This window comes from Pyxicephalus adspersus, chromosome 10, assembly GCF_032062135.1.
Source record: "Pyxicephalus adspersus chromosome 10, UCB_Pads_2.0, whole genome shotgun sequence".
In the NCBI taxonomy this organism is placed as follows: Eukaryota; Metazoa; Chordata; class Amphibia; order Anura; family Pyxicephalidae; genus Pyxicephalus; species Pyxicephalus adspersus.
The window spans coordinates 11,241,537-11,313,625 of NC_092867.1; the positions used below are offsets into that span (position 1 = coordinate 11,241,537).

The 72,089-nt window shown below is 36.4% G+C and overlaps 2 protein-coding genes across 3 annotated transcripts; both read right to left on the bottom strand.

Moving 5' to 3' along the window:
* Positions 1-2,166: 2,166 nt before the first annotated feature.
* Positions 2,167-40,615, bottom strand: PYROXD2 (pyridine nucleotide-disulphide oxidoreductase domain 2). The gene is made up of 16 exons (XM_072424831.1): positions 40,174-40,615; positions 36,528-36,547; positions 35,259-35,352; positions 33,659-33,732; positions 30,583-30,735; positions 28,652-28,805; positions 28,352-28,413; positions 27,087-27,184; positions 26,198-26,339; positions 24,720-24,854; positions 23,057-23,129; positions 19,069-19,225; positions 17,983-18,071; positions 14,645-14,751; positions 11,405-11,525; positions 2,167-2,321 (listed from the first exon to the last, which is right to left on the bottom strand). Exons 1-16 carry the CDS (start codon positions 40,286-40,288, stop codon positions 2,248-2,250), a joined length of 1,668 nt encoding a protein of 555 aa, XP_072280932.1. The 5' UTR covers positions 40,289-40,615; the 3' UTR covers positions 2,167-2,247.
* A 3,210-nt stretch (positions 40,616-43,825) lies between these two features.
* HPS1 (HPS1 biogenesis of lysosomal organelles complex 3 subunit 1) lies at positions 43,826-69,788 on the bottom strand. Of its 2 annotated transcripts, none has more exons than XM_072424992.1 (19): positions 69,733-69,788; positions 66,503-66,607; positions 65,326-65,439; positions 64,843-64,977; positions 64,499-64,641; positions 62,607-62,715; positions 61,273-61,433; positions 60,039-60,138; positions 59,536-59,605; positions 59,373-59,431; positions 59,114-59,281; positions 58,574-58,753; positions 58,051-58,118; positions 55,925-56,056; positions 55,028-55,093; positions 51,871-52,015; positions 49,736-49,849; positions 48,803-48,885; positions 43,826-45,197 (listed from the first exon to the last, which is right to left on the bottom strand). In XM_072424992.1, exons 3-19 carry the CDS (start codon positions 65,437-65,439, stop codon positions 45,035-45,037), a joined length of 2,010 nt encoding a protein of 669 aa, XP_072281093.1. In that variant the 5' UTR covers positions 66,503-66,607; positions 69,733-69,788; the 3' UTR covers positions 43,826-45,034. The 2 variants fall into 2 exon arrangements, with proteins under 2 accessions (XP_072281093.1, XP_072281091.1); XM_072424990.1 differs by having other exon boundaries at positions 60,009-60,138.
* Positions 69,789-72,089: the final 2,301 nt, after the last annotated feature.

Here is a 72,089-nt window from a genome sequence, read left to right on the forward strand (position 1 = left end):
CACTTCCTTTCTTTGCCAATCCCTCTATCAAAAGTTGGATATAGTAACAGTGTGCCTAAATGGAAAAAACCACAGCTTAGTTTTATTTGCAAGTAAATGCAAAATTTGTTGCCCTTCTAACCATGGCCAGAATAGAATAGAAATGCATAAATAAACATAAGGTTTAATAACCACAAAACTTTACTATATATATATATATATATATATATAAACATTTAAATTCAAGTGGTAATACAGCCGACATTCAAAAATCCTGCCTTCAATAATTGTTTTCCAGCATGGATTTTGGAGCGTATTTTCAAATTTACACTGTTTTCTGGAGGCGCTGTTTATGTTTTGATGGCGCTGTATTCCAGAATAAGCCATTATAGGTCTTGCTTTTCCTCCATAAAATGAAGCTGTTCCTGTTGTTGAGGATACTGTCAGTCATGAAGATGATCATCCTGATACCCTATCTGCTATTAGCTATTAGAATAGCTTCTATTCATGGGTACAGTAATAATTAAAATTCACTACAATAGAGACACTATTTTGTTTAGTTGAACTAAAATTTTGTAAAACTGTTTTATTTAGTTGGTGAACATTAAAACTAAATTTGATTTTCCTTTAGTGTTGTTTCATTTTAAAATATACAGCATATATAACCTTCAAAAATCCGGAATTTTCGAAAATCTGGCACACCTTCTGGTCCGGAGGTTGCCGGATTTGTGAACCTGTACTGTGTGTATGTATATATATATATATATATATATATATGAATGACATATATACAGTACAGGTTCAAAAATATATATATTGCCACTTGAATTTTAATGTTTTATGTTTATTTCAGTGTGTCAAAGCCCACATTTATTATTTAAAAAATGGAAAACAATAGCAGTCCGTATGGTTTATACACCTGCAAGTTTTTCTTCTTCTAAAGGTGTCCAAAAATAGATGTGTTGAAATCTGTGAAAAAACATAACTAAACCAAATACGGAAGTAATATATACTCTGACTTTACACTTCTTTATTAACAAACCTCAGGCATAAATGAGTTTATTTACTAAAGGTGTAACAACTGTTTACGTAGCAAAGTGATGTAAGGTAATAGCTTAGATTAGTAAGCCAGGTAAATACTGTGTGTTCACTTTTAGTTCTTAATCAGGTGCCAAGGCAAAAAAAAACAAAACAGTTTTGCTTGAGCATGATTAAATAAATGAAATGTTATTTTCAATTCATGGTTTAGGTAGGAAATGATATACAGTGAGAGGATAGTGTGAGCCTCACCTAAAGAGAGAATGTATCAAACATGGATAAATTAGGCAATGCCTTCCTCCCCTTTCTTTGCAACCCTCAGTGCTTTAAATTTCGAAAACTTGTGCTCGGGCAGCTATTTATTGTAGAACGAAATGGGATGTCCCATGTGGAAAAGAATTCTTACCTGCCTGGTTGCTTGTTGGAGCTGTCAAAATCTATGGGCAAAGTGCAGCATGTCTCTTTAAAATAAAAAAGTGGCCCAGTTATTCTCCTACATTTTCTGACAAAATTTGGCAGCTGTATACCTCAGGTACTTAGGATGTATTAAATATGTATCTAGTTCTTGGCGCATTTTAATTTTTTTTTTTCACTTTATTTTCACCTGGTGACTCTGCTACCAACACACTTTATGCCTTAGGGTGACATTGCTCACTCGCTCATTTTTTTAGAACAACACAACCATGACCAGCTGCTGATTCACAAGCTATTTGATGTAAACCGGCAATGGTGAACGTCCCCACTGTCATGCAAACAGGCATAGCATAGGATACAAGAGGGTGACAATATTGTTCAGAATTCACAAGCAATGCGAAAGCATTAATGACCCAGAATAATTTTACTGGCAGCAACAACTGGTAGTTGTGAGACTTTAGGACAAGTCTAAGGGAAAACTGTAAATAGAGATGCAATTGTAATTAGGGGCTGTAGCACATATTTTGTAAAGGGAGGGCAACAGTTACATTTTGTGGCCCCTTGAAGATGATGTTTTAATCACTCCTAATTTGAGTTTGATATATGTGCAATTCACTTGTATTAGGTAGTGATCACCTTACATTTATGGTTCATCCCTTTAATAGAGCAAATAAGCCTTGGAAAAAAAATGATGGTGGGTGCATTAAACATTATATAATAAAAACACACAACAGACAAATAAAAATAGTTTCTTTATATTGAAATTTAGGAAATAAAATGCTTTAAATTTCAGGTAAAGGTGACTTATAAACTTAATTAACTTGTTCGCTTTAGGTCTTTCATAGCGACTAAAGCTGCGTTGCGTCCTGATGCTCCCATGACACCTCCTCCTAAAATGCAAAGAAAAATATTAGATGAGTGCAATAGAGCAAAAAAAAAAAAAAAAAAAAGCTACATCCCAAGATAGCATAATATATCAACACAAGACAGTTCAGAAACCACACAAAGGACATAAATCATAATGCAAGTGAAAGTGCAGTATAATTTCCTACAAATTTTAATAATCAACTTCATATAAAATACTAATATTACTAAAACATGTATACCTTGTATGTATGTATACATGTATAAATATATATATATTTATATATATGGGGTACAAGTTATAAGTATGGTGGTGCCAGTCCAGGAGTGAATGTGTTCAGAGCCGCCTGTTAAAATGTTGGGAATTTGCAGTCACTGGTCCCTCTGCTTATAGTGTCGGGTCAGGTCCATCATTTTTTACCTCTGCAGCCTTGTTGGCACACATCTTGGACGGGATGCTGTCATTAGTCATTCACAATGACTATAAATGCATGGGAGTTCCCAACAGTGGTCACTTTGATATATAGGTATAGGTTTGACTATACCCCCCTTGCTACCAATACACTGATTTTGTTTTTGTCTGATATCATCTTACGTTCTTACCACCATCATCTTACCTTCTAAGCTATTCCTAGCTTACCTAAGCTTACATCATTATACTTTGCACCCACTCTTGTATATCCTCTGCAACATTATAGAGTGTGGTGAGATTCACATATTCCAATATTCTTTTATATGTCACAGACTAATTTCAATATTGTGTCCCCATGACTCTCTATCAGTTTGCTGTGTTCCTTGGTTGCCTTTGCCCGCCTTTGCCCTTTGAACCTAAGAACCATACACCCTGATATTATTGTTGTATGTATGTATGTATGTCAGTGTCTATCAGTGTTTGCTCTCTTATCAAAGTAGTTACTATCTTTGCATGTCTTAATGATATATGTTACAATAACCATAGGTTATATAAGCCTCCATCACTTCTGACAACATAGCGGTATATAGCTGCAAAACATAATAACTAAGGCTAGGTACACACGTGTAATTGGCTCAGGGCCGATATTGAACGAGAATCTTGCACGTGTACAGAGTTCGTCGTTCATCGTCTGAACGACCATCCTGGCGGATCCACGGACGATGGACCACGAACAATCGTAATGGAAGTGAAAGGTGAGAGCACAGCAGCATACGTTCAATGCTGGAAATTCTGGATTTTATTTTTCCCTTTCCGTTACTGTCCTTGTTTATCCATGAGCGTGTGTGAACCCAGCTATGCAGTCATATAAAAACTGGTTATGTACTCCAAACAGCTGATTAAAAAAAATTGGTTGCATAATCTGACTACTCATATGCTTTTCTTTTAATTTTAATGGCCAGAATGCTAAAAGCAATTCAAAGTGATCTAAACCCATTAATTAAATGCCCATGCAAGCTTTAGAAAGTTGTAATTACAAATGTTATTTTAAAACTCCTGTTTATTTAGGCTTCTGAAGGTCATATTGGAAATACTTCTTGTTAAAAGAACGCGCGGCCCAATTTCAAAAACGTTTGTGTTGTCACCCTATCACATGCCTGATGGAAATCACAAAAGCAATGGTGTCATCGCACAATGCAAAGGAGTGGTCCATCATTGTCTCTAAAGCTGTTCCACAGCCAATTCTGGAGTGAGTACATGAAGACAGTAAGAGACTAAAAAAGGCTGCAAGAGATAAGAAGCTGCTGGTATTTTATGAAGACAATAAATGTGGCATTTGCCTATGAATCACAGTGGTTTAAGAAACAAAATGGGGATTAGATGAGCTTCAAAATATGAATTTAACAGAAGCATATATTGCAGAGACATTGTCTAAACTTGTAGTTTCTGAATTAAAAATAAAATAAAGCTAATTTACACAGCAGCAGCTGTTAACTGGTTAGGTTTACTTCTCTTTACATTACAAAGCATATGAAGTCTGGATTCTTTAGCACAGCGGTGGCCAACCTTTTCCGCGGACCACTAAAATCACCGGCTCCCGACTGTGCATGTGCGGGGAGCCGGGTGTCACTCAAAGGGAGAGAAACCTCCCCCAGACTGACGTCCTTATGACATAACCTGCATCAGATCCTGCAATGGAAGAGTCGGCAGGTTGTGTGCAGGGACACAGCCCGCACACCTCCCCGAGCCTGAGAACTGCTCAGGGTAGATGGTCTGCGGCTCTGGCCGGTGCATCCCCCCAGCGAGGTCCTTCTCCTGACCCTGCTCGGGGATGCACTGACCAGAGCCACAGACCCCCAAAATTTTCTTGCAGACCACCAGTTGGCGACCGCTGCTTTAGCATTTGTTTGTATGTACAATATTTAATGAGTCAGTGGCAACTAAGATTTGTTAAATGTTGCAGCTTGGCAATATGCATTAGATTTGTGTGCAGGAGAAATCTCAGGGATCATCATTTGCAGTTTTTAAAACAAAAATCATCAATTATCATTTAGTCTGGTTACAGTGGCATATATTCCTCTTTCATAGCTTTGTGTTCAGGCCCCTAATTTTCAAAAGGCAATAACTAAGTCACCACAGCAGTCCAAACTAGTTTGTTTAACTACTAAGGACAAGTCTCATGTCAATAGAAAATGCTGATGTTCACCCTGTGAAATAAAGTTTACTATAACTTGCTGGTACTGTTGGCACTTGAGAAGTTACACATTGAGGGGACAGACAATAGAAATAGGTCTATTCATTCCTGGCTTAACTAGAAAAAAAATATATTGTCTCAAGCTGGAGTTCCACTTTAAAATGACTGACAATGATTTATCATAAGAGCCTCATATTTTGTCTTGCTAAAACACTGTGTATTATGGGAAGCGGTTTCACTGTTTTTTCACGGTCTACAGACCACAGCAAGCTAGGATGTCTGAAAGATTTACATAACCATTTATTTAGGTAATATGGTAACATTTTCCCTCTCAAAGTGAGCCTGTACTAAAATGTTAATATATATGATCGTGTTGAGATGGATAATAATAAAAACAGTTTATCTACAGTCTAACATTCTTACTTTTTCTGTAACAAATGCTGGACACAAAAACAAACAACTAGAAGACTGGACTAGATTTGGTGATATAATCTTGATTGAAGAAGTAGACCAGTCAATGGTAAAGACGTAGCTAATATGTAAACATTTTGGTGATATGATCTAGGTTGAAGCAGAAGATCAGCTAATGCTGAACACATGATCTGATGCCTAGACATTTGGTGATACGATCTTGGTTGAAAAGGAAGATCGGACATTCTTGAACAAATGACCTGATGACTAGACATTGGAGGATATGATCTTGGTTGAAGAGGAAAATGAGCCACTTCTGAACACATGATCTGATGCTTAGGCATTTGGTGATATGATTTAGGTTGAAGAGGAGAATAAGTTATTGCATATTGATCACATCACATATATTAGAAATATATGTGATGTGATCATGGTCAAAGAGGAGGATCAGCCATTTCTAAACTAGTGGCCTGATGTCTACATGTGTATTAGGTGGGATCATGGTTAAAAAGGATAAATTAGCTATTGCTGAACACATAGCTAGACATTTAATGATGTGATCTAGGATAAAAAGGAAGATCAGCTATTTCTGAAGAAATGGCCTCATGCCTGGATATTCGGTGATATGCTTTAGCTTGAAGAGGAAGCTCAGTTATTCCTGATCACATGACCTGATGCCTAGACATTTGGTAAAATGTTCTTGGTCTTAGAGGATCATCAACCATTGCATAACCTAAGACCTGATATCTATACAATCATGTGAAGGAATCTTGGTTGAGGATGAAGCTCAGCTATTGCTAAACACATGATCTGATGCCTTAACATTTGGTTAGATGATCATTGTTGAAGTGGATGATCACCAATTGCTAAACATGTGACCTGATGTGTCTAGACATTTATGTGACGGGATCTTTGTTGAAGGTTACCTATTGCTGGAAATTTAGATGATACCTAGATATTTGGTGATAGGATCTTGGTTGAAGAATAAAAACAAGCCATTGCTGAACACGTGACCTCATACGTAGACATTTTTGTGATATGATCTAATTTGAAGAGGAAGATCAACTAATTCTGAACTCATGATATGATGTGATATTGGATGAAGAGAAGGATCACCAGTTACGGAACACATGACCCGATGTCTAGGCATTTATATGATGAGATCTTGGTTGAAGAGAAAGATTTGCTATTGCTGAACACATAGCTAACACATAGCATTGGAGATGTATAAGTATCTGAGGGGGTTCAGCCCTAGTAGGCAAGGTGCATCGCTACTTAACTTTTATGATTTCTTTTGTAAATTAGAGTTCTTCTTCAGTATAGTTTTTCATTACAATCATTTATTTATTGGGAGGGATGGATTTTATAAACAAGGAAAGGGGCTACAATCTAAGTGTAACATCAGAAGGAAATTACATTTGGGTAACTTCTAAGCAGATGTTTTCTATGACATTTGCTTTGAGTGATATGCTTGTATACTAAAAATGCACAGGATGTTTTCATTGCTGTTTTTTTTAAATAAAACTTTTAACATCATCATACAGATAATAAAACTGACAGGACCATAACATTAAGAGCCAAAAAATGTTACATTTGTCGCATGGCATGTTTATTGCTAATATTAAAAATTATGCTGCTATACAATTACAAACACTTATAGGTTGTCTTCAGCTTAGATCATTGCTGCATGTTGAAAGAAGCTTCAAACAGCAGTATATTAAGGAAGGGGGATCTCCAGAACCTAAACCACTTAAGACAGCTTAAAAAACCTATTTAAACAGATTCTAATGTTTTTCAAAAAATGACTTAGTTTGCATTCATTTGCACATTAATATCAATGCCACATGCAACAGATGTTCCTACTTTTTAATTTGTATTTATTGAAAGCCTAGTTCCAGTCAAAACAATTTATTCTTCCATGCCAGATCACTTAATTAGGTCACAGGACCTCTGTACACAGTCTAGGTTTGCACACATTCACAATTGTTTGTCAGTGACAGTAACTACCTAGTGTGTACATGGCTTTAGGCTAGGATCTGAGAAAAAAATATGTATTTTGCTCTCTTTTCTTATTTTATATATAGGTAAAGTACTGATATTTTTAAAACATACTAGGCAATGTCTAAAGTTTACCAATGCTAAATTATAAAAACATAATTCTTCCAGGTAGCACTGGGTTCCTGATGGAATTCTTTGCTTAAATGGCAATTTTTTACCTGTAACATATTCGACAGTCTTTTCAATTACTTGCTGAAAGGATTATCATATTTGAATATTAGACATCATATATATCGGTGATTTTATTTTTTTTTCTATAGAGGGTGAAACGTAAAGCTGCGTACACTTGCAATTTTTGTCGTTGGAAAGTATCTTACACGATCCTTTCCAACGACAAGGGACTACCCGATGCATGAACGGTGCTGTACATACAGCACCGTTCATGCTCTATGGAGAGGGGAGGGGGAGAGCGACGGAGCGGCACCCTGCTGCGCGCTCTCCCCCTTCCCTTTCATTAGGATCGGTCGTCGTCCATCGTCCGTGGATCCGGCAGGTCGGTCGTTCGGACGATGGACGACACCGACTGTACACACGGCAGATTTTCGCCCGATATTTGGCCGATGCCGATTATCGTAGCTTAACTTATCACAGGGAGGAAATCTGAAACAGAAATTTAGTTGAGACATCTCAGTTCCAATAAGTGGGAATGTAAAAAAAAAAAGCTTTCTCCTCAACCAAGATGAATGTAAAGAATGTAAAAGAAAAAGAAAAAAAGAATGTAAAGGAACAGAGACATTATTTGGGTTGATTGAAAGTTTTTTTTTTAACATCTTATATGTAATACTCAGATTAAAATATTCATTAAAACAAAATCCAGGCCATTTATGCTTTAAAACAAAAGGGAGACCAAAAAAAATCGTCATAATAATTTATTAGCTGCCCATATATTCGTAACAATTCATACCAGAAATACACTTTCCTGCCGTAAACTGTTTTTTTTTTTATCTCATAATAAAATTTGTGCAATGCATAATGCAACAGCATGAAGAAATATGCCACTATTTCCCAACTGTGTCCTGCTGGAGTATCACTAAAAAGGGAAATGAACTGTCATTGCTGAGGTACCATTTATTAGTTACAGCTTTCAGTATCTAAATGATACGTGTAGCTAATAATGTATGTACTTTGCACTGTTCCACATCTACAAGTAAATGTCATTGTAATGTTACAAAACTTTGGCTCTCCTAGCCCTTTTTATCTAATCATCCTCAGACCTAGTAAAACAGATGGAGGCTGGAAGGGATACGCTTTTATCAGTAAAGTGATCCAGCAAACCTGGAATGGATTTCTTCAAAGTCATTTGTAATTTGCTAGCAAATGTTTTGAATCCTAGACCAGATCAATTCCAGGTTTGCTGGATCACCAAGCTTCACTGATGAAAGTGTATCCTCTCCAGCGTTGGAGAGCTTTTATAAATCAGACCCATTGTATTTGTACATTTATTTAATAATAAGGTCCAAAAACCATACTAAACTATACTGTAGATAATTTAAACATGCAGTATCTGCATGTAAACTGCACATCCATGGCAGTAATAAATAAAATGTAATTGCCATACACAAGGCCTAACTGAAATCATCATCTTTAAAACAGTTTTACTTTTGTTCACTTCATATAATAAACAATAAAAGGAGAAAATTGACAGAAATATGTTACCAGATAGGGTCTAAAATCAGCCAAAACCAACATTCAGTATATCAGCTTAAATCATTCATGCAATCAGCATTCTTGCTTGTTGCCATGTAAACACATATTTTTCTTTCTTCGATAAAAATAACACAGGAAATGTTAACTGTTTCACAAGACTAAGCTTTTACAAAGTCATCAGGATAGTAATGCATTAGAAGCAGAATTAGAAAAAAAAGTGTAGGTCAGAAGAAATAACTTCAATATAAGCATACGTATACAAATCTGAATGGTGGTTTCCCACAGTTAAATATCGTTTGCCCATCACCTGTTTATAGAAAAGTTAATGGCATTTCTTGTCTGGGAGGTGCTATTCCTTAGAAATACTTAGCATGGCTCACAGAGTCCTAAACAGACCAATCGAGCCAGGCACGAAGTGGCCCAAGTTCAATAGGTTTAACAGATGGTAAATGCCAAACCTAAATCCAATTGACTTTTTTTTTTTTTTTTTATATGTAAAGCGCAGGGCAATGGATATGTGTACATGGAAAGGATATGTATTCTTTAAATTACAATGTCAGCTAGTGGGGGAGTCTTTACTGCTGTGTGCCCAATAGGTAGACTTTCCTTCACTTCGTAAAATTGGAAAAAGCTAACAAAACGGTTTTTAGCTCCAGCAGAAAGATTTGCATTTACAGAAGACCAGAACGCATGGATACAGAAAAATAGTAAAAACATAAGGTGCAAAAGGTGCAAACATCCTTCTCCATTAGGAGGGGCAATGCCTTCATCCTAAGGAATGCACTATACCATGTCAATCTTTATAGAATATGAATGTTATTTGAAGATTTCAGGGGATCTAGCATGTTTAAGGCACTGTGTTCCTATCATCACAATTGGGATGAACTGTGAAACAAATAAAAACTTGAAGTGAAAGGAGAAAAGCTAACATTGAAAAATCAACGAATAAATTTACATTTCTAAGTAGGATTTATGGGAGGCTTAAGCTACCTACCTACATACATTAGATGATCCCTGCCTGAGATAATGTTCATGCTCATCTCGAGGGAAAAAATCTGACGTGTCCCGTGGTCCCTCAATGTTGTTCACCAGTCCGCCATATCGAATTGACGAAAGACCAATGAGAAATGACCACTGTAACATCTTATAGAGGGGAAAACAGCTGGGTGCCGCTCGCTCATCCTCCCACCCACCCCCTCCCCATTTAACAGAACCGTGCTATGCACAGCGCTTCTTCATCCATCTATCACTGGAAAGGATCATGAAAGATGGTTACCAGCGACAATCATCTGACATCTGTATGAGGCTTTACAACTGAACAGCAAACAGTAGTCAGCTTAGCCAGAAGGGCATCCATACAACAGGAGGGAGTAAAGTGCTTGCATTTATTTTGTTTGACATGTATATCCATGTAGGATTGCTGTGATGTCTCAACATTGTCAAGTTAGCAGCCTACTCTTTCTACTATAGACAGACGGAAAGTAGCTCATTTGCCAAGCAAGTAAAGTAAAAATAAATTGCATTCTGAAAGTACATATGATTGTGCAGCTATAACAACCTGAAAGCATAACTGTCTTTAATCCTATCCATTACAAGCCTGCCACTTGTATACTGCAGCTAAATCATAATTCTAAATATGTGCTACTGCTTATATATAAACCCAATAAATGCTGATTACAAAAGGCGAAACAACTGTAAAATTAGGTTGATTAATGAGTTTTACTTAACAAATTTCATGTCTGTTCCACTGTGCCACCTAGCAAACTGCACAACAGTAATAGCTCTGAAAAGTGTGGCCCCTGCTGTAATCTATGGAATACCAGAAAGGTAGAAATGTATAATATTAAAATTACCTCAGGCCTACCACGGCTGATATCTTTCAAAAATGTAAGGTGTCTGGTGCCAACTAGTGTGCAGCAAGTAAAGTTTAAACTCTTAAACTGCATTATTGTCTCAGGTTAGTCACACAGACATTTCAGAAACATATAGGAACATTGTCACAGATTGACAACTAGTATTTTAAAGCAGGGTAATCAGTGTTGCTTCATACAATTTTTTAAGTACACAATGTAAGTGTAATCCCATTATGTGACCAGAATTGTCACACTGGTTCAGGACAACCAAAGACCTGCATTTCATCCAAGCCAAAAGAAAACACAGCAAGCAGTTGATATTCTTCTTCATTTAAACAGAACTAGTATCCAAAATTTAATGCTTTAATACAATTCCATTTACTGGAAATTTGCAGTTGAAGGTTGTAAATTTTGAGTTTACAAATAACACAGGCCAAACTGGTTTGGCCAGCATGGGTTTCATACAAATCTAATGCTACTCTGTTTTGTTCACCACTTTTATTGTTTCAGCTCAGATCATAAATAATATCTTACCTGGATGTGATCCACTGCCGCACAAGTAAAGCCCTTGTATAGGTGATCTGTAATTTGAAAACCCAGGTCCAGGCCGTGCAAAGTATAACTGATCCAGGGACATACTTCCATGAAAAATATTCTGTGAATAAAGAAATGTGAGACCAAATATCATTGCCAAGCTAGAAACAACATTGTTTTTTATGATTATTATGAAATTAGTTTCAGGTTAGGGTTTTGCAAATGTGCAGGTACTCTTAGTTACCAATCTGCATTTACCTTTAGTAAACGTGTACAGATAATAAGCGAGTGTTCTATTTGCCATCAGACACTGCTGCTGGTTGGGCTCACAGCTTTTATTTGCAAAAACGATTGAACAGATAAATGCAACCTACTGCAAGCAGTTTCTATTTACATTGTTTAATCATTTAAAAGAGTTGGTAAGTTGCCTTCATCTGTTCTTTTAAAATCTGATTAAAAGTGGTTTGAAATGCCTGAAAAGAATAGGAGCTGTTACAACAAAGCCTGACATTGGCTATGTTTAGAGAATCTCCTAAAGCAAATGACTTGTTTGCAACAAGGTGAATAATCCCTTTACCAATAATTTGCATGTCTGTCGAATTTTAATATACTTTTTTGGGGGGAAATTATTATCAAGAGACTTTAGTTTTCATAGTTTTTCTCCTAATTGGAGGTGGCACCCAGTAGAAGCTAGCTGTACTTTAAAAGTATTTTTTTGTGAATTGGCATTCCTGTCAGGTACAGTGTGCATGCAATAAACACAGCTGAACTATGCAGTCAAACCTTTGGTGAATTCAAAGGAAATTTTAAACGCAAAAGTTAGCAAATAAAACAAGGTAACAAAATGCCATTGGATTGTATTGTTAGATAGTAAGCTCCTCTGGGCAGAGTCCTCTCCTCCTCCTGTGTTATTGCCTGCATCCGTCTGTGATTTGCAACCCCTTTTTTAATGTACAGGGTTTCGTAATTTGTTAATGCTATATAAATACTGTTTTTTATTATTATTAATATGAATAATAATATTAATAGTAAATTTACACTATTGTGCCTAAATAAACTATGTTTTGTTTTTTTGTGAGTACCTTTTCTTGCTCAATGGCAACCCTTAATGGTAAACTGGTAAACACTCCCTTACACCTTTCTTTTTTTTGTAAAATAATGTTTTTTGTTTATACAATGATTAGCCAAAACATTAGAACCATCTGCTCCCTTGTGCAGCCAAAACAGTTCTGAAGCATTGAGGCATCAACTTCACAAGATCCCTAGTCTAGTGGTCTATGGTACTTGGCAGCAGATTCTTTAGGTCACTGATGCCTCAGCCAGCCTGTCAGGTCTGAGGCTGATATATTTATAGTAGGTGCTTTTGGCAGTAGACAGAGGGTCAGCATGGTCACTTTAATTTGGTCTGCAGCTTCATATGCAGCAAGCTGCAATGCTCTGCGCATTCTGGTACTTTCTCATGGCCGGCATAACATTGACAACTTGTGCTACAGCAGCACCTATGTGAGAGCAGACAAGACAGGCTAGCCTTCCTCTTCAATACACATCAATAGGCATTGAGCACCCATGACCTCATTCCTGGTTTACTGGTTTCCCTTCCTTACACCACCTTTGCTATGTACTTACCACTTCATACTGGGAACACTACAGACCTGCAGATTTGGAGATGCTCTTTCCCTGTAATCTAGCCATTACATTTGGCCTTGGTTATTGAGATCCTTCAGTTAAAGATGTATGTATGTGTATATATATATATATATATATATATATATATATATATAAATAAAATAAATGTAAAATAGCCCCATTAAGTTTTTGTTTCTACAAAAGGCTAACTTTGCAAAAAAAAAATAATAATAATAATTAGGAACATTCTGCCGGACAGGATGTCCTTTGGAAGATCTGTACTAATAAACCCTATTAGGTCACAAAATATGTCAGAAGGAGAGGGTTCGCTGGTATTTTCTTAGAAAATTTGAAAAAAATAATATAGAATTGCAGAAGTGAAACCCAAGGAAATGGCCTAACATATCATTAAAGTGTTTCTAAAATTTAACATTTTTCTTATTTATTCCATTTGGTCTAATAAATATGCCATGGAAAGCACTTTGTTAGATTTCTTTGATTAGTGCATTATTACACATTGATTCCGGTAGAAATCTAATACGTTCTTTATTTTCTGTATCCTTTGCTTATACTTTACACTTATAAATTAGCATTGTGTGTATGTATGAGCTGGTAAGCTTCAATACTGGTAATGTACTACTATTGACCCACAAGCATAAAGTTGTAGATTTGGGGAACCTTTTTTTCAAATGAGTGGCTCTAGTAGTGATATGAATGTAGGAATAATGCCCTATAGCGTGCATCTACTAAAAACATGTAAGCAGTGCTAGTTCCCATATTTCTATCCTGACAGGTTATTGCCCAAAGTATTTGCATTTTAACAAGGAATTAATTTAATTGCAGGACTGATTTTAATCAAGAATAAAAAACTGAAGAGTGGACCTACCATAATCCTTTTAAGGTCTGTATACGTTTTAAAGGTTTTCATGATTAACATTCAAAATGTCTGCAAATGAGTATATATATATATATATATATATATACATACACACACACACACATACATACGCACACATATATCACAGTTTTAAAACCTTGTTTTTTTTAAATAACTTAATACATTTGCAAGTAGTAGGAGATTTTCCTATACTATTGTAAGACTGATCAGCTATGGCATGGCCAGGGTCATACAGGTACACATAAAGTAATGCATGTATAGGAGCCAGGTATAGGGTCTGCATAATAAAATGCAGCAGATACCATAAACAATTGTCATTTGTTAACATTATAATAGAGTATTTAATGCACCTGCTTAATAAACTCTGTTTCATAGATTCTTTCTTTAACAGTGCAGATTTGAAAAAAAAAAGTCATAAAGTGTTTTTATGCCACATTATAGGATATGATGGTAGAGCAATCAACAACACAATTTAGTGTAATAATTCCTTCAATTGATTTTAATGCGTAACATTAAAAATTACTAAACAACTTAACATTAAATAGTTATGCTGATGACTGCAGTTTAATGACTGTAACAGGCATTTTGCTAATGACTGCTAATTCCATTACAGCTCTCAATATTACAAAATTATTTTAGCGTTCATTTGAGTATTCCATTTTTATAAAATATTGGCAACCCAAGTGCTGCTTAAAAAACAAACAAAAGCTACATACTCCTCCAGGGAGGCCGAATATCCTTTCCAGATCCGGTGGTGTGAGGACGTCTCTGCCTATCACAGACGACTTGAAACCAGGAGCATATTTTTCTATCCAGTCAAACACTTAAAAAAAGGAAGGAAAATAATATTAACCCACATTTTTAGTTTAGCAAGTTTCTTCAGCAGAAAATAGTTATAAGGCTGTACAAAATTGCATGCTGTTCTAAGCTAGTGCACAGTGGTCCAAAACACCCATCTTGTACAATAAAGTGTTATTCATCCAGTATAAAATTACAAATATAGATCAAATGTATTGCTGTAGAGTAAGGGAGTACTGGGAATCTTCCGCACTATCTTCTTTTTCACCACACTGCACAGCATTTGTTCTTCTAATAAGGATTCTACTTAGAGGAAAATTGGCCACATTCAAAGTTGTTCGCATTTGGATTAACCATCACTTTCCCAGCTCACCCTTTCTGTTTAATGTTTTGTATTTGTATATCTTAGTATTTGTGCTCAATAAAATGACACATTTTTTAAATATTGTAAAAAGCGGCGCTTCCCACTTTCCTGTACTTTAGATATTTTTCTCCAGCTGTAATCTGTACTTTTACTAGCAATTTACAGAAGTGATAGCAAAGCTAGAAAACAAAAAGAGTTATGCTGATGACTACCCTTTTATGTAGGCACCCCTTTTCTGCAAAGTAAAAATATTATTCTTTCTTTTTCAACTGCAACACCACAGCAACACACTGTGATTAAGACTGAATGGGAGCGCAGAGCCTCGCGGGATACCTACGTCATGCATCCTGGGAGGCTCCTTGCTGCTTCTTCTGCACATGCCCGAGATTAGGCATATGCCGAAGGGACATTTTCCTACACTGAGGGGAAAGAGATGCTGATCTCATGCATGCGCAGTGAGATCATCGTTCTTTTTTCCCCCTTTACAGCAGGCTACATCACCCAAACATGCACCTGCACTGTGCAAGATCGGGTGACAGAGCCAGAAGATGGAAGAAAAAGGTTGAAGATAGTGGCGCTGGGACAAAAGAGAATTCCAGGACAGCGCGGGACCGGATTGAGGACTTCTTCAGCGTGATCGAAAGATCTGCGGAATTAAAGGTGTGATTTTTTTATTTTTCAGTTTAGAACCTCTTTAAGTAGTTGAGTTTTTATTGTTGTAGTTTCAGTGAAATGGCTGATAGGTGATGTGTTACATGATGAATAATGCTACTTTTGCTATGTACTTACCACTCCATACTGGGAACACTACAGACCTGCAGAGTTGGAGCCAAATTTTTTTTTTTTTTAGTTTAAAAAACATTTGAGAAGGCTTAACTATACTGCTGCTAGAGCTTTGTTTTTTTTTTTGCACACATTTAAAGGCCTGACAATTACTTGCTAACCTCAGATCTGAAAGCAGAGACTCTGTAGAACATAATGGTGATAGTTGCAATCAAATCCAATTTTTCAGAAAAACATATTAAGCCTCAAAACTGTGCTGTAAAATGGTTATAAACTGCAATGCATAGTTGTCAATAGGCAACATTTTAAAAGCTTTTATTTCTTACCAGTTTAGAGTAAAAAAAGGAGCTCTGGCCAGAGAGCCACTTTTACCAAGGCTGGCCTGGCAATACCGAATATGTGGGGTGCCAGTCTTGCTTTTATACACATGCTCACCTGATGTGCATTATTGCATTCTTGTGTCCCATGGGGAAAAAGGGAAAGGGGTGCCTAAAAAAGTTTTAGTTTTTTTTTTTAATTATCTTTTCTTTTTTAATTTATATATCAGAGAATGTTTTCTCAATTGTGTAAATTACTAAAGAATATAATGGATAGAGGGGCACTGATTTAAACCAGATAGGCAGATCAGATAGTTAAAACCTGATTCTGCATTGGGACCCTGTTTAGAAAGGAATCTGCTCTAGCATTTTGGCGAGAAGGCTGACACCCGTCCTCCACCGCCTTATTCATTCTGACCAAAGTGGTTTCCTCCCATTTAGGGAGGCAAGAGATAACACTACTCGCACGCTAAATTTGATTCACCATGTGACTGTACACAAAATTCCTTCAATGATCTTCTCAGAAAGGAATCTGCAACTAGTGGTTCCAGAAAAAACGGAAACATTCAGAATATTGTACACATAGGGGTTTGGACCACACATAGTCGTAAAGCAATGTAATTGTAGAGGAAAAAACGGGAAACATAAAGCCTTGGTCACTGTCACAGAGGATTCTCTGTTGCGTACAGCAGACAGTACAGCAGTACCCAATCATTGTGCTTATACGATTTTTGATCAAATTAACTGGTGGACATATAATGTTATTTGATTAATGTGCCTACTATTGTATGTCTTACCAAAATTCTTTTTCATAAATACTGAACTGGAGACATGTTTCAGCTCTTCCTTTTTTTCTCACTTACATGTAAAGGGCTTTATACAGAGCAAAGATGAGGGATAGGAACCCAAAACAAGTTAATGCATTCCAGTTATTGGCTACTACACACTGAAACTTTCTATAACATATTCAAATATAGATGGAAAACTTTTCTGAAAAGCTTTACAGTGTAAATACGCATATTTTCTTCTCTAAGTGCCAATAAATACTATAAACATTCTAAACAGAACACTGGTTGTAAAGGTCATCTTAGAAATGAATGCATATTATGAATTATTAATATCCAGAAAGTGTTAAGAATTTTAATAAAAGGATGAAAGAATAATTTTTATACACAGGAATATAGGAACTACAATGCTGTTATGTTTTGATATAATCAGTTAACCATTCTCAGCACTACACCAGAGCATGAATAAGTATTTACATGTTGTAGCACGTATAGATAATAAAATCAGCAAATCTTGTTATTAGTTGACCAGCATGTTAAAAAGAGCAGTTAGCATAATACAAACCTGGACAAGGAAACTCTAAAATCAAATATCTTACAACAGAGCAGCTAAGAATGTATTATCAACCTGGGCTTGCAATTGAAAGTTTTGCCCACAAAAAGCAGAAGAGTTATTTTTAAAGTTGTAAAAGGAAACAACAACCTGAATGGTTGGTATAGATATTATTTATAGTTCATTCAGCAGACTAAAAGCAGAGGTATGCAAAGTACAGTAACCCATAAGAATCAGATTTCATGTTAGTCAGGTCAGTAAAACACAACACTGGTTGCTGTGGATGTTTGCAGTCTGTGTATCACCACTGCTCTTCTTTACTGAAGAAGGCAGATTGAGTTTGTTATGAAGAATCATCTGATATATATATAATGGTTGTGATGTTTCATCTATAAGGAAGTCTATTTGTTTCCTATACTTTGCCTAATGAAGTAAGTAACATCATATTGCATACAAATCCATGTTGCATTTTGCATCATTTGTGCTTGTTGGGTAACCACGCTCACCAAGTGTTGGTGAGACAGCCTCCTTATTAATCTCAATCTATAGGCCAGAAAGAGAAAAGCATAAACTCCAACTTTAACCATAAGAATCTATTAATATCAGAAGGCTGGTGCCCTCTACCACAGTTAACCTAATTGGACACCAAATCCAATCTGTCAATGGTGGCGGTATTGGTGTATGTCACCACAATGTATCCAATCTGTCAATGGTGGCAGTAATTAAAACATTGATCTACTTGACTAATGACATTTTGGTAACTAAATGTGCTTTGATGTGCTTTCTAGGCAAGGGATGATTTTTTTTTTGCTTTACCACATATCCAACAAACCCCCTTTCTCTTGCTCAGTTGACCTTCCAGTAGATGTAAATGTACAATCGTATACAATCATTTATATTAGTATTCTATATACGTATACGCTGTACACTTTATATTGGCCTCAAGCCATGTAACTGTATGCTCCCCAGGATGTGGGTTTGTCATCACTGCAATGCCCTTTTCACTGATGTAAGTGGGATCTACAAGGCCACAATGGGAGTGGAGTTGTAAGTGTGAAAACACTGCTGTTCTTTTAAATAGCATTGGTATAAGCATTGTCACCAATATATACACCAGTATAAACAGGGGACATTGAACGCATTGCTAATGAACAATGATAAAATACTATGCAACACAAGGGACACAAGCAGTCATATTTTTGAAGTTTTTGGGTTGGCATATACAAAAACCACACGACATAGTGTAGTTATGATTAACCCCAAACCTCAACTATATTACAAATACAACAAATATCTGAGTCATTGTCAGATTCATATAGTCTGTAAATGTCAGGGAGCTGCAGAGAAGGTGGTTAAGCAACACACACACAGACTTTTGACACAGCTGATGAAAACTCATAAATATTTTATATTACTTAGTACTGAACTTTAGGCAGACTTACAAAAATAAGCAACTCAATAGCTGTAAGAAACAAAAGGTTTTATGAGGATACTTCCTATTCTCTGTTTCATACATGAAAACAGTGTGCTTTATCTTTACCTTGTTGATGGTATTCCTCTACAGGCATCTTCATATGCCTCATTTAGAAGTTGCATATGCTCGCTGTTTAAGTGAATTGAGCATTGGTGATGGGGCAGTGGTTTGCCATCAGCCCTGTTCGGTATAGATAGGAAGTTTGGTAACCGATCTACAGCCACTGTAGGGGGAAGAACATGTCAACTTCATTATTCTTTTATAACAAAGATCCTTTTTAAGAGAAAAAGTCATACTTAAAGCAGACCTAAACTCTTAGACAACCCTTTTATTTAAAGTAAAAATATATATTTTTTTTTTACCTGCAATGTGGTGATCATGAATGGGAGCGCAGAGCCTCCCGGGATGCCTATAATACGCATCCCAGGAGGCTCTTGGCTCCCTCCTCAATCTCAGGCATGTGCAGAAAATTTCAGCACTCTTTCTTCCCTTTCACAGCAAGCTACGTCATCCAATCTTGTGCCTGTGCAGTGCAAGATTGGGTGACCTAGCCAGAAAAAGGGAGAAGGTTGAAGATGGCGGCGCCCAGGACTTTCTCTGTATTGGGACGAGGGAGAATTTCCATTAAGTACACCTACACAAAGCTTTGGAAGCTTCCTAGAACATGAGCAGTGACTAATTTTACAAGTTTACTTCAGTTTTATGTTTTTTAGGCTTACTGCCATTTTGAACCTTACATACTTTATTGGGCAAATCATTTTTTAACTTGACATACATTACTAAATCAATAATCTCACCGCAGAGTTGACCACACATAATAATACCTGACTAGTATAAATGGTTGCAGAAAATAACATGGCTCGCACCATGAAAAATATTCCTGCCAGTTGTGGTGGTAAATATTGCACAGTCACAGTCCTGCACATCCTTGGCATAGTGCAGATAATAGTATCCAGCAATCCATGTGTTTCAGTTTTTGGGTTTCAGCTGCCAAGCCGTTAAAACCAGTGACTGTAAATGTGCCCTTGAAACAACAGATCTTTTCACAGCAGCGGGTGCCATGGGAGATCTGTGTACCAGGCTCTGCAGGGCCAATCTGGAGTTATTCGGATCACTGGAATTTACTACGTATCATAGCAGTCACAATTTGGGGGCTATGACCACCAGCAAAATCTGCCCCCCCTGGGGTCTCCTATGTTTTTGCAGTGGATAATATAGCCAGAGGTAATAGACTTAACCAGAAGCTGTGTCCTGCAAAGAATGTAAATGTAAAAGAAAACATGATTTTTGCATGCACTTGAGCAGATTGATGAAGTCAGCAGGGCTGCAACCTACTTACTAAACCAAGTATAAACTCTCTTGCAGAGTTACAAATAATTTTGCTAAGTCAATAGTCTAAACTCCTTTAGTAAATTAAACCCAATGTATTATTACACCTAAAAACATTACTGGGGAAAAATGCAAAATCACCTTTAAAAAATACATACTCAATATAAATATCACTCTAAAATTGTAAATATGACAGGCACTCCAAGCTGCTGATAAAATAAAAAGAAAGTGGTTCATCTGGAATTCTTTTTTAGTTTTTATAGAAAAGAGACTAAGCTTCAACAGAACTGCTTACCCTGTGACTTTCACAGCTCGTTCGGTATTTAGATCTAAACAATGTAATAATTGCTTTTTAATAGTGTGAGGAAATACATAGAGAGAGAGAGAGAAAAATCAGCATATTTGAAGATGGCTTCATCACTCAACATATTTGTCTTTTTCCACAAACCAAAATAAATGTGAGGATGATTGTTCTATTCAAACTTGCTGAACACTATATAAATTGGGAATGTGTTATATAGGAACTAGTTCTTGCAGTGGGTAATTTTTGCTTTGCATTCCATGCCTTCCTTTACAGCAAATAACCTGTGTATGCTTATTATAGAATAACACAATGGTACAATGTATATATCAATTTGTGTGCAAATTTTCCTTGTCCCATGGAAGCTTACTTCCCTGCTGAGCTTATTTTTGGTTTTTTTTAAGAGACTCTTGGTCTGATTTATTAAAGCTCTTCAAAGCTGGAGAGGATACACTTTCATCAGTGAACCTGGGTTATCTAGCAAACCTGGAATGGATTTCTTAAAGTAATTTGATATTTGTTAGGAAATGTTTTCAGTCCTGCACCAGATCCTTTCTAGGTTTTTTGGATCACTCAGGTTCAGTGATAAAAGTGTATCTTCTCCAGTCTTGGAGGGCTTTAATAAATCAGACCCCTTTGTTTCCTAAATGTCTCTTATTCTTTATTTTCTTTTAGGTTACATAACTAATGGCTGGTTTTGTCCTTAAAATGCAGTTCCATCCATTGGTCACAAAATGCAGCCAGGGTATTACTGGTAAATGTCATCTTGTCTGTTGCTGCTGAGCTACAGTACAATGCTGGCGAATATACATTCATGGCGCCTCCCTTTTTTTTTATATTTTGTTAATCAGTAATGAAAGTAAACAAAGAAAATGCATAGGTTAAAGGAAAAGAAAGAGGTAGGATAGCAAAGATGCAGATATATGTGTATAAGATTTAAAAACTTAGATTGTAAGCCCTTCGGGGCAGGGTCCTCTCCTCCTCCTGTCTGTATCTGTCTGTTATTTGCAACCCTTATTTATTGTACAGTGCTGCGTAATATGTTGGCGCTATATAAATACTGTTTATTAAGAATAATAATAAATAATATAATAAAAATATTAATAATAAAAAATATGAATTAAGGAACTGAAATTATGGCCAAGCAGAGATCAGACAACCATTCAAGCTATAGAAACCAGGAAAGAAGAACAAAGTCAGTACATGCCAAGCAAAGGGGGCACAGTGATTTTAGAAAAACAGGAGGGTGTTCCTTTCAGTGATCAATAGGAGACAGTATTGTGCTGGTAGGTTGCATCTATTTTATAAGTCAGAAGAACAAACAAGCACTGCAAAGAAGAAAATCTATACCCAGCTTTTAAATGTTGTAAATACACAGAGCTGGGCAAGATGCCACTCGACAGTCACTAGGCCTAGCAAAAGGCCCGCGGGCACCAATTGGTACATTGTCAAATGCCTATTACCATCTTTAGATCTTAACTACCAAGACAGATTTATTTTAACATTCTGTTTAATTAATACTTGGTTGGTATATTAAAGAATTATCATAGTTAGTCATGATGAGGAAAACAACCCAGCTACACCAATGCAAGCTCTGCTACTGATTAAGGTTGTTTAATTTTTTAGCAGTTTTATGTACTTCAAGTTCTGCAGGGAGGCAGACAGAAATTCACTATATACAGTCATGATTATTATGATATATTTTAACTAGCTGTATTTATTTATAGCACTAGTATTTATTCAGAAATAGTCTGTCAGAGTACTGGCTGTCACCAGGCTGTCAATGTCAGACCTTTAAGCTGGACATATGGTTAGCAGTATGATCATCTGTAGGAAAACATAAAACCATAACTTAATGACTGGTGCACAGATTTGTCAAAGCCTGTGGAATCTTTATAAACCAAAAAATAAAAGCCAGGAATACAATGGGAAAAAATATGTATCAATTATTATCCACTTATCCTATTAGGGAGATGCCTGCCTCTGTGGACACGCAAAATGAATGGAAATCACACCAAAAGGGACACAGACACCAATAAAAACATAAAAAGAATGTGCATGTTAAAAATAAAACCATATGCAACTACCAGCCATTGTTAGGTGATTCTCTTTCTGAAAAGTGTAAATGAATGAAAAAAATGTGACTCAAAAACCAATGGGTTTACTTGTTTACAAATACATTATTTAAAGAAAAAAATTATCTTTCTAGGAAACCTACAAACATGGATCTACTTCTTAATATATAAATATTTAGATACATAATCTCACAGTAGTCAAAACATTATTAATAATAATCATGAAATTGCTTACCAAACCTTACAGCTTTATTATCCTGACATAATGTCTCAGATTAGATCATTACATAAAGTGTAAATATATTTTCTTTCATTAGCCAATTGCTGTAATTGAGCCTAGCAAACTTACCATTTATTTTGGTAACTGGGGATTTAGTGTCAAACTGAGAAATCATTGTTATAAAATCCTCTGGCAATTGCTCCTAAAAATAAAAAGCACATAATCTTCCATCCAAGCAATAACAAAATAATAATAAAAAGCACCTGTACTATTTCAGGATCAATTAGGTTATTGTTGGGTGTTAGTAATGGCAAAACATAGTCTAATCAGTGTCATGAATAAAGACAGTGCTAGTCCTATTTGGCTTCATTCTTGCAGAGTACTGTTGGAAGCAAGGCTGCCAGTATTGTCATTTGTCTTTGAGCCAATGTATAAGGACAATGTTTCTATAACAGATAATGTTCTCATTATTCTTACTAGGAGACTCTAACATCATTATCAAAAGGCCCGGAGCAAAAGAAACAAACATAAGCTGCATATCAGATCCCTTGGAGAAAAACCTGCTATGTGCACAATTTAAAAACCGCACTATTGCTGTAAATAATATTCCACTTAATGTCACAGCGCAGCACACCTGTGTGATTAGACTCTGAAAGAAGCCACCATTTATTAAGTCATGCCCTGCATTCTAATTTCAGAGTCATATACACATCTTAGATTCAATGCCTTAATACTAGTTTATGGCATGTTGGAGAATGACTGTTTCGGTTAGGGCCCCTTTACCTTCCCAAGATGCGTTGTGTGTTTACGCACATTAGATACGTTGCAAATACATCTAAATAAGCACATGACTCCTTTTTTTGAAAGCGGTATGTGTCTTGTGGTGTACTGTGATGTATTGTGCATTTTAAACCACTGTGCATAATGAACGGCAGTGCTGAGGACCACATTTTATCAGGTATATGGATAAGCTTTGCCAAAATGCAAAAGTGAGAACAAATTTATATGCAAGTTTAGACTTTTTCTCTAAAACTGAAGCTTGTTCCCAAGTACACATCACTTCAGAGTTTCACTAACGTCAAATGATATAGTTCATCCTCTTGAAGTGTACTTTCAGACAAAATACATTTATTCACCCAGCATAACCCTCTTGACTAAGCTTATCTCCAGGCAGATATAAAAAGCACAGATGAATGCAGCTCTGTAATCAATAATACATCATTAAATTGTTTAATATTTTTTTATACTTTATATTTTTTTTTGCAAGCAGTAAAAGTACCCAAATTTGATTTGGTATCAGCCAGTCTAAAATAGAGTATGCATGGCCAAGCTTGGGGGGGGGGGGTGGAGGAATCACAGCGAGAGAGCAGAGAGGAGACTTGCAAATAAAAGTAACCTTGAGACAATTGTTGCTGGAAAGAGTTTTCTGATTACCAGAGTTTTTTTCCTCTTGTAGCTAGATAAAAAACATTAAAAAGGAAATGTAAAGGGGCATTTTTTATTATAAACATGATGGAGTGATATATTGTATTGACAGTTGCAATCTGAATACTAATTTACTAGTAGGATGCAATTATCTCTTAAATTAGGCCAAGACAGATTGGGTAAGGATACTTTGTCTGAAAGTACGGTACACTTATCCTTTAAAAGACTAATAGGAAGGGACTTTATTGAGCTACTCTTTTAGAGATTTGGAGCTGGAAAATTTAGGAATTAACTATAAATAATGGAGCAAAAACTACTTCATACCAAATAGCAACAAAATTTTACTTGTTTGTGTAAATTTACTTACTTGTGGTGCAAGTTTTAAAAAAGTGTGATGAGGTGAGGCATTGGATAGAACCAATTTGCTGTGCACTTCTGTTCCATCTTGCAGAACCACACCATAAGCTTTTCCATTGTTATCAACCAGTATCTTTTCCACTACCTTATGTTGAAAAAAGAAAAAGCTTATAGAGTTATAGAAAACCCTTCTCATAGTCATCTCATTTTACAAACTATCAGAGTTGAAGCTGGCCTTTAAAAACAAATATATTTAGTTATATTCATGCAAGAAGTGGAATTTTGTGTCTTGAAGTTAATTACTTTTGTGTTTTTGCAGATAATTGAGTTGTGTTGAAACTAGTTATATCCTCCTTATCAGTAAACCAACATTTGCTTCCCCCTAATCCAGAGACTCCTTACCTTGAGACATTCCCTGCTCAGCAAAGTTGTTATTTGTATTTCTTGTTTTTGAATAACTACGAAGTGTCTTCTAACCTGCTGTCTGACTATACAAACTGCGATGTGATAATAAAGCTTTGAGAGTGATTTAACTACACATTGAGTTGCGTCGCTACGCTCTTCCAGCGCTGTAAAATAGAGGCCACGAGAGAGGGATAGCTGCTCTGGGATCGGCAAGAAATCGCCCTAACAATTCAATTATATGTATTTAGAGAAATCCAGCTATTTACTGTGGAAGGTGGCATCAAGGCAGTTGTTTTCTAAATACTGCATTACATCACTAATACAATAGTGAAAGTTTGTATGATTGTCTAAATGTACTACAAATGGCAACTCTGTGTTACTGGAATGACATAAAGCTATGTTTCTTAACCAGGATTCCGTGGATCCCTCATTTTCCTACAAAGGTTTCTAGAGGTTCCTCGAGCAATGAGGAGAAGTTTGTGCCTCTCAGGTCAGTTTAAGTGACAACAATGATCTTTTTACCTATCTGTAATGGTGATGTTCTTCCCAATGGTCAGCACTGTAGGAGGCATTCTTCCAAATAACCACCACATTAATATACTGTGAACTGTGGATATAGTAATTTTAGTAGGGGGTTCCCTGAAGACCCGAAGGTTATTTTAAGGGGTTCCTTCTTGTTAAAAAGGTTGAGAAACATGGATATAAAGGCTATAATAATAGGGAGTGTACCATCACATTCTTGAAGTGTAACATCAATAAAAAAAGATACCTGAGCACAGAAAAAATAACAGTTTTTCCTACAATATTTACTTTTACGCTAGCACTGTTCCTGGAAGTAATTCTCTTCTACTAGACCAGACTGTCATTGACCCACTCCCTGGGGGAGACCATCACACAAATAGGGTTAACATTACTTTTTTATTGAGCAGTACTTAGATATTTTATTGTTGGAGGAGGGGTATTTGTTAACATTTACCTTCAGTATTTTATCATAAAAATGGGAATAAAGATATTTCATAAACATCCCTACTGCTTTATACAACTCTGCTTGTGTTTTATAAGTGCTGTTTGAAGATTACATACCTTTTCTGTGTGTATCTCAGCTCCTGCTTCCATCGCTGCTTTGGCTATTGCATTGGACACCATGCCCATTCCTCCTTCAACATAACCCCATGCCCCTTTCTTTCCCTCTAGTTCTCCCATGACGTGATGTAGCAAAACATACCTGTCAAGGAAAAAACACAGCCTGTACAATTTTTCTAGATCATTTACAGATTTTATTTCATTAAATCATTCAGATTTTATTTTGTTTAAACATTCTTTATTACATTCTCTAAGTTTTTAAATGTACAATAAACAAATAAACAACAACAGGGAATGCACTATAAAGTCCAATATCAGTCTATGCTTTACAGTAATTACAACAGTATATGTAGTTTGAAAAGTTTAGAGAATATTTTTCCTGAAAAGAGAGGGTTATTAACAGTGTCATCTTTTCAGATTGTATTTTTTAATTTGTAAATTAGTATCACAATATATATAGTACCTATCTGCTTTACACTGACGTTTGTGGAATCTATCCCCCAAAGTGCAAGCAGAAAGTCAATAATTGGAAGCAATTTTGCAATATTTGACAGAAAAAATGGATGTGACAATAACAATGTGCTCCTTCCTATTCAGCTACTAGTAGAATGTTTATTAAAACTAGAAAAAACAAAAGGAAAGCAAAAGAGCAGATAAAAGTTGCAGCTTGTTAGGTTTGCCATTTCATTTTATGGTAAAACTGAAACAAAAAAAATCAGACTGCTATGACCAATATTATTTATTTAAATGAATCAGCTTCTTCTTCTGTAATATTTTAAAGACAGATAATGAACTTCTGAAATCTACAGGAATGTGTGTAAACTGTACTTGTATAGCATATATTCAGGAGATTAGCAATAGTAAAATAAAGCAAATACTGATGACATACCCACTTCCAGGCGTTGATGGACAAGTCATTGCACCAATAACTGCATCTGTAGCCAGAGTACATTTCAAAGGTTCAGACTCAAACCAATGATCCAGAATCTGAAATATAAATCACAATATAAGGCATGCTTTTTTTATTTGGTCGTAGGCCTTAGTGCGTAGTACATTTAAATGGGAACTGCTTTTCTTGTGAAAGATCATTACTGTAAATCGAAAATAGTTCTTCTTTCTCATAAAAACAAAAAACATTTAACTATTGAATTCCATATCACATATGAATTCTGTAGCATAGCTCTAATCTATTCAGCATTTGCAACATTTGCGGTCAAGGCTTGCCTTAGGTTAAAGCCAACAAAAACAAAAAAATAAAAATATATTATATTTTAGTTTACTAGTCCTTAGGTGTGGTTGTGACATTAGATTTCACCTTGGCTGATATCCAAAGAATAAAATCTCCATACAATCGACAAATGATTGTAGGCATGAAGTGACAAGAAGTGTGTTAATTGCAGAATTACCATTTATAAAAAAAATAAAAAATAAAACTAATGCAGTCATTACATGACCCTGAAGGCTGGTAAGCTGAAAAGATATCACATTTCTGTACCTAGGTTTGAAACCTGCACTTGTTGCAGTTATAATATCAAATCATCCCTTGGACAGTTGAAAGACCTGAGTAAAGCTGTAGGACTACGAAAGTAGAATTTTTAAAACCCAATGTCAGTCATTTTTTTTTTGGTATGTGCATAGTTTTTGAACACATTTATATATATTGTCCGTTTTAGGTCCATAGTCATGTCACCAACTACCTTCAGAGGAGCTCACAATTGAATTTACCAGTATATATAACATATAACAGTCAATGGTCAATTTTTGGGGCTCATTTAACCAACTAGTAGGTTTTTGTTTTGGTATGGGAGGAAACATGAGTGCTCAAGTGAAACCCACACAAGAAACAGGGAAAACATACAAACTCATTGTAGATGGTGTCATAGTTAAGGCTTGAGCCTTGGACCCAAGTGCTGCAAAGCAAGAAAGGTTACTAAACTACCATGCTGCCCATAGTAGAAAAAAACCTAAGTTCTGCTTTATTGTTTACTCAATGTTTAGTGTAATTATGGTATTCAGAAACGTTTATGTAACATCATACAAAAACATCTTGCCTATTTAATGTGACTGTAGTATGTAGCGGCCTTTTATGCTGCAAACAATGACCTTTTCAAATACCCCAAGTTGCAAAACTTTAAAATGGAAAAAGTTGGTTACCTTGGATATAGGACCAGTAAGAACTTCATAATATTTAGGAAACTGACTTCCCAGTGTAATTCCTGGCATGAAAAGAACAAGAATTGTCAAGGTTACTAATAAATCTGTATTCATTTATTATATTAACTCAGAAAGCTTTCTTAGAAATTGATATACAACTACTATTAGTGTAAAAAATCAATAGGTAGTATAACAATCACACCAGGAATTATTCCCTACATCTTTTGCCAACAGTCATCTGAAATAAACTAGGAAATAAAAATGCATGACGTTCCTACAGAAATATGTAGTAGCACACACCTGCTTTGATTAAAGGTTGTAGAGTTTTAAGTGACTTCACTCTCTGCAATAGCGACCCCTGAGTTATGGCTGCAGTATCTATTGGAGGAGCATCAAGAAGGGGATCTATTGCTGACACCAAACGATTCATAAAGTGCTCATATTTTGGGTATGCCTATGGAGGAAGAGAAAAAAGGAAGCAAGCCACCAATAATGACTCATATCAAAATTTGATGTCTTTTTTCTACACAAATTGTGGTAGTTTAGTAAACAACTGTGTAATGCAAATTTCTGTACAACCAACAAAACTGTGGAGGTACAATTTTGGGTTCAAACTCTTAAAAAGGGGAACTTCCATCAAATGCTGGTTCTTACCAAACCAACAACATATAGACAAGGTTAATGTCAAATTATTGTAAAACCACGAACAGCAAGTGACATAAAAAACAGCTAGTATGAACATTATTAAAGTTTATGTTGAGCTAACAATGTTTTGGTATATTTTCCTTTGTAACTTGAAGACTTGGCAGGAAAGCATAATACCAAGATTGTAATCCCAGTGAAATACTCTTTGTAAAAGCAGTGTTTTGTTAGTCCTAGACCACAGCCTTTTCAAAATAAATGCCAAGGAAGAAACCTTCTGAGAAGTCATCTTTGGTGATCAACCTCTATAGCTTCCTTCTAGTTTTCATTGATCTCATCCCTAAAATGTTTGTTTTGAAACAGTAAATGTGTGACAAAAGAGAATTATCTATTACTATCTGCAAGCAATATAAATAAATATATATAGGGGAAGATTAATGTCAGATGGACTTGCTCCTTCTAACACACAAAAAAAAATCCAGGATTTTTCCTCATAGAGAATCAAATTCAATCTCATTCGCAACATGACAAAAATACGCAAAATTTAGCCTCCTGGCTCTGGTCCCACAAGTTTCACACAGCCTTTGCAGCTGACACACCTGGCCTCGCAACTTTCCTGTCTCAAAGGCAGGTGGTCTTTTAAATATCAGAGTCCAGATGCACCAGAGATATCCTCATTTTCCAGGCTGGAGAAAGAGAGGAGTGCCTAACCCACCCATTCCTTCTGGGACACTCCAGGCCTGGATCAGAAATAAAAAGCTGGCATTCGGCAGCAACACAATTACTAACAGCCTTATCCAGGCCCTTTAATTCTGCAAACACTATGGCAGAGATATTTTTGTCTTAGAATTCGGTTTGAAAACTAGTTGTAAAAATATTCCTCAAAACTGCAGAAGCTGCAAAACAGAATATTGAAACTTTTTTGTTTTTCTAATAGAGCAAAAGAAAGGCTGAAAGTTTAAATACCTTTTTTGAAATTATTGTATTGTCACTCTGCTTATAGCTAAGCTAAAGAGTGAATGGAATCCATGCTTGTGCTGCTATATCAAAAAGTCTATTTCCACATCTTAGACATACTGGCTGTACATGATTTAGGATAAATTAAAAGCAGGCAGGACAAGGCAAGGCAAGACATAAGAAACCCTAAACTGAATTTTTTTTTATTTGTGCATTCCTAAATCATGCTAAGATTCTCTGTGTTCTCCCCAGCCTTTTTTAGTGAGGCGCACCACCCGGCTGTTTTTTGGTGGTTACACAAGAGTACACAGTACACAATACGCCATCCACCTACAGCTTCCTCCCACCCAGCTTAAAGAATATTGTGAGAACAGAGTCTGTAGATACTGTAAATATTAGGAGAGTTAGGGCAAGTGGAACAATCACTACAATTTATAGCAATGTAAGGACTAAAGACTAAGAGACTAAAGAGTGAGGCATTGATGGGTCCTGCTTGCTGTGGCCTCAAATAGCTGTGATGGCTTTAGAGTTGCCACTTTGCAGGAATATAAATCTGTAATTTAATTTTTTCTGTAAGAAAAAGCTATTATTTTACAATCCATAATACAACATATGTATATTTGTCCACTTACCTCTGCATCTTTCTTAGAAAATTGTGCTATCTGCTGCTGGTTCTTTACCATATCTGCTCCTAGAAGCAGAGATCGTGGTGGATGTCCATTTCGACTTTCTAACAATGGAGTAAATGAATGGGGGTCCCGAAAATAAATTTTTAATCCATGTTTCTGGAGAGAAAGAGGGAGACTAATGAAAGGTAAAAGCTAAAACAGAAAAAGGAAATAAATCCCAAAAGAGTATGATAGTTTGCTTATTATTTATGTACTGGTGGCCAAGAAACACTCTTGTGCATTTAGTTAGCAAAGGTATGCAGCTGTAGATGTTCATATTCTAGGAACCAAAAGAACCCAGCAAGCATGTCACAAGCATAAAAATTTGGCCTGCTTAAATTTGGTTACTCTGGGTGGCAATAGTTAAGAAGATAGTTAGAGTAATATTTAGAAACTGTTGGTTATAGAAGCAAGAACTGTGAAGTACCAAATAAAAGTTGGATGACTGCAATCATTCCCTAATGTTAGGGAGTCTGCTTAGGCAATCCCAAGAGTTTCCCCAAATACCCATGTTCAAACTGAGACTTGTTCCATATAAATTTGATGACAGACAGCGCTAGAAGGGTTTTGGCCAGAAGAATGCTACTTCATCGGGGCTTAGCACTAGATAGAAATGTGATTTTGGAGTGAATGGAAGTCAAATCTAACATCCATTGTTGCTGCGTCAAACCAGCTGCAAATTGTGTGCAACTACACAATTTTCTACTACTACTATTTTCACAGACCTTACTAACTTTTTTTCTTCCAGAAGCAAACCCCCCCCACTTGTCCTTTGTAATGACCTTAAAGTGAATATTTGGAAAGAGAGTTTTCATTATGGACCATTTATATATTTATAGAGGGTGATCATATCCCCCCTTATACGTCTCTTCTCAAGGGAGAATAGATTCAGTTCAGCTAATCTCTCCTCATAGCTGTGCTCCTCCATTCCTTTTATTAGTTTAGTGGCCCTTCTCTGCACTCTCTCCAATTCCACAATGTCCTTTTTGTGATCTGGTGCCCAAAACTGGACTGCATATTCCAGATGTGGTCTGACCAATAAAGCAATAAAGCACTGACCATACAAAGCGTACAGGGGGAAGATTATGTCTCAATCTCTGCAGTATATTCCTCTTTTAATACAAGAAAGTACTTTGCTAGCTTTAGATATTGCAGCTTGGCATTGCATGCTGTTATTAAGTCTATGATCTACCGGAACCCCCAGATCTTTTTCCATTTCTGACCCCCCCCAAAGGTATTCCTCCTAGACAGTATGAAGCATGCATGTTGTTAGCCCCCAAGTACATAACTTTACATTTATCTATAATAAATGTCATTTGCCACTTGGCTGCCAATCAAACAGTACATCCAGGTCTGCTTGTAGATTATAGACATCCTGTATGGACCTTATTCCATTACATAGTTTGGTGTCATCTGCAAACACAGAAATTGTACTTTTAATCCCAAACTCTATATCATTTATAAAGATGTTAAACAGTAAGGGTCCCAACACTGAACCCTGGGGTACACCACTCATAACCTTAGACCATTCAGAGTATTAATAATTAATTACAACTCTGGATGCGGTCTTTAAGACAGTTCTCTATCCATTTACAGATTTAATTTTCTAAACCTATAGACCCCAACTTGCATATTAACCGTCTGTGCCATACTGTGTCAAATGTTTTAGCAAGCTACAAGTACACTATATCAACTGCTATTCCACCGTCTACCTGTTTGCGTACTTCCTCATAAAAAGAGAGTAAATTTGAGCTGAGCATGCCCAGATCAGCATTTGTTGTCATGCATACCCAGCAATTCTGGCTTCCCTTGTGTGTGCCCAGAATAAATGAAATCCTGCTTATGTCATCCTGGCCCAGCCAGTTGAGATGGCCTAAGCTCAGGATACAGAAGGAAAGAAGGGAAAAGATGGTGGCACCTCCATTGGAACAGGCACAGGTGAGTATCCATGGGTTTAGTTCTGCTTTAGTTGGCTTAGTTTTTTGTTGAGACATATATTCAGTGCATCTGATAATATTTGATACATATATCAGATTTTATTTTTTATGACAGCAGCCAGGTGTTGTGATGGCTTCTTAACTTTAGGTCTGCTTTAGTAAATAATCTGTGCAAAACCCCATGCAGTCAAAAAAACACTCCTTTCATTCAATTGGCCAACAAATAAATAATATAAATAAGGTTTCCGCAGACAAGTTTTCTCTGCATTGCACCTCATCTGTGCTGTTGATGCTACAGTTTTGCAAAAGCTATAAATTGGTTTCTGTAAAATCTAACCTGCATTTTTTATGTTTGGTAATAATGATAAAAATCACATTTGTGATACTGTTACAAGAGGATTATTTGAAAAACTTTTCATATACTGTAATTATACATACAATAAAATATGGTTTATTATATTCTCCCATTAAGTTCCAATTCTCAGCTTGCACATCTATAACAAGGCTGAAGTTGACTGCTGGTTCTTATGAGCAGCAAATATCTAAATTATTTAAATTGTGAATTGGAAGAGGAAGTTGACCTGAGGGCACTCAGTACATGACTTACACACAAATTCACACATTACAAAGAAAATTAGGAAGCATCAACTCATTTGATATTTAATAATGTAGCTCTGTTGCCGATTCCTGAAAACAGAAATGTTACAACATTGCAAAATCTGGTTAAATAGCATGATTCAATTCACAACAGTGATTTAATTTGAACAAAGACAGAACAACCTGTATAGCAATAACATAACTTTCTAATTTACATGTCTCTCTAGCTATCATTAAAAACACAGCCCCCTCTAATCTCAGAACATGAGTTTCAAAGGTTTCCAATCTTTTTTTTTACAAGATGGAAGCTGTTGGACTGTCACTCTCACTTATGCTTACTTACTGTTGTCATTGAGAATGAAGATGCAACAAGAGGTACCATACTCATAAAGGAGTAAAGTATTGGTTTGCAACAACAAAGCGTTCACCATCAAAAGCAAATCAGCAGTGGCCACTTCCAAATTTCTCTATGGATAAGTTCCTTATAAAACAGAAACAAACCTTACCTTGAGTTCCAGATCTTTATAAATCTGTGGTCTCAGGAGACTGAGCAGATAGGATGCTCTGGAGAATTTAAAACCTAGATAAATCAAGACAACAACTCAGGAGGAGGCACACTGATTCATTAGTAATTAGGCTTTAAAAAAAGTCAGCATAGAACTTTATAAATGAAGAAGGTGCATACTATACAAAGCAGGGGACACGGGGAACAATTATGTGACCTGGCTGGAAAAAAAATGTAAAAAAAGGTATTTTCTAATACCTTGACTGTTGCAAAATTTTGATAGAGTGTGTAGTAATATTATTTACAACCAATGTGGCTAGAGGGTGTGCATGGATTTAAATGCACCTGAAAGCTATACAGAATCATGGCTATTTAAAGAGTTCAATCTACAACTATTTTATTTTGTTTAAGCTTTGAGGAGTGCAGGTTAGAAATGTTGTGTGTCTGTTGCCATTTTTGTCTTCCCATTGGGGACAAAAAAAACATTTTTCTTACTTTAGTAATAGAGTAGGTGGAGTAGCATTTTCAGGTTTTGGATTTGCTTGCACCACCTACAATGATTAGGAGGATAAATGTGAGGACAAACCTCATTAAGGGATACACAGAAAGCAATAAAAGCTGAAAACACTACACAGATTTGCAACATTTGTCACTTGAAAAGATCTTTAGAGATTGTTTGCACCAACATTAGAATTGTTAGCTGTATGAGGGGGAAGGACAAGCAGGAGACACCCTGCAGCATACTCCCTCAATAGATTACAATAGCAGTTGCTAATTTGTTGGTTGTTTAGTAATTCGGCATGGTGGATTAATAAACAATTTCAGGGGACAGCTGTACAGATTTAAATTTTGACCAAAGATGATCACAAACTTGGCTGTCAAAAAATTTAGCATCTGAGTCCAGAAAAATGGTAAAATAGCTTTGCCGGAGTTACAATGATGAAACGGCACAAGAGATTGAATACTAGGAATACTAGGAACTTTGCATATAAATGGAGTACACAATATAAACAATGGGGTTGATTTACAAAAGCAGCAGAACTCTGTCATCTTCAAAGGAATTTCTACTTATCTTTGTGAATAATATAAAACACAGTAATAATTCTCCTTGGAAATAACACCGAATCATGTGCAAAGAATTTAAAACAGAATTTTTGGTTGCAAATGTTTAGATCATCAGTGTCAGCACAACTTTAACTCCTTTAACCATCTAAGTGATTTTTTTCTGCAATGGGAAGTTTCACTTTAAATAGGAAAAGAATCAACTATTTATATGCAGGCAAAATCCTGCTTTTTCTTTTTTTTTTTAAAAAAAGTGAAATTTAACTTTGCACAGTGAATACACTGTAGTTCTGTATTCATTCAGGGTCAATACCGGGAAAACAATCCTGTTTACAATTTCGCCTCTGCAAACACTTAAATTAATAACTCTCAGGTTCCTTATATAGCCAACATAAGTATATTTTCAAAAATAGACCTGTTCTTACCAATCCTTCATAACTCTGAGAACATTTCAATTACAATCAGCAATGTTGTGCTTCTAAAAACATTTAATGTTTTATCAGAGAATAACAAAATAATACTGATGAGAGGGAATTTACCTGGAATGATCTCTTCTGTAACTGCTGCTCCTCCAATAACATGTCTTCTTTCTAGAACCACAGCATTTAGTCCAGATTTCTGCAAATAAGCTGCCTATAAAAAGGCAAAAAACAGAATCTGATTTTTTTTTTCTTTGCAAAGGAGAGTCACAATAACAGGAAGAATAGTAAAATGTAAGTGTGAACTTTAAACCTTGTGTATAGGTTTCACTCCTGAAGTGGCTTTTATTGATTTCACTCCACACTTTGAGCTTCTCACCCTGTGCATTAGAAGCTACAGACCTTTAGATAGAAAGCTCTGCATTTCCTTGTTGGAGGATGTCCAGTATCATCTAACCCTTCTCTCCCCAGCCTGACCCTCCCCTGGCCAACCACTTCATTCACTGGACTTCAGCTGTTTCAGTCATGGTCTCTGCATTACACCTAATCTAGGTGTATCTAGGTGGTCTGCATGCAAATTCAGTCTGTCTAGGAACATACATGTCTCTCATTGCATGCATTTTTATATTAGAATACTGTAACTTATACTAAGAACCATGTGGCCGATTGAATGAAGACTTAAGGCTGCTGAAAAAAGTATTGATGCAGGGGCTGTGATGTTTTGGAAGAGCTATTATTATCAATAAACAGGATTTATATAGTGCCAACATATTACACATCACTGTATATTAAATAGATTCAGTACCCTGGATCCCCCTCCCACATACTGGAAGCTCCCTGCATTGCATAGAGCAGCCAATATTATCACTGGGTCTTAAATAAAGTATTTAATGAAAAACAGGTTTTGATAAAAATCAAATGTTTAACACAGTTCACAGCAGATTTACATTTATAGACTGTACATTGTATGTTAATAAGAGAGGCAAGTCATGGTTCTCAAAACTGCCTTCTAGACCAGTTAGTACCTATCTCCAGTATTCATTTATCAAACAAAACTAAACCCAGATAAAGGTAAAAAAAATTAAATTTCATAAAAGTTGTCAATTCTAGAATTGGATTTGCCGTAGATACGCTGTAATATGTTGCTTTTAAGAGCAATTTATAGAAATGTTTACATGGAGTCACGGTAAACAGTTAATGAATTACTGTATGCTTACCGTAAGTTCTTTATCAAATCCTTGTTTAATAATTATTCCTTACATTGCATGTTTTAATGTAGTCAGCAAATAGTTTTCTGAATGCCCTGTAGCTAATCCGTCATGTGTAAGCAGTTAAACATCTGATCAAGGTAAACTGATTATTTCAAAGCAATAGAGTAATAAAACTCACCGCCACTAAACCATTGTGTCCTGTAATAGAAGAAAAGAAAAAATTATTATTATTATAAAGGTCATCACATGAGGGTTACCTGCTTGTTTTTTGCTTTTACGGTAGGGAGTAATGAATATGGTAAAAAGTTACCTCTCGTTCAAATACAGTTGACAATCAAAAATCTGGCAACCTCCGGATCTGAGGAGTGCGAGATTTTCAAAAATTCCGGATTTTTTAAGAATAAACCTACCTCCACACACAGGCCAGCCTTTCTCTCGCAGCACCCTCGGACATCTGGCACAGTTCCAGGGAGCAGGCAGCAGGGACGTCTCAATGTGTATTTAGTGTAGCAAGCAAGACCTAACAGCTGTTTCTGCAGAATAGCGCCATCAAAACATAAGTGGGCAAACAGTGTACTGCAGTCCCTGTATAGAAAATGTGATCAGAAATTCATGCCGGAAAACTGAAGGAACCGGATTATCGATGGCCGGATTTTTGATTGTCAACTGTAGCGGCAGGGACAGAGTGCAGACAAGCCAGTTGCCAAAGTCTTTAAAATCCCCATGTACATTGCAGGACAAATACAGGTTTAGTGACAAAGAACAACAACTTTGTTGGCCTGATTGTATAGAGGTAATGGAAGTCTGGAAGGTAATATATGACCCTATACCCCAGTAGCCTCTGGAAAAAATAAGAAATTAACCATTGCAGTATAGTGGGGCAGGGGGAGCTGTCAATGTTTTTTTTTTTCTCATTTGCCTAGAGTTCAGTTTTAAAGGTTCCTCCAAAGAAACAAATGTACAAGATAAAAGAGATAAAAATGTAGCAGTGGCTAATTGTATTTGCAACATTTCAGTAACAGAAACATTAGCCCAAGGAGAGCACCTCAAACGGTCTGTGATGCTACTGAAATAGATAGTTCAGTCCTGACTGTAATACTGCAATTATAAAAAAGAAATAACACTTCTAGAGTTTTTTTTTATCATATTCTGAAATACACATCAGTACATCACCTGATAAAAACACCATCTAATATAACATAACCAGTGAATGGTGAACAAATTAGAAATTGGAATGCAAATGTAACATGAGAATATTTCATAACTGGAATTATACAATATTCTTGCTCCTGATATCCATGTGCCTTTGCTACCCCCAGGCTCCAATATCTTTGTACAATGTAACTCCTGCTGTGACAGTCAAATACTTTAATCTAGGCACAGGCTCTGTGCAGAAAAATATAGTAACTAAGATCAACCAAAGGTCTTCTCCAAAAAAACCACACACACCAAGAGGCTCCAAGCATTGATCTATGACTAATCTTAACTTATATATAAGGCTATTAGAAAGAAACAGCATTACTGTTTAAATCTGTGCTCCAAGGTGATCTAAAGCCATATGTCTGCTAAAGAAAACCACCAGGGATGATGACCTGGAGTAGATAACTCTGTCACTTTACATTGTTGCACATATAGCCATACCTTTACAATAAGACACTTTTAAATCAAAAGGCCAATGACCCTAAATTAGAGCACACATTACAATCAATATAGTTTAACGTAAGGGTAATTGCAGCGAGATTAGTACTGTCTGGAAAGTCATTGTCTCCTTTGAACAGTTTATACAGACATCCGTTGGTAAAGCTGGCTATAGACAAGAAGTGGTTCTTCCTAATTTACCATTATAGAAGGGAAAAATTATTAAAAAATGAAAAACATTATGGACAACAAAAGTTATTTTTTAAAGTACTGGCGCATAACCTGTAGCCCTTGATAGTTTTTGGTATTCTTAACCATTTATTACTCACACCAGCAAAGAAAAATATTCTTCAGACTGGATTACTTTTTCTGTACTATTTATATCTTACATTTTTATGTTTTTTTCCCATTTTTCAAAAAAATAATCCTACCTATAAAACTTGACACATGCAGAAACATTGATTTTGAATCAAATTGAAATATTATGCAATGTGTTTCCAGTCTATGGGGCTATGTTTAAACTAGCAGTGAGGTCACAGTTCAGTTACTGCTTCCTCACAATCCTGAACAGGACTTGCAGGTACCCGCTAAATGTAGAGTCTCACCAATGGCCACCCATAAAGGATAAATGGGGTGGCAGTAGGAGGTTTTGTACCACCAGCTGCTGCCCACTGTGTAATGTTTAAACGCTTTACAAGACAGTGCAGTGGTGTGGGTGCAAAGTGCCAGTCACATGCGAACACCTGTTCCAGTTGCCAGTCTACACACAGACTCAAGGTATCCTGAATCCCATCCACAATCTCCAGCAATCCCTACAGCTTGTTGCAGTTACCTATAGACTTTGACCATTTCAAATTGCATGTATGCAGTCTTTGCAGTTTGCAGAGTATACAGTTTCTGTAGCATTACATTCATTAAAAAAGGTGCAGCCTTTTACTCATGTCAGGGGCATACTTAAGGCCCTCTATATCAAGAAAGTTAGCATCATCACATTCAATTATGAATTAGGCATCAAATAAATTATACTCCAAGCAATTGAAAAAATGAGGAATGCTGTACATAAGGAGGTTTCCTTTTGTACAATGACTGCTAGCCCATGCTGCCAGCCTCTAACTTGCAGAAATCATTGCCTCCTGCATCATGTTAGATTTGTTTATGCTAAACTATGACAATCCTATGATTCAAGCATGACTTCTCTAATCTGTATGTTACTAATAATTTACTGACTGTAGAATCATTTTGTAAACTAAGCTACAGTTTTGCTCAGTATAGACACTAAATATCAAGTCGATCTCTCATGATGGTCTTAGAAAATCTAGGGTCTGATTAGTGGCCATATGGTATTGTTTAGTGATTCGATATGCTAGATGACTGCTCCCTAATCACACTATTGTTTTCCTAATAAGCAGGATGCCTACCACTCATCTTTCTTTCTTCATAAAACAGAACAGGCTGCTCAGCAGGAGTTAAGCAAGTTGTCTGTAGAATTCTCATTTTTGTGTACTACTACTTAAAACAATAATTTCGAGTGACAATTTGGAAAATCAGAGGTCCTAGAAAAGAAGGAAACAATTTGGTGTCCCAAATATCAAACCTATTTCATTCCTAAAAGTGTAAATGTGACTTAAAAAATAAGGCTGTTTAAAATATAGTGGAAGCAGGAAAAAAAAAAGGAAAAAACTAAATTCATGCTGAAAAGCAGAAAAGCAGCAGCTACATGTAGTTGAGGCCCAAGATTGGGTCTTCATCTGTCTTCCTGCAGTTTAGTTTACAATCAATGCCTTTATCTTTTACCAGTCTTGATTTATTTAGAGCTAGTATGCTTTATTCTTAAGTGGTGTACAAAGACAAGATATATGGGCATTACAAGATTAATAAAATACGCACAAATATATGAAACAATAGGAAATAGACCCCTGCAAAAAAAAAAACAAAAAAAAACTATACTGCAGATCAGTTTGTTACATATGCAGAGCTTGTTATTATTAAAACACTACATTTATCAATACTACTGTAGGATTTTGCAATCCTAGCAACTAGATGCAAATAATTCCTGTAACATATATTCTCTGCATGCATTTCTGTAAGAGAAAGCAGTCAACTATTCTAAGCTATCCACACATATATTTAGGACAGTAGATACAGCACCATACAGTATAAAAGTTACATTCCACAAAAATGGTTACCTCCTCCGACGATCACAGCGTCATATTTCAGCTTCAGCTGTCCTGATATTTTAGAATAAGCTCTTAGGCTGGGGTATGGGATTTGCTTCATACATTTCATGCCAACACCAGACATCTTCGTACATGAAAGAAAGTGTGCAGCTGTAAACAGGCAGCGCTCTGCTGTGCTCTGACTGAAAAGTGGACTTTGAGGTTCACTCTGTTATTAACTTGAAATTTTACAGCAGTATAGTTTTTTTCCTGTAGTATGGAAGTTACGTGAGAACTTTTGCAGTACATTCCAGCATGTAATCATTAGGTAAGCAGGTCTTAAAATAGTAAGCTGGAATGGAAAGTGAGGCTTAAGAATTTTGAGCTCTGTCCTTGTTCCTTGATTCCTGGAAAGCTCACAATGAAGAAAGAAAAGCTCAGTAGGAAATGCCTAATGTTCTGATGGAGGGATAGAAATTATCAAATAGAAATAGGACACAGAACATACAAAAGCTTATGTAATGTTTTTTGTTGTCATACCAAATCACATGTTCTTTTCAAACAATTATATTTTTTGAAACTCTACTTTATACAGTTGTAGTGAAAACCAAACAGAAGGCTAAAGATCATTATCCTTTATGATCATCTCAGGTGAAAATCTGGCACCAGTACAAGTGCCCTGCAAGGGTATTCAGGGATTCACCATACCAAATCACTAAACAATGGGCCACTAACGAACTATTGTAGCCCTGAACTGGGGCACCTTCCACTTACCCTTCCCAATCCATACAACAGAACAGGCTGGGGAAAGCTTAGACCTTCTGTCAAAATTTTATTGATGTCTGTGTACTCATTGGGGTGACTTACCTCCTTATTAAAAGTGGTAACCAGTATTGCGAAGAAAAACGAAGGAGAAATCTGAAATATCAAGAGTTGTCCCCTGAACAAGAGTCTTAATGGGCTGTTCCAAGGATACTTGTCCAAGAGGGAAATTTTACTTTACAATTCACTTTGGGAGATTTCCTTTAACTAGTATAATCACATAATCAGCCTCAGTTTCGTAAGAAGAGATAAACCTGCTAGAGTAAAAAAGTGAGCTAATCTCATAAGCAGAAAAACATGCTTCTCAATGCAATATACATACAAACAAAGTCCATCAGCAAAAATTACAGAGGGATCATTAGAAAGCAAATGAAGAGTGTACCAGGATGTCAATTCAAATGAACGTTGCACATTTTGCTTCATGGACATAGGTAAAGACCTCCAACCAAGCCATCTAAAAAACATACTGTACGTCGTTTTGGAAGTTTTAAAAGAGGGTTGATTTGGGTCCATCCACATAGTAAAGTAAAATTAACTTTTTAGCAATTAAATCACCAAAAGACTTCTACCCCTAGAAAGCCCCATGGAGTCTCAAAGTACAAAACATGGTCCATTCCAGAGAAAAAGGTGCGTAACCCAATAAATAGGTCTGCTTTCCCCAGCACTTGTTTAAGTCACTGGGAATAGGGGCTAAATGACACGATAAGGTGCAACGTTTAATTAACTTTTTTGGTGTCGTTTCTCTAAACCAAAATCCTGGAGATTATCGGATGTTAAACTATCTGGAAAGTAAGTAACCCATCTAGATAGACCCGTATTGTGCCTGCCTTAATCAAAACCAAATAATTTGCAACCTGTACAGTATTACATTTCAGAGATTGCTCTCCTAGGTAGGTTTGGGGCAGAAAATAAACTGGACCAGTCTTAGGGTGAAAGGTTATGAAATATCTGGGAGACATGCGATCTCAACTGCATAAACCTAAATAATGCCAAACATAAAGGAGGGTATAGGACAGAAGCTACTTCAATAGAAGGGGCTTTTTGGCAGTGACATTAGTCAAAGATTTGGTTGTAGGAACAAAATTCCTGGCAAAGTCAAATCAATAACAGCTATTAACCAAGCTAAAAACAGGAGGTAAGTGTAAATTAACCCAAAAGGGGAAAAAAGAGTGACGAGTTGCCATTCAAGTGATGTTTTTGTAGTCTATGCCAAACATACCAACAAGTTAGTTTTTATCTTAGTTTTATTCATATATATATCTATATATATATTTATATATATATATATATATATAAACTAAGATTTAAGTGTAGATACAAGTACAATCTAAGTAAACAAAGTATTGAGTTATTTTAGTCATTTATACCATACCAGCTTTAGAGTTCCTGTGGAAAAGGATTAAATGATTTCCTTTTCTATTCTTTATTCTTGAAAAGCACATGACGCAGATCAACAAGTTTCATTTTGAATAGGTAAACATGAAATGTTAATGCCAGCACAAGGAAGGCCGCTTAACCTAATTGCATGTTTTTTGGGATGTTGGAGGAAACCTATGCAGACACAAAATACAAACCTGGCCGAACCTGTGACTTAGTTCTGTAAAGGCCAGAGTACTAACCACTGAGCCAACCGTGCAGCCTGATGGTTGGCTATATTAATCTGTGCTATATCAATTTCTGCCCCTCTGCAGCTGAGACACTTTAAGTGCCAGGATTAAAGTTTCCACTTCTGATCCCTCTGCTTTTTGACTTTGCAAAGTCCCATAACTCCATGACTTTAGAGATAATAGTGTGTTGGGATACCTGTTGAAGTGGTGATCAGGGTGCCGAGTCTGAAGAAGGAGTAAGGGGTTGGATACATGTGTAATCCCTGTTGGATCAGGCATTTCATCAGGCCTCAGTTTTTCACTTTTATCTTACATTACAAAAGAAAGGTTATATTATTAGGGTATAGTATGAAAAGAGATGTTTCCAAAACAAAAAACTGGTAGATGGAAGGGTGGAAGAAGGAGATTTGACATCCAGCCTAAAAGATGAAACAAATACGGTTTAAGCCATATTAGATATATATATATATATATATATATATATATATATATATATATATATATATATATAGAGAGAGAGAGAGAGAGATATATATATATATATCTATATATATATATAATCTTGCTTATAACATACTCCTCTGGCTCCTGTACATATAATTAACAGGGGATCTAAATTTATGTGCAAGGGGCAACACCAGTCAGTAGAATCATTTTCTGTGATACCTTGCTAATTTTCTATGGTTTCAAGTTATTTTGGATATTTATAAAGCTTTCAGGTGACTGGTGTTTAGACTCTAGCCATATGTACCAACTGTATATTTGGAGTGAGTTTTTATATCTATACATAGGGTTTTGGACGAAGAAAAGTTGGAGGACCTTCACAATTTGTTGAAGCAATCTTTGCCAAAAGATATGTAGTATGGTAATTATTTGTTATTGAACCTCCACGGTGGTATGATGATATATGGTATATTTATTTTATTTGTGCCATCTGTACAACATTTTGTACCTGCTTTGGGGTTTAGTTATTTTGAACCGATTCATTCTTAAATGATCCGATTGTATACATTTAAGTCAAGTTTAAGAGATTTTTGTAGTGGTTTGAAGATGTTCTGATTGATGTGTTTAGAATGTCGATCTAAGGGCAGTACTATGCAGTAGAACCCATAACTTGCATTGCTTTTACACACAAAAATTCACAAAATTGTGGTTTGACCCAAAGTTGCCTGTGAGGAAGAAGAGTTGAAAATGTCTGTCATGTATGTGTGGACTAAAGTCTTAATGATCACTTGTAATCAACAAAATCTAAATACATTTTGTTTTTTTACTTATATTATAAACGGTACTTTTGAATACATACTATGCATTATTGTACATTGCAAAAACCCTGTGAAATAAAGTAGATAGAGTACTTTTACTTTCATGTCTTCCACAATACAATGAGTGAATGCTTCAGTAGACCATGAGATGCCGACAGAATTATTTTCTCTCAACCAGATATCTTTATTTTAAATGTATCTACCAAATAACTTGCATTTACATAGAAAAGTTGCAACCTTACCCAACCCCTGAAGTTATGATCATACCACTTTTAAAATGAATAACAAACACAAGGCATATCTAAACCAGCCAATGACACCCTCCTAAATATTAGTTAACAAGGAGGTGTCTACATACCTACAGCTGTATCCTGATTTTACTATAAATTTGCTGTCTTAGCGATGTATTGTTTATAGCCACAATAAGGGCCTGTGTCAATGAGCTTTAATGGGTAAATGCATTTGATATCAGCTTTAGAAACTTCCAAACTCAGAATGAACCTGACCTACATTTGACTTGTCTTCAGCTAATTTTGTATTCAAATAAGCCTGTATGGGTAAAGATACGTTTCTGAAACAAACCAACCAATAATCCTTAACCGTAATGCTAAAGGTAACATTTAGACACATAAAAGGCACACATTCTGCTGCTTTGTATGTATTAATACACCAATACATTTATCCGTTTTTAAATGCAAGAAGTGTCTGAAAATGTAGCAGTATCAGCCTTTTGCAATCCCCTGTACAGCAGAGCTCAGAGTGGGAGAAGCAGCACAGAGAGCTTACCCGTGCTTTAGTGCTCATGTGCTAACAAGGGACACACTGGAAAGAGAGAACAGTGTTGAGCTTGTCTCTAATGTCATTGTCCAGCAGCAGCAAAAAAAGAAGAAAGTCTTTTACCCTTCCAGACAAAACCTGTGGTGTGGCAGAGTTTTGTAGATCTGAGGAAACTGTATGGAAAAAATAAAATTCCTTGCAGGTAAAACTTCCATATGTGTATACTGAGCCTAACTAGATTATAGCATTTTTTTCTGTTTTAAATTAGCACAGAACTGAGGGATTAGAGCAGTAGACTGCGATATGTACACAGTGCCATTTCAGACTAGGAGTTCTATTCTAAAGCTCAGTAGATATTTATCGCTGCATAACATTGAGCTTGGTGTGGGCTGTTGAGATTATCCGATTTGCTGGTTTCATGCTTCATAGAAGAGGTATATGAGAAGGCTCCCATAGTTTGCGAGCCAGGTCATGGCACTGTTGTATGATAAAATCTGATGGGATAATGCCCAGATGCATTGTTAGCAGCTCATAGCACTTCACCAGCTCCGCCTGATGGTTTTTGCTGTAATAGCGAAGAAGCTTCCTAGACAGAAAAAAATGAACTTTAAGTCAAAACATTAGGAAATTACATGTGAACGACAACATTGCATGGGGCGACAGACTATATAATATACATGCATCACAAACTCAATACCTCCAAATAAAATTCTCGCTGCTTGAAGGCCAAGATCTTACAGTCTGCAATTTTTTTTTTAAGTGGTATTCCCAAGTCAACAACCTTTTTTGTTTTTAAATCTTCCCTTACCTTTGTTGCTGTATATAAATAACATACTTATAGACCCAGCATCCCCCAACATGGTCATCATCTTTTCTTCTGTGTCACATTGAGTTTCATATCATTCTTTTATTTTTTAGCTTTCTCTGACAAAGCATTAGCTCCCGATTTTACTCTGTATTGAAGAGGTCTGGCACCATGACATTTGTTTGTATGAAATTCTCAGTGATAACATAGCATATGTGCAGAGAGCAATTCTTAAAGCGGAAATAAAATTCCACTTTTCAAAATGCTTTAGGAAGGTCAACATTGCAGGAAGGGACAGGTGATACAGCAATGCTTCCTACCTGAAAGCTGACAAAAAAGCTGAGATGTGCATGTGCAGCTCAGCTTTGGTTGCCAAGATTCCCAGAACTCCTGGTTTCCACTAAACGTGCTAAGAATCAATAAACCTCTGAGCAGCTGCATGGGAGTTCCATCATTTCAGCCTGGCCAATTAAGAAGGCCAGGAAGAGAAGAAGGAAGAAGATGGCAGTGCCCTGTGAGGAAACCAGAACAGGGTTTAGTTCCTCTTTAATGACATCACAAGTGATTAGCAGAGTGGAGGGAAGTTTTTTGTCACTAAACCTATCCCAGCATGCGCTACTTTACAAAATTCAACTTCCATGGCACCAGCACAGAACACAATGAGGAGGGGACCAAATTAAAAATAAATACATAGGTAAAATAGATCTCAGCCTAGATAGCCACAGATAAAGAATTACTGATTAGTAGTATTCTTATTTGCTAGAAAATGCAAATGAACAGAAAGAATTTATTTTGGGTTTAGGGTATTATGATAAGCCAACACACAATTTTAATTATTTGAATTTAGTGTATATTTATTTGTTGTAATAGAAGAAGGAGTACAGGAAGGAAATGAAAAAAGCAGTTTAACTTTGCACATATAATGCCATCTACCATAATGCCGTATCTACCATAACAGTGTCACAAACAAGTATAGTGCATCCTCCTGTTTAGGAGATTTACCCTGATTTCCTGTCTAAGTGACAGGTCAAAACTGTGAAGAGATAAAGTGTACATTAGAGCATGTCTTAGCTTTTGACAAAAGATTATTTTTGTTCCTTATTCAGGGCTCATTAACTGTCTAGGTACTGCCAGGCTTTTTACTGTGTATTGCAGTTGTAGATTTTTCCTTACTACTAGCAGGCTCCAAACAGCACGTTTCCAATTGAACCAAAAACACAAAACTGAAAAAAAAGAAAGACTTTGGATAGACAAACATTAATCTTTCCAACTTTATCCAAAGCTAAAGTAAATAATTGGATTTCCACTCCCAATAGAGCGCTTTGACTGTCCGCACGGTTGGTGTACTGAGCAGCCTTAAACACTTTCACTGAGAGAATTAACCCCCAAATGTTATGCCCTAAAGTCACACTTCCCCTACGAAGATCAATGAGAAAGATTATACCATTCAACAAATGGTGCCAGTCAAATAGCCATTTAGAAAACTCCTCAACACTGCATGACAATTTAGCAGTTTTTAATGTCAATCCACTTCAACTATCAACGTGTAAAAGAGAAAGGAGAATCCAACACATTACCTACAATCCACAATGGCTACAATCCACACATTACCATCAGAACACTACAGCAGAGTAAAAGTGATTTTTTTTTTTTAACAAGCACAACATTATATTTAAAAGATCACAACTGTTCAGTCACAAGCTTTATCAGATCAGTCATTTACCCAGAGTATTAATATGTAAAATGTAATGACACTTCAGTATAAAGCCGGCCACAACTATTTAGGAGGATAACTGGACAAGTAGTTGGATTTCATCCTCCCTCAGGTACTGCTGTCCACTGGAAGCTCCATAAACATTTGGCCAAGCAGTTATGTTTATGCCTATGCAAAAAGGAGAAGTGGATACACAGATATCCCTAATGCAACATATCTTAGAGACAACAGCAATTAGAACAGGGAGATCTGCCGAAGCCACAGACATAACACTTATTATGTCCATGCATATTTTAAGCACTAAGAGGGAGTGAAAACCTTTAAAAGTTTTATTAAGCTACCATTAAAATGACCACAATAGCTGAAGTTGAAAAACACAAGCCAATCTACATAAGTGAAATTAATATTTCAATTTGCAACAACTGAACATGTGGGTTGTAAACAAAAAAAAAAATCCGAACAGGCCAGTGAAAAAATAATCTTGAGTGGATAATTGTATCTAAAATAAATCTGAAGCAGCCAGACACAATGAAAAACAACACTTTCATGTAGTAAGCACCACAGTGACCAAACTTCTGCTGTACATTGAAAGCCCTCCAAGAAACCCCTGCTTTTACTACGCCCCCCCTAACAACGCAATTCTACATGTCTATGCAAGTGATTACAGCTATGCAAATACCAGACCATAGGATCCTTTGGGATAGAAAGTAAATGGACCACTGGGAACCACATGGAGCACAAGATCCACATGCAATGCAAAGTATTCCCTTTTTAACCCCCTGCTTTATTTCAGAAGCTGATTATTTTGTGTTATTCCCCAGTTACTTCAGCTTTGCACAGTGTAGACATTTTACCTTTAATAATGAAATAGTGAAGTAAGTTACAGAAGGATACTCTGAATCTAATTAACATTTAAACCAAACATTGTGAAAAGACTATAAAACAGAAAACCCCATAGGAACACTTCGGGAAAGAAAATATTATATCTTTTTCGTGAACTGCCATACCAAAACCATTGGCAAGATGGGTAGGAAAGAGAACCTGTCTAGATTTATATACTTTGCTCAGATTGTTGTAGGGCAGTAAACACATATGGTTCCACAGAACAATGTTAGCATTGTGCCTTACAGTTGGCACGATCTTATATGTCACTGCTGCGTTCCTATGTACCTTAGAGCAATCAAGAAAATGCTGACATGCAAATATTAACCAGCTGCTGTGGTTCCAGACTCTGGAAGCTATTGCATATTAGTGCATTCGGGTATTTAGGGTTTCCAAGGCAGTCTAAGGCTACGTACAGATGTCAGAGGATTCTCGTTCGATTCTCGCTTCAGGGCTGGTATCAGACGAAAATCTGACATGTGTACAGCGGCTGTCTGACGTCGTTCCTGGATTCGTCCCGGCAGATCCAGGGACAAAAAACGCCCTCAATGCAAGTGAAGGGAGGAGAGCGCAGCCACTTGCTTGTTTTCCCCCTCCCCTCTCTATAGAGTAGAAGGGCGCTGTATGTACTCTGCTTGTTCATTCATCTTTCACGATCCTTTCCAACGAAAACAATCTAACGTGTGTACACAGCCGAAGGCATCAAAATTCATCAACAATTTCTACTCAAGGGTTTTTTTAAGCCTAGTCTGTCTTTGTGAATAAATACCAAACAATTGTCAACAATCACCTGTAATAGTCTCCTGCTAGCATTCCTATAGGAGCAGAATCGTCCCCCAACACTGGAACATCAATGACTTCAAGTTTTTCGCCCTGTCAAAAAGAAAACAAAAAAAATCACTCAAAAGACATGCTTGGTTGTGATGTACAGTACACTAAGGCATAATTTGGCACAAAAGAATGAGGGCTTGTTCACTGCAAAAACACACATCGTTCATGTATCATGTATTTTAGGAGTGTTACAATGAGCTTTTAGAACATTTCCTAAAAACCGACTTGAATGGCACAGAGCAATCATTTGGGGAAGGTTTTTCTCTGGCAGCAGAAATACGAATACGGTATGTGCATGAAGATGATTTGGAATGGCAAAGCATACGATCCATATAACACAAGTTTTACATGCTTCTTCTAGAGCATTGTTATGAGTTGCGCTGCCCAACAACCAGTAAATATATTACAGTAAATAGTGATATCATCACAAGAACCTAGGTAAACTTCAGAAGTCCGCCATTGATTAAGCAAAACAGAAAACATGGAAGCCACTAATTTCTGCTGGCTGACATTTAACACAGTGTAAAGAACTACTTTTTATTCATTTGAATTGCCAGTTTGTAGTTCTAAAACAAGGAGACAGTCAATAGATGGAGTGTCTGAAAATCAGTATAGGACAGCTTCATAAAAAACATTATAACTTCTTGCAGCAAGTGAAACCAGATTTATTTAAATTGTCATATTAAAGTATGTGAAGTCCTGTATTAAAATAAATCTTCCAGCTTCTTATACTCTAGTGATATATAATACATTATTCTGTATTAACTGAAAATGTGTAGCTTTTTATATACTTCCAGTAAGAGAGGAAATGATATATAAATATATATATATATATATATATATACACATTATATATATAGATATTCACATACAACTCATGCAAACCACTTACAGCTTCATTCTCAAACCACAGGAAGTAGCAGCAGTAATAATCCCCATCACGAAAAGTTAGCGTGGTGTAGCCTTTCTGAAGGTATCTTCGAGACAGACCTATAAGTGACCAAATCTAAAAAAAACAAAAAACAAAAAGTGATAATAGAGTCTGTAAAATCATTTTAACTAAATTATTGTAGATATACATCACATACATACATTGTAGATATTACATAAAGTTACAGGAAACCATATCTATGCAATAAACAAAAACAGAAATTCGCAGTAAGAAAGAGAAATGGAAACTTATTTAAAAAAAAAACAGACCCCATTTAGCATATAACCAGACCCTTCCTGTCTGAACGGTTTTGTTAATTGTTTGTGATAAATATTTCAAGTTTAGACTTCTGGCCTACCAGAGGCTATTCCTGCTAATGATATTTGATATTATTAGAAAATATGTAACGCCTGAATGTACAGCGATGCATAGAATATGTGTAACTTGTTTACACCAATTGACACATACAAATATCTAATTAATGTGATTTTTCTTTACATTTCACATGAATCACAAAAGGAAGTGAAATAGTAGGAAAAAGTACTATTAATTTCAGATAGGGCTTAATGTATTCTTAGCAAAAAAATCTTAGTCATCCTGTGGTAAGTTTAAAGAGGTTTCCACATATAGAAATAACTACAGGTGGAAATTCCCCATCAGTTAGGGAGGTGGCACAGAGTGCAAAAGTGTAGACCTAACAATGTGATTCTGGGAGAGGAATACGCAAGTCATTTATCTCCCAAAGCTTCAGGCTCGCTAAGCAAGAGGTATTCTCAAGCCTTGGATGTTACTCCTTCAATGAAATCAGTAGTTGTTTGATGTGAAATTCATTCGGACTGACCTACCTACACATTTCTATGGTGCCTGAACTAAGTTAACCTGAACCTCTAACCTGAACCTTTAAATTTTATTTATTTTTTGCACATAGAATAGAAATGGCGGTAGTTGCAATTTGTTACATTAAACAGTAGCACAAATACTGTAAATCAGAAAAAAAAGATAATATACTTGCACTACCTATGCTCAGATTACCCTGCACTTAAGCCTTAAGCCTGTTGGTACATTTAAAAGGTAGCCCAGGCAGCTGTCAGATTGTTTTGACACCTTCAATGTAGTGGTGTGTGGTACACATCAAACACATTAAAAAAGTTGAATCCAAATACCAGGCAGGTACACAAAGCATACATTTAATGATGATCATGACCCTCCCCTGGGTCATCTGACCACAGCTTAGTGACAATGTTCACCCAGGGGGACATCATAGCCATCATATCCATGAAGGATGTTTATATGTCCCTTTAACAAAAAGCCCGATTGGTTTCACAAATCAGGATTAAGTATACTTCATTTACTGCAATATTCTGCACTATTGGTTTAAAAAAAAAAAAAAAAATCTTTCTGCACACCCATGCATAAGGAAGTGTGATTAAACTCGCTGTCACGGTAAACTTTGTTCCTGTGTATGAACACCCATGGTATACACATTTATACAAATGTGCCCCAAGCGTATTGCGTGTATGCTTTAATACTTTTTTTTTCTGACCAGGACCTATACACCACATTGAGCCTGTATTCCTGTGTATTAATTGTGTATATCATCGTGAAAAAAAAAAAAAATATATATATATATATATATATATATATATATATTTTTTTTTTTGCGAATCTTATAGAATCATATAAAGGTGACACAATTATCTGCATCCTCATTCTGGGTCAGTGATTCAGAAGGTATTAAAGCCGGAGGATCAGAACACCAACCAGGCAGGTTGTACTTTTAGAACCAGGTCAGAATTGTCAGATTACGCAAACTTTCTTGTGAAAGATTTTATTTTATTTATTAGACACTGCTGAATAGAGCAGGTCATTTACTTTCTATGACACATTACAATGGTAAAATATCACCAGAAAAAAAAACTAGATTTGTCATGCTTTCCACATCTTTACTTTACAAATAATTCTAACCTTAGGCACGTTTGCCTTCTATTAGACTTTTGCAAAACGCTCTGTTACTCTTGTTTAATGATGTGCAGAGTCATCCATTAATGTTGCCCAGTAAGCACAATAGATACAGCCAACGCTTTCACAGAAAATACCTTATTTTTTATGAAATTTGCCAATACACTGTTCCCGAGCTCAGAAGTGGATTTATCCTCTATGTTTATGGATGGGGCCAGCATTTGTCCTACTGTGCGATCCACATAAATAAAATGCACCAGGCCAGGAAAGTCTTCCAAGTAAGTGGAACAGAGAGGTTAAGGTAAATATTGCATTCTCAGTTTTTTTTCATCATAGGGCCTGATTTATAAATGCTCTCCAAGGCTGGGGAGGATACACTTCTATCAGTGAAGCTGGGTGATCCAACAAACCTGGAATGGATCTGGTCCACGATTTAAAACATTTGCTAGCAAGTGACTTGAAATAAATCCAATCCAGGTTTGCTGGATCACCCAGCTTCACTGATGAAATTGTATCCTCTCCAGCCTTGGAGAGTTTTAATAAATCAGCCCCATAGGGTAATGAATCGTTTATCATCACATACACTTCTGAGTGCCAATTTCTTGTGCCCCCTCAGAACTCAGAATTTCCTTCCATTAGCTTCCATGTCACTACAGGGCACACTTCATTGACATACTATTGCTAGGAATTTGTGCTCTTTATCAAACGCTGTTGAGTCATAGAGATACATATTACAAGGAATAGAAAGTCATTGTGAATTGTTTTAACACTGGTTGGGAGACAGGCTTCTTCATCACCAAGGGCGATTTATGGCCAGCATAGTCACGTTTTCATTTATTTTTTAATATCATATAATTCTTTCTTCTACCTGTGTAGACAGCCTGAAAACATTAGTGAATATGTTAGTATGCCCAGAATTATCATGTCAAGATCACTTAAGTGTTCAGTAAAAAAAAAAAAATTCAATGCCAGAGTTTACATAACATTCTTTTTATCAGTCTTTCAAGTACTTAATACTTCCTCATCTGAATTAATACTCTAGTTGTGAATGTTGTGCTTTATAGGTTTATTTATTCACATTTAAGTATCACTATAGATCTGTTTCAGATAAAATAGGAAACAATTTACATGGCTGCACAGCAAAGGGCTGAGAAGGTGGAAATACAGCCATCTAGTGTTAGATGTTAGGAAATGCAGTTGCCAGCTAAATTTAGGATTACTGAATAATGGCCAGTCTTACTATTTATACATCTTTTACTTTCTAATCTCATACATTTACATTAATAACAGTTTTATTGCCTTTTCTTGCTATAAAAGAAAACTTTATTGTCTAACATTGTTATCTGTATTCATCCTATGTACTACAGATGCTGAGTGACAAAAAATTAATATAAACAAAAGGTAGAAAAGGCTTTCCTGGAGCACATGGCAGGAAACCTTTACTACTGCTGACTGAGATGCCCCTGAAGCATAATAGCACACTGAGCCAAACAGCTTAATACACACATGCTAAGCAAATGTATTGCATTTACCTAACATTGTGCTAATGTTGACTGGCGTGCCTGGTGATATTTCATGCTGCAGCTCAGTTGTTATCGATTCCCCTGTCTGACTCCATGCTCAAGACTGTGCTTGACCCACATAATATGAGACTGAAGCCAAATGGCACTGGAGCTTGTGGTGCATTTACTGTTTTCTCATGCCAGGGAACCGCACTGCCTCCTGGCCATGTACACGCTGCCAGGTAGCATCTCCCTGTGACAGCTTCTAAGAGAATGAATAGAGGCACCGATACCAATCACTGCTGCCAGCTATCAAATCTTCATACACTTATGATTTAAGACCCAGCACTGCAGTGCCAGACTGGCAATGTGCCAGGCAAGGGAAACACCAAGGGATCACTGGATCCTGAAGAAGATCTAAACCTGTCCTAATACAGCACCTTTGTGTACAGTGCTATTTAAATCTCATGATCATTTCACAAAAAATGTCTTTTGTTTATTGAATTTGCAGATCGAGAGGACATCAGCACATAGCAACATAAAAAAAGTTATGGAAGTAGTAGAGTAATAGCACTATAGAATAGATGTGTTGTCTATTCTGCTCTAGTACTCCTTTTATATAGGGATAGAAAAGACTGGCTGCTGACTTTCATGATAGACAGGAGAGAAACTAATTCAAGAAGCAGCATGAATTTCTATCGTGCCTTGACAACATATCAACTTTAAATTACATTTGAAGTTTCATCTGAAACACAGTTCTAATCTATACCGCATTTTGGAGCAACACAGAGGAATTTCCCATCTTTACCACCAGCCAAGACTAAGATAATCAGACTGAAGGATAGAATGCAGATAATCAAATCTTACCCTAAAGCAGAAAAAAAGTTTTACTTTTTAAATTTCTCCATCAGGCAGGTCATTATTGCAGAAAGGAACTGGCGATTTCTGCAATAATCCCTCCTACCTACCTGATTGCTCTGGGTATCTGAGCATGGGTAACTTATCTTTGGTTGCCAGGATTCCCAGAAATTCCGCCTCCCCTTGCAGTGCCGGGAATAAATGAACTTCCACCACTGTGCATAAGTCATCCTGCCCCAGCCAATCAAAACAGCTATAGTTTGCCCGCAGGAAGTGAAAAAGGAAGAAGATGGTGGGACAGGGAACAAGTGAGTATACCAGGTTTAGTTCCATTTTAACGTGTTTGTAACCCCTAAGAATAGTTGGCTCATTTGCCACCTTTGTTTCAATGGGTCTATAAAAAAATTACCTGTTGATCTTCCCAGAAATTCAGAACTGTCCTCTGCATTCTGAAATCTTCGTTCAAACATTATTGTTAGCCTTGCCTAATTCAGTTCTGTGAACTACAGGACCCCCATGTTAATGGAGATAAGGAGGGGGAAAATTTTCTTTAGACCTAATAGGTTCCTGTACTAGTTTATAACCTCTACTCATCTTTAGATTTAGTACTGTGAGTAAGCTTTGTTGCCAAATGCCAGAAGTGCATTTCTGAACAAATGACCAAATAAAACCCTAAAAAAGAAAACTAATGCAGGTACCACGTCTAACTACTGGTAGGCTGCACTATATACATTTGGGCTGCAATTTAACTGTAATCCTAAGAACTCTAAATTATGAAAGATGGACAATGTAAACAAGGTTCATGATATCTAAAATTTTCTGTTACCCAACGTAGGTGTATAGAAAATATCTATGTAAGTAGACAGGGCCTTTGGGTTATTACTGGTAATCTAGTAAAAAAAAACTGCAGTTTTTCTCAGTGGTAAAAGGATATGTGACCATTGTTATATTCCTTTTACTCTTCACCAGCAAAAAGTCTTTCCAATCCATCAACTTCTCCCTGAAAAATATAAAATGTAAAAAACAAATCTCTTTAATGTCCATGTCATTCAGCACACTAACAACTTAGAAGGGGTGTCTAATATATCATTATTTAAACAGAATTGTTCCCAATGCATTGTAAAACACTTTTTCATACATAAAACATAACCTAAAACAAAAGTATGTATCACTCTCCAGTTCTGGAGGTGGATCCATGCTCTCTGAGCCATTTCACCCCACTTGTCTCTGCAAATGAACCTCCTAGTTGGTAAGATCTGCCTTAAAGCTGCACTGGAACATGGTCGCCTTGCCTGGCATAGTAAATGCTATTTTTATTGCTAGGGAATGCATTTGTTCTTGATTTGCTGTTACCCACTCAATTTTGTTTGACTATTTTTCGTTTGTTCCCTAGATCAAGCACTAGCTTGTTCTCATTCAACTACAAACCTTCTGACTCCCTTGGGTTTTTTGCCTGACTGACTGGCCTTTCATGCATGACTTTTGTCTGGTTTTCTTCCAAATACACCCCCTTCGGTTTATCTGTTTTGGGGATTGGTCATTTAACCAGGGACCTCACAGTTGGCAGTTTAGGTTGATGGTACTCCATACTTTAATCGCATAACCCAACACTGAACAGGGTGTGCTGGTAGAATACTGCTGTCCTAAGTGTGTGGGACCCATTGCTGTAAACATTTGGTTACATATCTGTGTCACTTGAACAAACCCACAATGGCATTGTTCTACAGTAACTTTCTTAACACAGCTTTAAATACAAAGAATAATATTGGGGCTTCAACCTGTATTATATCACCAATGATTGAAAATTCCAATATATGACTACATTACTTACTGGACATGTTTCCTGACTCGCGTCTGCATATTTAAAGGCAGGGCATGTGTACCACTTATTGGAGAACTCAGGAATAGTTGGCGATACACAGAGCACAGCTGATGCTTCACATTTTTACATGCTTGAGCAAGCCTGTAAAGAAGGAGTAGGAATTACCAAGAGCAATTTCAAGTAACATCTACCGGTACTTTCTGAACATTTTTGCTACAAAAAAACGTATTTACTGTTAAATAGAAATGCAAGCCCTATACTTCTGAAAGGGGTTCTGACCTTTTTTACTATATTATTTGGTTACCATATTTCTTAGTTTGTTTTTTTTTCACCCAGTAATACCAACATTTAGGTCGAGATTTGTACTAGCCTAAACAATTCTTAAATCCAGGAACACAATATGCCTAGCTATTATGTAGCTAGCAACAAAATCAAAACTGATTACAAATTAAAAATTAATTCACTCATTAGGCACCTATCAGAATTTTTCAGAATATCATCAGAATATCAAGGTACCAATATATTCATGAACATTTGAAAAGGTGCTTTCCTTGTTTGTATGTTTTTTATTCTGTGGTCAGAGAAATGCACTAGCAATGGAAAATAAACAAATCAGAAAGATTAAAAGTGGTTTTCCCTTTCGCAAACAATGATTTACACTAGGTTTAGAATGAAGAAAGGTTTCTAAACAGGGAACTCATACATTTAATCACTTCCTCCTCATACAAACGCTGAATCCTTTAAGAACTGCTATTTACTATGCAAGTTCTCACAGGCCATATGAGAGTAATATTAGCCACATGTAAGCCATACTTTCCAGTATGTGGTCCTTTACATGTTGAACACAAAGTGCTATCAAAGCCTAAAGTACAACCTATTTGTTTCTATTTAAGCTAGCCTAAAGTGATTCTTTAGAGATCTATGTATAGCCTGGACATCAGGTCATTAAGCCTGCAGAAAGAAACAGCATGCTAAGGCAATCCGATATTAAAATTAAAAAGCAATTCTCAGTTGACTAATAAAACTAAAGCAAAAACATTTCATGTGGTAAGACATTAGTTTATTAATATGCTAATCATTCCTAAAAGACTGGCATGCTGTTATTGTGTTGGGAACATCTTAGCTTCAGAGTCATAACAGAGTCCTGTAAACACATCAGAATCCCACTGTTTCAAAATGTAAAAAGCACCTGCTGTTGGAGCTCCTTGCAAACGCTGGGTATGAATATTTCTCATGGTACAATAAACTAATTAATCGGCCCAAACATGGGGATATGCCTAGCAAAAACAGACTTTTAGAAACTCAGTTTGCAGAGGAAATTTTGTAGGCCTGGGTAAGTAAGGTGACCAAATTTAGAGGTGTTTTAAATTCCTTCTCCTGCTTTAACGTGAACATGTAGTACAGCTAAAACATTCAAAGAAAATCAGTAAAATACTTAGTGCTATTTCAAGCAATACCAGTGCAAAAATTATGTTTTATTTAAAATCACATTTGAAAAAATAATTTATGTTGCACATGTTTCACACTTTGTAAAGATATAAAATTCTAAAACGGACAACACTAAACACGGGAAACATTCTGCAATTAAATGCTGCCCAGAGTAAAAACCAAGCAAATGGCATGACTGACATTATGATTTATCCTGTTCTGGAACACTGGAAAGTATAGAAATAATTTAGATGATCTCTATGATGAGCACTAAACCCTTAGTAGTTTGGACTTGTAATGCGAGTTGCAGTACTGTACTCCACATAATGTTAATTCAGGGCCATTTGCTTCTTCTTAGACCTTCACTATACGTGTAAATGGTCATATGGTAATAAAGACCTTACACACATAGAATAAACCAGTCTGTATTAAACTCTGCACACTTAGATTCAATGTGGTGAAGGAAAAGTAACACATGCCAGTAAACAAGTAGCAGATAAACAGACATTCCTGAAGTGACAACAGATCACACAAATCAGACAGAACAGAAGCTATTTCAGCTGAGAAATGTTGTGAATAAGCACACATAATGTGTAAAGATCCTGACAACCATAAAATGGAACAATAGCACTCTTTTATGTTCAGGCCTCATAGTGTTGCACACAGAATAATGTTATGCAAAGATGGCTGTATTTATTTGTACTTACTCTGCTGGAGTTCCTGTCTCATTTCTGGAGAAAGCTTTATTCTTGAATTCAAGCCAGGTATTCTGCAACTAAATAAAGAGATACTTTCTACTGACGCAGCTTGGAACACAGAATACAATATTGGTGAAATAATTAGTTTCTATTTTACAGTGGTTTTTGATTGAACGCTCCAGACAACAGTTTTGAAGAAAAAAGGTTAAATAAAAAAATAACTGTTGAGACCCTAAATAATAATTCCTTAACTGTAATAATGGATAAGGACTCAAAATATTTACCCTCTTTTTGCTTTAATTTCGTTGCTGCCTGACATTTTGGCTGTTTATCAGTAGGTCAAAACTAAACTAATAAACATTGAGCAATGTGTATGCCACATCTGTGCCAGCCTTAAGCAGACCTTGTCCTAATAAGTTAGGTCCCTTTTAATACATCACTCCACACACAAGTAAAAAAAAACAAATCCTATTAGACAGAAAGTGTATGAATAAAAACAAACAAACAGAACAAACAGAAAGGGATGTCGTACTGGGGTTTCACGACCACCAAGGCTTTTAACAAATCTGTCTGTTCTTTGCCGCAGGTCTGCCATGAAGGGATGTGACCGTATAATATGCTGCATGTCCTGCCCCTCCAAGAGCTTCCTCTCCATCATACTGAATCCATCCAAGAGCTGATACAAAGACAGTCCGAGCTGACTCCCAGAGAACTGCACAAAGGTAGGAAAGTTACAGTCATTTATTTTAGTCAACTACACTATTAAAAATAAACTTATCCATCCATGTAAACACACCTGGTATGGGTTCTATAGAGGCTGAATGTCACCAGAATCATACCAGGCAGGACATCACAATACACAGAGAATAGTTGCAACAATTTATTTGACTGAATTTTCATGTATGAAGCAGTTTTCTGTTCTGTGAATGTCCCTGATATAAGTTTGACATTAAGAACTTTTTTTATGTCCAGGCGTACTAGATAAATAATAGCTGAAGTGACTGCAGGATAATAGTGTGTCTGTCCTGTTAATTTATTGCACTGGTTTGTTATGTACTGTGTTGCCATTTACCTTTGTCAGGAGAACCAGGGACATCCCTTGCCATAGTGGTAGACAATACATAGAATGAGGCATCATAGGACAATATCCTTCCCTCAAGTTGGCATCCAGAAATACCCTCCTTGTGTTAGTGGATTCAGGCAAAGGACCAGACAGAATCTTTAAACTGTCTTCTGCAATCTAGAGGGGAAAAATAGTAAAAGGATATTACTTAGCATAGATCTGTCATATTGGCAATAGATACAATTAAACATTTTTAATTGAACTTTACCTGGATTTCAGGATCTCCCTGGCTAGAGGTGGACGATGCATCATCCATCCAGCTTCCACCTTGAAAATTAAATGCAGCATCAAATTAGTCATTTTATAGAGAAAGATCTTTTATTCCAGTCACAGACACAATAAAAGATCCCTGGGATCCTTGAGAAACAAACCTGAACTTGTGGTACTTGGGGATGGATTAGGGGTGAAATACTCCTCTGCGGCCACATTGTCTTCTATGTCCTGAAATAGTAATACAATGTCTAACTATGTATTGAAGCCATACTGTGAAAATAAAATGATTAAATACCAGGACTGGGTATAAGTCCGGTTTTTCTATGGAAATTAGAAACATTTCCTATGAGAACCGAAAGGTGTTAATTGCAGTAAATCATTTCTAATGTAGACACTAAAGCCACGGAGCCTAAAAATCTAACCTTCTCTAGTAGTAGGCAGTCACCTTTAACCAGACTATTTTTTGTACAAATGTCTTTACCATTACAAGAACAAGTCTAGTGGAATGTAACTAACTACTACTAGATTTACAAAGATCTGAATACAAGAGAACCTTCCCAGACATATAGGAACCTTGAATTTTATGTAAGAGTGTCATTTACTAGAAAGGAAAAGAGATATCTAGGTTTACCAGACTTTTCTGTGACCGATTACCGGTTACCTGGCCAGGAACTTGCGGGGCACCGAATCCAGGGTACAAATCCTGAACTATGAGTATTAAGGACAAGAGGTCTGCAGGCCTCAATGAGCTTGCATTTCGACTGAAAAAAAGTATAAAAAAATATTTTGTTTAATATTGGTAGTTAGTCACTTGGTATATCTATAATTTTACTTCTCATTAAAAATGGCTGTAAAAGATTGAACACACAGATCTAATAGTAGGTCTTACTGTTACCTTTTTACCACATGGTACTTTTCCAGACTACAATCCTTCCCGCACCTCCAACCTTTTTCACTATATGACAATGTAATGTACCACTGCCAGTTAAATTTGTTGCCGAAATAAGAGGCAATATTAAACTTTACAACCTCCTAAAAATAACAGGTTTGAGCTGCCATTTCATATGGAAAAGTTGCAGCTCTGGGACCGTTTTTCTAATTCTATAGAAAATAGTATGAGAAACACAGTCCTGCCTACAGGACTGCAGAAAGTAGCCATTGAATAGAAAAGCATGTGCACTGCCAGCAGCATAGAAGGATCTTTGCTTTCAGTGCGGAAGCAGGGATCTTCTTGCAGATATTCGGCACACAGCACGAGTCAAAAGTTTCAAATCAGAAGGAAGCACAAGCTTGAACTGAAACACTATAGGTCTGTAGCTATGTACACACTTTTCGTCTGATAATGAACTCAGGGCCGATATCGGGTGAGAATCTGGCGCGTGTACAGCACCCGTCGTCCATTGTCGGAACGACCGTCCTGGCAGATGCATGGACGATGAACGATCCTAATGAAAGTGAAGTGGAGAGAGCGCAGCAGGGTGCCGCTCCGTTGTTTTTCCCCTCCCCTCTCTATAAATCAGAACGGTGCTATATGTACAGCACTCATTCATGCATCCTGTAGTAGTTTGCCGTTGGAAATGATCGTGAAAGTTTCCTTTCAACAACAATTATTGCACATGTGTATGCAGCCTAACAACAGAGAGTGCCAGACTTCTGCACAGACAATACTAATTCCAAACAGAGAAAGAATCCTTCTCTGTAGCACACTAGCAGGAGACAGACCTTACTACTCAGGCTGTGGCTACTTTCTAAAGAAAACAAACTGAAAGACCTAAAGCATCTTTTGTTTCATCCATCTGGCAAATATACTGTATAGTGAATTTAAACTGACAGTTAAATTAGGTTATAGTAATAACAACGCTATAAACGGATAAAAAATGCTATGTTTTCGATACCTTGAGAAGAGAGCCAGAAGTTTGGTATTCACCAAAATGAAAGCGTGAAGCACTTCCTCTCCGCCCCGTTCATTGCTGTTGTTTATGTAATGTACAATTTGTTTCTCTAAGAACTCAATGCAATGTTCACAAAGCTTGGGATGAATCAGACGCTCCACAGCCTGTCAGGTTGGAAAGCACACATGATAAAATCCATCAATCACCAAATTGTCTAAAACAAAAACTGTGTAAACAACAAAAATCGAGACCCAGTGGCTTTATTTGACATGTCCTGCCATGCTTCTGTTCTCTTTGATCAACTTGCAAAAAAAGTTATACGCCTCCAGGTATTCCCCCTGTTATTATCTTCAATGGAGAAAGTGAAAAAGTTATGAATAAAAAATGTATTACGGGAGAGCAATAATTAAAAAAAAAAAGTGACTGTAAAGACCAAGCCATCTTTGCAGACTTTTTTCCCAAGGATAAGTTCTAAAGTAATCATGTTTTTTGTACCTAGTAAGTTACAAGTAAGCAGCTAGTAACCTGGAGGTTCAGGACATGCATACTTGTTCTATGTCAGTGACTCGGGAAGCAGTCAATTAAATACAAGAATGGTGGTCCTTAATTTCACACCTTTAAACCCTAAACACACATTTTTTCGTAAATGGGTCCCCCAGTAGCTAAAAAAATTATTAAGAAGAGTAGCTTAATACTCATGTCACATCTGGTAATGTTTTTAAATTACTTTCTGCAACTCAGTATCATCAGTCCCATGGGTTAAAGGACACCTAGCTTCATCCACCCCCAAAAACTGAGGAAATTCTGTCAGTGCAGAACAAAAAAAGATGTGTTTGATAAGCATACCAGCCTACCAATAAATTAAAGGCCATAGGGCCATAGCGCATTACAAGAACTGTACATCTACAACTGGATTCTCTAATACTTCAGTTTTTTTGTTAGCTTGGTGTGATGCAAAAAAAAAACAAAACAAAACAATAAAACAGCAGTACTCTGCTTGTAATCTAGGTTAAAATTTGAGTAGCTCAGATATGTATTGTCTGTACATTGCATCAAACGTAGAGTAGAATCACTTTCCCTGAGCAGCTCTTTTTGCACTCTTACAGCATAATGGGCTTCTAGCTGACAATATTGCTACTTTTTTATTCTTAAGCCAACACAAAATATATTTTGTCACTTTCTGAGTTTAATTATTCTAAACTCTCAGGCAGATACGGCCATTGCCTCAGTTTAAATCAAAAGAGCTGCCATATGAACTAACAAGTTAAACAAAAATGTCAGTGAAATAAATCGCATTTCACAAACTGTCAGGGAATGAAAAAACAAATAGCATTTACCTCTACTGCAAAGCTTTGGTCTTCATTTCTTAAAGTGTTGTATGTTAGCAGCAGACTCTGAAATGTCTTCCACACCAGGTTTCTCTGATCTGAATCAGAAGGCCTTAGCCTGCATTAGGGAAACAAAATGAGTTCAGGATTATCAGTGTTCATTATTTCTCAGGACTGCATGATACTAACAGCTGATACTGAGTTTTTCTGTGATAAGATAAAAAGAGGCAGCTAGCAAATCCTCATGCTGAGGAATACAGGCCAGGAGCGTGACATTAATATGTAGGTCTAACAAAGCTGCAATTCTTCTACTGTTTTGTGTATTTCCGTGAAACAGTTTTCTGACCTGTTAAAACGAGGAAGAACTGCGATATATTTGTTAAAAAAGTGATATTTATGTCAAAGGTTATTGAATGGTATCACGATATTGACCAAAAACAGTTTGTGAAAGTTGAGTAATTAATTAGTGAAATAACTTTTTATTTGTTGCCAAAGCTGAAAAGCTCTCTGAAATTTAATTTCATCATTTATCTCGTAAAAAGAGTCTTATCTTTTTACCAGAACCAACCAATTGCTTCCTACTTTAGAGTGCCTCTCATTTCCCCCTGGAATGGAAGACACGTTTAAAGCTACGTACACACTTCCAATTATTATCGTCGGAAAACGAACGACGAACGTTCCTGCACGATATATATGAACGATCGTATAGCACCGATACTGCACATAGAGATAACGACACGATCGTTCGTAGATATTGTACACACAATAGATACGATCGTTTAAGCGATAGAGGAACTATGTGCACGACAGGAAAGTGAACGGACGTTCGTTCATCACGCATGCTCTGAACATGGACGATCAACGAACGACCGTACACACGAACGATGTTCAACGATCGTCGTCCAATCCGATCCGCCGGTCCGGTCGTTCGTTTCCAGCGACTTTCCTCGTTCGTCAGCGTCGTTGGTTACTTTTTTACGAACGATTTTTTGCCCAATCGATTGTTCGTCGTTCGATTGGAACGATAAAAATTGGAAGTGTGTACGCACCTTTACCCAATTACTCTCCCCTGCTTTCTGTTGGGCCCAACATTGTGTACAATCTGATCATTGGTTTTACAAAAATGTGCTATTACTATTATTATTATTAACATCTTACACAGCGTTGTACATTAAATAGCTACTATGTAATAGCTCAGCTCCAGACTAAGGTGAATAAAATGATGTGAATGGAGGACCTTGTATCCAGTTTTAAGGACACTTAGGCTAACTTTAGAGGGGCAAACTTTACCTGGATGGAGGTATTAGAGTACAGAAGCCACTTAAACCCGGTCTGAAGAACAATACCTAGTAGTGACTGGAAGGAGCTGGACACATAGACCTCCCTTCTTATTTCTCCTATAATATACCTCTTCATCTCCCATACCACTTTCTCGTCATCCTCCTTTTTTCTCTCATCTAGTCCTTTCATTCTCTTGTATCTCCTCCCTTTATATTTCTTGAAAATCTTGAAATGTGTATGTAAAGAAATTACATTCTGTATGCCTTATTAAGGATAGATAGTCATAATTCACAGTAGTGGATATGGGTTTTCCTTGCAGTAGGGACCTTTTAATTCCATAAGCATTGATTGCAATAGAATTAAATTAGTACTGGTAATCATTGTTTTGGTGTTTGTTTAATATTACTTACCTAATGACCATTGTTATTGGTAATCCTCTAATTATAATATTCACACACACACATACATGCACCATACGATATTAAATAATTTTAGAAAATTCCCCCAATATAAAAACCTCACAAAGAAATGTTACGTAGTAATCCACAATAAATATTTGTTACATAAAAGCTAGTATAGAATTACAAACCACACATTTTAAACATTATTGTTATACATACTCTTTCTTTATAAGCTGTCCATCCAATGTGACCAGGCCAAAGTGTACTTCAGTGAGTCTTTTCAAAACATAAAGCTTCCGACGCAAATCATCCTCATTTTCCAGTCCATCACCATTCACAGCAATGAACAGACATTCCCCAAACTGCACAAAAACACAGGGAACATACAAGGAAATATAAAACATGTGCATTTAATATTTATTTCTTTCATACAGTTTAGCTTTAAAAGTCTCAATGTGTGCAAAGTTTGGTATATCACATGTGTCCAAAATAAGGGGATTGCCATTGAATGCCAAGCAAAAACTGATGTGAAGAATTTTTTTAATAAATCTAAAATGACTTACCATGTGCAGAACACACAGATGGCCATTCTCAGCAGTGAAACAAGTATAAGTGTCACCAATTTTCTCCAACAGCGTCACACATGAGATGATTAGAGGTGCCAATAATGTATTGATGCTGTCTCCAAATGTTGGAGACTGTAGGGGAAAAAAAAGATTAGTTCTGTCAGTCATATCTGGACACAATTAAAAGTGTGAAAAGAATACACAGTTATTAAAAGCACAGTTATATGACAAAGATTTTTTATGTATTTACAGTTTTATTTAGGTTAAAAACCAGCATATCCAAGATAAAAACATAGAGAAAGGCAAAAAACCCTCTGAAAATACATGAACTGTTCTGCAAAAAACAATGCCTTTTAAGTTCAAATACTTAATATTCTTATGTGACTGGTTACAATCTGTGTGCTTCAACTTACTGGGTTTCTTTGTTTCTGCCTGAATGATTGTTCAGATGTGTCATATAATATTAGGTTGCAGTTTTACCTGTAAACTTTCATCAGAATGAAAATATTTGCTGTGAAGGTTCTTTTCAAATTCTTCATCAGCCCAACAGAAAAGAACTTCTGCCCCTTCCGAAACGATAAGTACACATTTCATCTGCCAAAGAACAATAAATGATAAGTAACCTCAATATTATTTACAAACAAGGTGGTAGAGATTATTGACATTTCATTCATGTTTCTATCTGAGGAACTAGACAAAAATAAAATATTATCAAAATAATATTTTAACACCTTTGGAATAAACTGGAATACAGAATGCAAGCCAGGTCAACTCATCCAACATCATTACCTGACCTCACAAATGCTTTTTTGTCACAAATATAAAACTGCATAAACTTTGGAATTCCTTTCAAAAAAAGAATGAAGGCTATTATAGCTACAAAGGTATGTGTATTGTTGTAGGCTTGCCCCTGGTTTTAGAGCGGGATGTACAACAAGCTCATATTTGCAAGATTGTGGGGGACCAGAAATTTTAGACCAGATCTAACACACTGCTCAATATTCATCCACTTGCAGCCATGGCAAAAAGCTAATCAGTTAGGTAAATTTGTTATGACCTGGACTAAACAACGGTGCCCTCTGTATCTTCTGCCAACCTCTTTCGGCTTCTTCCCAGATGTATAAAAACAATACAGATTAGAAGGAAGCTGTGTGGCAGGCACAGGATTCCTGAACAAGTCAGGCAGGGCAGAGAAGACCTGAAGACGACAAAGGCATTTGGAGGGGCTCAAATGCTGCCCCTAGTGGCCATGGCACATGTCCACGGCCTGAGCGGCCTTGAAGGTAATCAGACATGGTCATTACAGAACTATGGGGACTGCCAGAACTGGCCGCCTGAAAATAGGTATTGACTGGTTGTTTTGTCTTATTTGTCAAATTCAAAGCATTTGAAACAGGAGGGCCAGCGTAACAACCAAGCAGCACAGTCCAAGTGGGAGTTCTCAGCAATGACAGTCTCCATTGTTTTGGTACAACAAGTTTCTTTAATCATTATAATTAAGTGGCTAAAAAGCACACTTTGCAATAGAAGACTATGGTTGTGAGACAGATATAATCTAAGATAAGGGAGTCATCACTACCAATAGGAAATTCAGTACATCTAAAAATACTAAATTCTTGCAAAAAAACAAAAAATAAATGCCAAAAACTCCCCTTACATTTATTTTTTGACGTGTTCTTGCTTTTTCCTGGCGATATTGTTATTTCATGTGGCATGTCCTCTGATCCATGAGGCAAGATTTTCACCGAACATCCTATTTGAGCTAAGACATAACAAACATCGTCACTGCCCCAGGATCAGATAATTGTATAGACAATTCAAAGTACAGCCAATCCAGCAACATGATCGTCCATTACTACCGTACAGGCACACTGGGTTACCTGGCTTCACAACCAAAGGACAGATATGTGCAATATAAGTTTCCTCATAAGAAAAGATTGTTTCAGAGAACTCTTGGCTAATTTCAATAGTTCCAGACTTCCTAAAATTGGAAGATTCCTTGCATTCCTATGATGCAGTCAACCAGCTCTTCAGATTTAAACCAAGACATTCTTGTTTATAATATAACACAAATATTTTCTAAATTACATGAACAAAGAAGTCATTTTGTGAAGTGCCAGGCCTGAATATATATAGCCAAAACATTTTTTTTAGTTTTGGATGAGGAAGTGAATATTTAGAACCCAGGTCAAGATTTGTGGAGATTTATTTTTTTTTTCTCTATTTGTCCTGGTGAACTTTCCATGGCTAAAAGTTAAGAAAGAAATTCAAACTTTTATAGTCGTTACCAAAGCAAAAGCTAAAGTAAAATCTTTCATTGGGGAAAACAACTAAGACTTTATAGGAAGTTATATACAAAATTTTACACACTTTGCATTTGATACTGACATCTAGCTCCCAACCCTGTACATTTACTTGAAGCTGAACTACTCTTGCAGTGGGGCATTACAAGGGTTAGTCCTTATTTTTATTGGAGGGCATGTAAAAAAACACTTATCTCTTACTTCCCACATGGCTGATCCTCTCCTTTTACCTCTGGGTTGTAGATGGGACCTCTAGATGGGGCGTCTTCACCTACAATGCAGGACTTCTGGTTCTGCATTGTACATGATGAAATGCGACCTACAACCACAGGACAAGAGCACCTTAAACAAAGGTTCCGGGGGACTATAGTAAGGATATGTACACACGTGCAATATTTGTCCTTGGAAAATACCTCACGATCCTTTTTAATGACCAACGACTGCACGATGCATGAATGAGTGCTGTACATACAAGGTCGTATAGAGAGGGGAGAACGATGGAGCGGCACCCCGCTGTGCTCTCTCCCTTTACTTTGTATTACGATCATTCGTCGTCCATCGTTCCTGGATACGCCAGGACCGTCGTTCGGACAATGAGCGCTGTACACACACCAGATTCTCAGCCGATTATTGGAGAACAATCAAACGTGTGTACCTAGCCTAAGAGAGGAGGTAGCTTGCTGGCACAAAAGACAAAGTTAGCTCTTTTTAAAGGTTTTCTAGATGTAAAAGAACATTTAAACCCCCATTTAACCATTGTGGACAATGGTGAAAAATCCCTTTTTGATTTGTACTGCTATGCAGAGCACATTTGGGGAAATTTCCTTTCCCTTCCTGTCCTACTTTAGCAGACATATAGTGAGGAAAAGTCTGCAAAAGGGACATAAAATCTGACAGGGGTTCTTGCCATCTCTAAATAAAACAGAATGTATAAATAAATACATCAACATATATTACTCTAATGGAGTCCCGGATAGAGGAATACTTGGCAAATGACAAGTAATATACAATTTCCACAGCAACAAATCAAATGATCCCAGCAATGTAAGGACTGCTTGCATTGCTATACAGTTTGTTGTAAACTAGTATGATAAAGGAGAAGCAGCACAATGATGAAATCATCACTTATTTTTCTTTTCTTCTTTTATGTATGTTTAAACTGGCTGAACCCTTTTCCCTTTTTCAGTACAACTATGTAGAAAAATATGATGTAGATGTCAGGACAGACTGGAATTTTTACAATGTACTAGTTCATTTATTTATTACAAAATTAATAGCATTTATTTTGTAATAAACAAACCTGCAGATGTTCAGTTTTGCAGCCCCAAAAGTATAGCACCATTATAGGGGAATAGCACTATCCACTAGGGACTTTTTATTTAGCCCCATAAAAAATGTATTGGAAATTAGATTACCAAAAAAGCCGAATGTAATATTTTTTTACCATATTGGCTACCTTAAGCACATGAGTGCTAGCTAAAGAGAAATGTATTGCCCTATGACAGGAGAGACTATGTGGCCTTGTTTATGTAGGAGCAAAGAACAGAAGTTTGATTTGTGTTAAGATGCAACAGGCACTGATAAAAAGGTGACAGATTATAGCACTCACCGTCTTAACTTTTAAAATATTATTTATTTGGCACAACTACGTTCTTATTAGACAGAAATCTCTCTAGCAGGTAGATGCTCAGAAATGCAAACACCAAAAGCTCCCATTCATTCAGCGGGTAACTTTTCCCTATCCTATCCAAAAAAAACAAAACACAATAATACATAAAAAATGTGTAAAAACAAAATTAGGAAAACAAACAAAACAAAAAAACATACCAGTTGCCTGAACAGAAATAAGAAAGCATAAAGCTAACAAGTCAGAGGCTTCTTCCCCCTTTTCCTTCTCATTTCTTGATCAAATATGAGGTGCGGCAGTCTAGAACCAATTTAACCAAAACAGTCTCCCCTATTGGTACTCTCTCCCTACTCCCTCTGATACAGTTGCATAAATATACAGCAAATGAACTAGTACATACAGTGCAACTTTAACTTGTTAACCTTACCTGCAGCCTTAGGCAGGTGTGCCAACTTTTAAAGCTGGCCATACATCTCAAGTCAATAAAAGTGCACTGCAAATTAATTTTGAATGCTCCTAAAATGTTTGTGGATTGCAAAATGATTTAGAATCATCTCAAATGCAAACTGACACATTGTGGTCTTTACAAACATGTGAACTTACCCTATATAAGAGACAGAAAAAGAGACCCAAGCTGAGAAACTCATACAAATCTGCAAGGATCACACCAGATCACATATGCTGCACATTACTAGTTATCATTTGTTACATACAATATATAAACACAAATATTATACATTGTATTAATATACATTGTAATCATGTATTTGTGTTTTGTTTTATAAGATATTAGGTAATACAACAAACATTCAGAATATTGAACTTAAAAAGGAAACAAATGACTAAAGTAAAACAATGTCATCACTGCACCAAGAGAAAAGGATATATGAACAAAATCAGACAAACATTTATGTTGTATGTAAGTTGCAGCATAGATAGAAAAGCGATTGCACTCACCCCTGCAGGAAAACTCTGACAGTCAGACCTGTGAGGGCTGCTACACTTCCTGATGTGAGACATGTGATGTACACACCATGTGACTGGGAGGAGGAGAACACTCACATGTACAAAGCTGCATGGAATGCCTTCATCACAGCACAAGGAGTCGTGTTTGTCACAGACAAGCTCAATAAACTCCTCTGCACTAAATTGGTGCTTTGTTTATTTCACAGTTGCAATATGTGAACTTAAAAAAAAAACAAAGCAAAAGCAGTGTGAGTCATGATGATACTGTGTTTTTGTTGAGATTCTACATTTGATGTTATTCCATTCTTCATTTAGGCTTCATGATGATTGTATTATTAATATTAATATTATTATTATTATTATTAATAATAATAATAATAATAATAAAAAACAGGATTTATATAGCACCAACATATTATGCAGCTCTGTACATTAAATAGGGGTTGCAAATGAGAGAGAGAGAGATAGGGACCTTAGCAGTTCTAAAGCTGCGTACACACTTCCAATTTTTGTCGTTGGAAAGGATCTTTCACGATCCTTTCCAACGACAAGGGGCTGCAAGATGCATGAACGATGCTGTACATACAGCACCGTTCATGCTCTATGGAGAGGGGAGGGGGAGAGCGACGGAGCGGCACCCCGCTGCGCGCTCTCCCCTTCCCTTTCATTACGATCGGCTGTCGTCCATCGTCCGTGGATCTGGCAGGTCGGTCGTCCGGACGATGGACGACACCGACTGTACACACGGCAGATTTTAGCCCGATAATTGGCCGATGCCGATTATCGGGCGATAAAAATCTGACGTGTGTACGTAGCTTTAGTATGTTATACTTTTTGTTTGTATGTATTATTTCTATCTTTTATTAAAAAAAAGATAAGATAGTGTAAAAGGTAAAGATACCACAATGATTTTTCAGAGGACACCCAGTTTACAGAAAACCAAAGGCATAATATTTGCCAGCAGATGGAGCCAAATGACTACTTATAGAACCATCATTGTCCACCAAGTATTTCACATTTTATATATGACCATTTATAATAAGAAATTCATTGTAAAGGATGACTATTTTCTAAACATGTCTTGTCTTTTAATGTCATGTCTTTTGTTTATATATGTTTATGTATATTTTTTAATATTTAGAGAATCTTTCTCTTTGATGCATGTATGAAAAAGAATGATGAGATTATGTGTAATCCCTATTTAATGTACAGTGCTGCATAATATGTTGGTGCTATATAAATCCTGTTTATTATTATAAATATTAATATTATTATTACTATTAATAATAATAATAATAATAATAATAATAATAATGGGTGCCTTTGTCAAAAGTCAGAAAGGATTATCAATACTATTGTGCTGATTAATATAATATGACTATTATCACCTATATGATATATGATATAATATGACTATTATCACATCACATTTTTTTAAATGACACGTTTATTATTTGTTGATTTTCTTTAAAATATTGCTAATTTTAACCACTATGTAATGCCACTTTTGAACTTTATTTATCCTTTTTCATCAAAAAAGCAAAATAAATTCAGTCTGTTTAAAGCTTTGTAATTGGTATTCAAACCAAACAATACACAAAAGATGTCAGATTTTTCATTCTGTAATCGTTAGTGGAACTGGTGACAAACAATAACAACAAAGGAGGTCCTGGTGGATCTGTTCATCCAATAATCTTAGTAAAGTCAGCGATAGATTGGTCGTTCTAAGATGCATGAGCTAAGAGTAATGAAAGAAAGTGCCGTCTGTACATTTGTACATCACACAGAAGCAAATTCTTTTTCCTCATAAACTGAAACATGTCATTACCTGAAGCTAATTTCCATATATACATCACTAACAAATCTCTTTTTGACCACACCTGTTGTCTCTACAGTTATCATGTACCACTGATTGTTTTGTTAGATGTGTGTACATACTGTAGGTTTAGTCTGCACTAAAGAGTTAGAAAAGTAGGGAGGGTTTTTTTTTTTTTCAGACACCTTTTTTGCCAATTTCGTTGCTTGTTGCTCCTTTAATCCAAGGTGGTAAATTGATCACTAATTTTTAAAAGAGTTGATTGGTTACTCCATTCTAGAGAAAGCTATTTCTGAATGCCACATATTTGTTATTATTATTAATATTAATAAAAGTACATTAGATTGTGAGCCCTTTTGAGGGCCAGATAGTGACACGACTATGGACTTCGTAACGTTCTGTGTAATATGTTGGAGCTATATAAATACTGTATTATAATAATAATAATAATAGTTCCTCTAATCTTTACTTCTAGAAGCATATTCACTTAGGAACAAATACTTGTTCCTACCCTAGTAAATACAGTATTATT

Excerpts from the sequence above, each read along its gene's own strand:
- PYROXD2 (XM_072424831.1), bottom strand. The coding sequence starts at position 40,288 with ATGTCTGGTGTTGGCATGAAATGTATGAAGCAAATCCCATACCCCAGC. Across the intron at positions 30,736-33,658 it reads ATAAAGATCTGGAACTCAAG|AAACATGGATTAAAAATTTA; the intron begins GTAAGGTTTGTT and ends CTTTCTCTCCAG. Across the intron at positions 14,752-17,982 it reads GCAAAATGCAACATGGATTT|TGTTTGACTGGATAGAAAAA; the intron begins GTATGCAATATG and ends CCTTTTTTTAAG.
- HPS1 (XM_072424990.1), bottom strand. The coding sequence starts at position 65,439 with ATGAAATGTGTACTTATCGTTTCGGAAGGGGCAGAAGTTCTTTTCTGT. Across the intron at positions 59,282-59,372 it reads AGGGAGATCCTGAAATCCAG|ATTGCAGAAGACAGTTTAAA; the intron begins GTAAAGTTCAAT and ends TTTCCCCTCTAG. Across the intron at positions 58,119-58,573 it reads TTGGTGGTCGTGAAACCCCA|TTGCAGAATACCTGGCTTGA; the intron begins GTACGACATCCC and ends CTCTTTATTTAG.